The sequence below is a fragment of the Lathyrus oleraceus genome, chromosome 3 (assembly GCF_024323335.1).
Source record: "Lathyrus oleraceus cultivar Zhongwan6 chromosome 3, CAAS_Psat_ZW6_1.0, whole genome shotgun sequence".
In the NCBI taxonomy this organism is placed as follows: domain Eukaryota; kingdom Viridiplantae; phylum Streptophyta; class Magnoliopsida; order Fabales; family Fabaceae; genus Lathyrus; species Lathyrus oleraceus.
In genome coordinates, this window is record NC_066581.1 from 241,220,093 (window position 1) to 241,292,181 (window position 72,089).

General features: G+C 37.2%; 1 protein-coding gene and 1 long non-coding RNA gene across 2 annotated transcripts; one reads left to right on the forward strand and one right to left on the reverse strand.

The window, feature by feature from the left end:
- The first annotated feature begins 44,596 nt into the window (after positions 1 to 44,596).
- On the forward strand, positions 44,597 to 45,268 carry LOC127126616 (uncharacterized). The gene is made up of 2 exons (XR_007805031.1): positions 44,597 to 44,920; positions 45,002 to 45,268. It is a non-coding gene; the product is annotated as an uncharacterized LOC127126616 (long non-coding RNA).
- On the reverse strand, positions 44,766 to 54,377 carry LOC127126615 (protein RRP6-like 2). The gene is made up of 13 exons (XM_051055568.1): positions 53,640 to 54,377; positions 52,657 to 52,815; positions 51,609 to 51,767; positions 51,449 to 51,532; positions 50,671 to 50,750; positions 50,035 to 50,085; positions 48,846 to 48,954; positions 48,494 to 48,576; positions 47,598 to 47,643; positions 46,538 to 46,625; positions 46,215 to 46,432; positions 45,825 to 45,932; positions 44,766 to 45,469 (listed from the first exon to the last, which is right to left on the reverse strand). The coding sequence occupies exons 1-13, from the start codon at positions 54,165 to 54,167 to the stop codon at positions 45,320 to 45,322; spliced, it is 1,863 nt and encodes a 620-aa protein (XP_050911525.1). The 5' UTR covers positions 54,168 to 54,377; the 3' UTR covers positions 44,766 to 45,319.
- Positions 54,378 to 72,089: the final 17,712 nt, after the last annotated feature.

Consider the following 72,089-nt stretch of genomic DNA (forward strand, 5'->3'; position numbering starts at 1 on the left):
TCCGACGGAAAAAATTCCTCCAGTATCGCACTACTGGAGAACATTGCTGATCTGACATCATGATGCTAAACTCCTCAGAGTAACACCTTCACCATCCAGCAAAACCAAATCTCAAACGGTAACCACGGCTTGAGTCGCGCTGATCGCGTAACATTTCCATCCATGTCCGACGGAAAAGTTTCCTCCAGTATCGCACTACTGGGGTACATTGACGTCATGATGTTAAACTCCTCAGAGTAACATCTTCCAACTTCTGTCTCGCACGGCAGAAATCTCCTCCAATATCGCACTACTGGGGAATATTGTTGATACAGTACCAAACTCCTCGGAGTAGCATCTTCACCTTTGGGCACAACCACTTCTCAAACGATGACCACGGTTTGAGACTAGCTTATGCTTGCAATATGATGCATGATTGATTTTTCTGCGTAATGTTCCATAATTATGGAAATGCTACGCGATTCATTATGCAATATGCTATGCTTATCTACATGATGAATGTATAAAAAGTATCCCCTCAAGGGACTCTTCTGAGGAGCTCGAGGCACTCTGCTGAGGAACTCGTCAACACTCCGATCTCCACCCCGATGGGGAATAGCACTGCTGCTGGGAAAAGGCAACCCTTACTAGGGATAAATCTCCTTTGCACTTAATCCGCTTGGGGAATTGCTGGGGCATAGACCACCAACGCACTCTGTGGGGATAACAACAGTCTTTGACTTGCTGGGGATATAAATCCCGACTTTGCTTGGGAACCAACCCCCCACAGATACCTCCGCTGGGGAACAACAACCTTCAAGCCTGGCGACTGGGGAAGCATTAATCTCAAACCTGTTGGGGATAACCATCCTGACCCTGCTAGGGAAACCACAAACCTTGGATCTGCTGGGGATTTAGTCTTCCCGACTCTGTTTGGGGAGATGAGGAAACCCTGGTACCGAACACCCGTCGACTCGTCGAACCACGGCGTTCACCATCCAAATCCACTGTCAGCTTTCCAATTTTGAGAACTCCCAGACTCGTCTGGACTTTTCTGATTCATCACCTTGTATTTCCAACTGCTCCGCCCTCGACGAAGAGCAAACTCCTGGGATTTATACAGACTTTTCAATTTTCAGACTTTGAAGAGTCTTCTTGATTAATTCCAAGGATCGTCGTACGTCCTCGCCTTCTTCACCATGCTTCTATTCATTCGTCCCTGATTGGACTCCGTGGGGATTTGTTGTCAACAACCTCCACATCACAACCTGCAAGTGAGTGAAAAATATCTAACAGCACCTGCAAAAGAGATCGTTAGATAAAACCGTGCCCCAGGCGTGTCAAGATTTCAACCTTCCGAATAAGATTTCAAATTTTCAATCTTATAAGCATGCATTGGAAGAGACCTGTATGTATTAAAATGCAAGATTCTTTATCAAAAATATCTGGATGTTTTTGCAATCAAAGCGGTAATGAAAAACAAAAACAAAATTATTTGACTGAATATGCATTTTATTGATTGAAAAAGTGTGGCTTGAAGGTGAGAAAAACAAGAAAGGGGGGTTTGAATTGTTTTGAAAATAAGCGCTTTTTCAAAATGAAAATCACACAAGGATTTTATACTGGTTCGCTTATAACACAAAGCTACTCCAGTCCACCCGGCCAAGGTGATTTCGCCTTCAACAAGGACTTAATCCACTAATCTTGAAAGATTGATTACAAACAACGTCTAAGAGAAAGATCTCTTAATCCTCTCAAGTATACAGACTGCACAGAGTCACTTGAGGAAATACAACAAAGATAAAAACTTATGTAATCTAGAGTGCTTCTAAGATAAGCAAATATTACAACAGTAAGAACAAAGTGTTTCACGTACTAAGCAAAAGCTTTGTGAAGATTGAGAGAATAAAACGTTTTTATGTGTGTTGATGTTTCAGTAAAATCTTGTAATGTTGTACTTGTATGTCTCAATGTGATTTGCAGTCCTTTATATAGAAGAGAAGGATCCGTTGAAAAAATCATAGCAGATAATGACTCTTGAATAATAATTAGTGCCATAACTTATGTTGCTTGTTGCCAAAGCAACTTTCTCTTCTTGAATGACTGCTTTCCAAAAATAGTTCCTTTTCATTTGAATTTGGAGTTAACGTCTCTTTCTGTATTAGGAAGTCCATTTCCATAACTTTATTTGAAGTTAACGTTACTCTTCCTTATTTAGCAATTCCATAATCAGAGTCTTCGTGTTTCTGGAGATCTTGAAATCTTGCTATCTAACTTCTGATGTTGATCTCTTTTGAGTTCTGATGGTTTCTTCAGATAGCGCTGAGAACTTCTGGAGTTTGACATACCGTTGTTCAGAGTCAGAACTTCTAGAGCGTACTTCTTGTTCAGATGCTTCTGATATTTTGCTGTTTTGCTCAGAGTTAGACTTTCTTGAATCGTGTTTCTACTTCAGATGCTTCTGGTCTTCTGATAATTTGTATCTGATATGATTCTGTATCTGATGATTTCTTCCTTCTTTCCTTAGAACCCTGCACACTTAGAAACTTTTCGTTAGGGTGCCATTTTTGGTTTCATCCTTTGTTATCATCAAAATCATGGAATCTGTTGTAGAACAATTTTTGTTCTTACATGGCTCAAATTGAGCAATACAAAGGAAGCAATTCCTGAAAAGAGGTAATTGCGCACAAAAGGAAAAATCTATCCTAATGGCAATGTGAAACTCGTGATCTCATCGAGTTCCAACTCAGTTACACCCCATATGTCCTCAGACTCTCCGTGCTTTCTGCCTTCTGAATAAGACGACTCCGATTGATCCCTACCGGGTATTATCCATGATGCCTTAATCAAAGCGCAAACGATCATGCCAGACGCAATTGTTCGTTTCAATCCCTCTTTTGCTTGGACCGCCCTTTCGGGTTTTCAGTCCACCGGGATACCCTTTTTTGCCCAAGTCGCCTTTCCAGGTTTTCGACTTGCCGGGTGTACAGTTTTTTCATTTTATCCCTAATTTTTGCCCGAACCTTTTCTTTCTGTTTTTTGGTTCGCCGGGATGCCCATTTTTGCCTGGACTATTTTATTCTTTTCGTCCAGCGGGTCTCTTTATACGAAGTATTTTTTAACTGCGTCCGCATTCACAGGGGATGGAAAATCTTCGCCATCCATGGTCGTCAACAACAAGGCTCCGCCAGAGAAAACCTTCTTGACCACGAATGGACCTTCATAATTGGGTGTCCATTTGCCCCTACGATCGTTTTGAGGAGGAAGGATCCTTTTCAGCACCATATCACCCACGTGATATACCCGAGGTCGTACCTTTCGGTCAAAAGCACGTTTCATCCGTTGCTGATATAACTGCCCATGACAGATGGCTGCCAGCCTCTTTTCCTCGATCAGGCTCAACTCTTCGTACCGGGTTCTTACCCATTCAGCCTCTTGCAATTTCACGTCCATCAGAACTCTCAAAGAGGGAATCTGAACCTCAACTGATAGCACCGCTTCCATTCCATATACCAATGAGAAAGGCATTGCCCCAGTAGATATGCGCACCGACGTTCGATACCCATGCAATGCAAACGGCAACATCTCATGCCAGTCTTTATAGGTTACCACCATTTTCTGCACAATCTTCTTTATATTCTTGTTGGCTGCCTCAACCGCCCCATTCATCTTTGGACGATAAGGAGAAGAATTGTGATGTTCAATCTTGAATTCCCGGCACAGTTCTGCCATCATCTTGTTGTTCAAATTAGAACCATTATCAGTAATGATTCTCTCGGGAACCCCATATCGGCAAATGATGTCTCTCTTGAGAAACCTGGCAACGACCTGCTTCGTCACATTTGTGTAAGAGGCTGCTTCCACCCACTTGGTGAAGTAATCAATAGCCACTAATATGAACTGGTGCCCATTCAAAGCTGTAGGCTCAATCTTCCCAATCATATCAATGCCCCACATAGCAAACGGCCACGGAGACGACATCAAACTCAATGGATTTGGAGGCACGTGCACCTTATCAGCATAAATCTGGCATTTATGACACTTCCGCACAAAATTGAAACATTGGGCCTCCATTGTCATCCAATAATAGCCTGCCCTCAGCAGCTTCTTTACCATTGCATTCCCACTGGCATGGGTACCGAAGGACCCTTCATGAACCTCTTTCATCAATTGGCTTGCTTCTCTATCATCGACGCATCTGAGCAAAACCCAATCGAAATTGCGCTTGTACAAAACCCCATCCTTATTCAGATAGAACACCATGGCCAACCTCCGCAGAGTCTTTCGGTCCTTCTTAGATGCTCCCTCGGGATACTCTTGAGTCTCTAGATAGCGCTTGATATCGTAATACCACGGCTTCTCATCATCAGGCGATGTGTCAACAGCAAACACATAAGCCGGTCTATCCAGACGACCTACCTCAATGCTGGGGAACTGATTCCACCGCTGTATCTTAATCAAGGCAGCCAGCGTAGCCAAAGCATCTGCCAAAGGATTCTCCTCTCTAGGCACATGATGCATCTTCACCTTGGTGAAAAACGTCAACAATCTCCTCGTATAATCCCGGTATGGAACTAAATGAGATTGATGCGTATACCATTTTCCGTTAACCTGATTCACGACCAGAGCTGAATCTCCATATATGACAAGGTTCTTGATCCTCAAATCAATCGCCTCTTCAATCCCCAAGATACAAGCTTCGTATTCAGCCACGTTATTGGTGCACTCAAATGTTAGTCGGGCAGCAAAAGGAATGTGGGATCCTTTCGGCGTAACCAAAACAGCACCAACACCGCTTCCATTCACGTTAACGGCCCCATCAAACATCAGAATCCATTCGGATTCAGGGTCAGGCCCCTCCTCCGGGATTGGTTCCTCACAATCTTTCGATTTGAGAAACATGATGTCCTCATCAGGGAATTCAAACTTCATCGGTTGATAATCCTCAATGGGTTGCTGGGCGAGGTATTCAGACAATACACTCCCCTTGATTGCCTTCTGAGAGGTATACTGGATGTCATACTCTGTCAAAATCATCTGCCACCTCGCAACCCGTCCGGTCAATGCTGGCTTCTCAAAAATGTACTTGATTGGATCCATCTTGGAAATCAACAAAGTGGTATGAACCAGCATATACTTGTCGCATCCGCGAAAAACAACCGGCGGGCTAAAACAAAAAACAACACAGAGCCGCCACTGCGCGTTATTTATCCCAAGATAGGGAAAGGAAACGCTCAGAGAAACCTGGAAGGGAAATGGCCTCGCGACCAAAGAGAAAGGGTAAGGGAGTTGGTTACGCAAGGGGAAGGTATTAGCACCCCTCACGTCCGTCGTACTCGACGGGATCCACGCTCTAAGAAAAGAAAAGGTTGCTAAACACCACACACACACGCACCGAAGACAACACAGATGGGGTTAAGAGGAAGAGAGCTCGATAGGACATCGCATCCTATGCCTACGTATCTCGTCTGGAACGAGAATCAGAGCTGCCGTAGTTCGGCTTACGCACGCCAAACAAGCAAACACAAACACAAGCAAACATGGAGCCTGAATGCCAATCACTGGACTTACATCAGCATCCGAACCAAAACACACACAAGAAGGCAAACGTGGAGCCCGACCGCCAATCACTGGACTTACATCGGCATCCGAACCAAACACACACAAGAAGATAACAAGCAAACACACGCAAAAAGAAAAAAAGTGCCCGGAGAGACCTCGCACGGTCTCCTGCCTACATACCTCGTCTGGAACGAGGATCAGGGCGATGTAGTTCCCCCGAAAGGGAAAGAAAATCTAGCCAGAAACCAAGGGAAGACACACTACCAGGGAGCTGGACTCGAGCCTAGTGTTGTCATGCATCATTGCCCTACGTTGAGGTTTCTACCTACTTGCACAACTGCAAGCTAATCCTATCCAGGAAGAAAGCAAGCATACAAGCATACAAGCAAACAGAGCAAACAAATATTCACAAAGCACACACTATAACCAGTCAAGTGGGCTCAAACAATGGGTTTGACTGCCGAAGCAAGTCATCTGTACATGGGTAGTGTTCGCTCTTAACCTTGCCATTGCGAGGCTAAGGTGAAGCAGATGAAAGGTGAGTGAAGATTAGACTTCACAGCTCTTATCCCTGACCAGGGAGAGCTTCAGACAAAGGAGCGTGGGTCCAGAATGGAGGGACCCTTCTACGCTCAAGACTCTGACTCGATTGTGCAACAGCACAAGATCTTGGGTTTGTGTCCCAATGCATCAACACACAGCCGTGTGAGCAGAGGGACGACTCACAGAATAGCGGGGGATAGATTGCATATCCCTTGGATTCCGCCAATTGCCTCATAGAGGTCTTCACCTGCTTGGCACAAAAGTAAACAATCACAAACATCGCCTCTTAAGGAGGACTTCAGACAGTTGCCTGGCCAAGTAACAGGCCAGGTCTTCCAGACTACATGAAGTATAGAGATTCTACCTCAACTGGTTAAAAAAACCAAGCAACAGCAAGCAAGTTCTTAAAGAACTGTAAGCGACTAAATGCACCTGAAATCAATCAAGTATCATCAGTACTCAGACAAACCAACGATAAACAGCAAATGTTAATCTATACAGACAACACAAGTTAATGCACACAAGTGCAAGCTATGAGCTCAAGCTCAAGCATCAAACCTACAACACAAAATCAATGTTAGTTTACAACATCAAACAAAACTCAATTTAATCAACTTGCACTTTTTCCTTTAAGCCTTTTTGCATTTCAACCTGAAAATCCACACCAAATGTGAGAAACTAGACCACTAGGCCAAGCCTAGGGTCCAAAGGGATAAAAAAAATCTAAACAGCAAGCAAAACCAATCCAAAATCACATTCAAACAAATAGAAAGCAAATGCAATTGGTCTCATGCTCATATCATTCACCAATATCAATTCATGCACAATATACCACAAACTAGGTCAAATACAACACCAAAAGTCCAAACAGAATGACTTCAATCAAAGGCATACCAAAACAATTCCAAAAATCCTCAAATAATTCACACCTAAACAGGACACAATCAACAAGTAGCATGTCAATTTTCAGCTCAATTGGACAAAAGAAAGTAGGTCAATGAAAATCAAAAAGTCCAGACACAATTATGTAAGCCAATTCAAGACATCCAAGCAAGCATCCATTTCAATAATTCATAAAACAGTGACAACAATTAAGAAATGAATGGGACCAAAATCATGATGTCCCACAATGTGTCTACAATCAACATATCAAATTTCATCTTCATCCAGTACCATATGAGAATTTCACAAGCAAAACGCCAACATGTGTCACATAAATTCACAAAATGAGCATACAGAGAAGACAATTATCAATCAATTAGAAAATGACATCAAAAATTCCAGCAAAAATCACATGTTATCTTGACATATCAATGATCATTCATGCAAAAAATTGGAACCATCAAACATTCCTAAGCATTTTAAATAAAATCAGAAAGTTGACCTAGCTTGGTGTGACACAAATTGTCACACCTTAATTCAAAAATTTATATCTCCTCAACCAGGTATCCAAAAACCACAAACTCTACATGAAAATCACCATTAAGATGTCCAGAATAAGCACAAAAATTTTCATTCATTTCTTTGGAAGTATGAGCATTTCATGATGGTTTTGGCAAAACATACAAAAATATGACACATTCTACAAACCCTAGGCTCATTATTTTTCCATACATGCAAAAAATCCACAAAAATCATCATTAAATTCTACTCATCATCATGAGCATGGCACAAAAAATCTCACTAATTTTGGATGAATAATGAATTTTTTATGATTTTTTAAAGTCTTGTTAATTAGGTGAAATAATTATTTAAAATGAATTATGAATTAAATTAAGGCTGTGGCAATTTTGTAATTATCTCTTCCAGGAAGCAAAACGCGGCGTATTAGTAATGTGGTGGCAGCTCGTGAGTGGCTCAGCGCGGCGGGAAACACATTTTGAATTGGCCAGGCAAAAGTTCAAGATCAAACACGGCTTAAATCCAGAATTTCTCTTCCTTCTTCGCACGCTCATATGTTCTTCAACCTTCCAATTCGGTTACGCTCAAATCCTCACCAAAACTCACAAATGATATACCAATGGAAAGGTCTAAGTACCAGGATCATGAATATGCTAATGATTTTGCCTAACTCTCACTATATCTCACGGATCGAGCATTTAAAGAAACGACATCAAAACTTCAAATCGAAATAACTCAATCAATAGTTAACCAAATCCAAAACCAAGCATAGCACAATGATCTACACTGAACACACTACAAAACACATATCTCAATTTAAGCAATAGCGAGATTCGAATTGGCACCTTAGATTGAAGACAGTGATGAATTTGTGTGTATTTGGACGTGATTCTTCAAAACAGATGAAGAAGAAGCTTTAGGAAGATGAAAGCAACTCGTAGCTTGATCCAAGACAGCTCCACGTGTGAGAAACTTCAATTTGCCATTGATGAACCTATGATGAACAGTCACGAATTGGATGCTTTTTAGCAATGAATTGATGAAACAGTTGGAGAAGGAAGATCAAGGAACACGAAGCAAAAAGAATTTTGCACTTTGGTGAAGAATTGAAGAAGATTGATGAGAAAAAGTGATGAAGCTTTTTGGAGAATTTGAGAGGTTCTTGGTGAAATTCTGTTACAGATCTTGGTGAATGTGATTGTGATTTGCATTCTGTTACAATTAGGCTTAAATACTCATGCTTAATCATCCTTTTAATCACCAATTAGCCAAATGAAATGTAATTAGCATAATGTGCAATTTGAGTGAAAGGGCAAAAATGACTTTTCCCATTAGGCCATTGACAGCTCATGGGACAGCTCATACATCCTCTAAATTCCATTTGGAATGTGTTGGCTTTGATCCCATGTTGATTGGCATTGTATTTCTCATTTTCAATATGCTATGCCAAAAAAATGCATTTTAAGTGAATGTTCAAAAGTAGCCTTGCCAAATATTGAACCTTGAACACTTATGACAGTTGGAATAAGTCACATTTGGCATTTGTGAGGTGTTGCAAAAACTCCCATTCCAAAATTCCCATTATCTCTCAAGTTGGACCATTTTGCCCTTGGATTTTCATTAGTGCACTTGAAAATTGACCTTTTGCATTGACCATTTTTGATGAATTTTGATTATGCACCATGAAAGTACATGTGAAATGGAGTTTTCTCATAAAAACATCACTCATTTTGGACACTCCATGTGAAAGTTATGCCCCTTTGATTATAGGCATTTTTTTGAAATGGAATGGACCATAACTTGCCAACCATACATGGGAATTTCAAGTTCTTGGACTTTTTGGAAAGGTGAGACCAAGATCTACAACTTTCATGTTGAACAAATTTTCATTTGAAGCTTCCTTGGACATGTAATTTTGTGGTCAAAACTTTCCATTTTTGGAAACTTCCATTACAAGTCACTTTCTATTTTTGGCAATTTTTGTTCTGACTTTATTTTCTTCATTCTCGAGCTTTGCAATGTCAAATAACACTTGTTCCAACATGAATGAAGTGTATCCAACTCTCTCCCACCTCCAAATCCATAAAATCAAGCACAGTTGACCACAGTTGACTTTTTCAACTGATAGATGAATTTGGCAATGCACTGATCAATCTGAGCCCCAATTCTCTGATGAAATGGCTCAAGGGTGAAACCCTAGCCTCAATAAGCTCAATAAAACCATGAAATGATCCTCATATCCATTATAGACCCCACCTCCTTGCCATGCCCTGATTGGCCCAATGCAACTGATTAGGGTTGACTAGTGGTCAAAACCCTAATCTCAAGGTATATTAATCAAACACTTGATGATGACCAACCGTGATGATGATGATGAATCATTTCAAACAAGATAAAGACCAATCCCCTTTGAGAACCACAAAACCCTAATTTGGACCTCCACATCCTCAGATGATTAATGACCAGTCCAATGAAACCCTAGCTTGCACATGACCTCTTCATCTCCTGATCAAGACTTAAGAGGATGACTTGCACAATGTAACCACATGATATGCAATATGCAATGCCTAATGACCTAAAAATGATATGCAATATGTTAAGCTAGTCCCAAGAGAGGAGGGCAAATTTTGAGGTGTTACAATACTGTCTCAGTCGGCGAGCAGCCCAGACCAAAGCACAACAAGTTTTCTCGAGCAGTGAATATCTTGTTTCACAGTCGGTAAACTTTTTGCTAAGGTAGTATATGGCATGCTCTTTTCGACCAGACTCGTCATGCTGCCCCAATACACACCCCATAGACCCCTCGAGGACCGTCAGGTACAGAATTAACGGTCTTCCCTCCACAGGAGGCATCAGAATCGGAGGCTCCTGCAAATACTCTTTTATCTTTTCAAATGCCGCTTGGCAATCATTATTCCACCTGACCGTTTGATCTTTTCTCAATAACTTGAATATTGGTTCGCACGTAGCTGTTAGATGAGATATGAACCGTGAAATGTAGTTCAATCTACCTAAGAAACCACGAACCTCCTTCTCTGTTCTCGGTTCAGGCATTTCTCTTATTGCTTTTACTTTGGCAGGATCAACCTCGATTCTTTTTTCACTCACAATAAACCCCAGCAATTTACCGGATCGCACTCCGAAAGTGCACTTGTTCGGATTCAACCTCAGTCTGAACTGTCTCAGCCGGTCGAACAACTTGGCCAGATCTACCAAATGCCCCTCTTCTATCTGGGACTTTGCTATCATGTCATCAACATAGCATTCAATTTCATGATGAATCATATCATGAAACAAAGTCACCATGGCCCTCTGATAAGTAGCACCGGCGTTCTTGAGACCAAATGGAATCACCTTGTAACAAAAAGTGCCCCACGGTGTAATGAACGTTGTTTTCTCCATATCATCTGGCGACATTTTGATTTGATTATAGCCAGAAAAGCCATCCATGAAGGAAAACACCGAGAATTGAGCCGTATTATCTACCAACACGTCAATGTGAGGTAATGAGAAATCATCCTTCGGACTAGCTCTGTTCAGATCTCGGTAGTCCACACACATTCTCACTTTCCCATCTTTCTTCGGGACTGGCACGATGTTCGCGACCCATGGCGGATAATTAGTAACAACAAGGAAACCAGCATCCCACTGCTTCTGCACTTCCTCTTTAATTTTCATTGCCATGTCCGGTCGAGTTCTGCGCAACTTCTGCTTCACGGGAGGACAATCTGCTCTTAACGGTAGCTTGTGCACAACGATATCGGTATCCAACCCTGGCATATCTTGATAAGACCAGGCAAAGATGTCGACATACTCTTTCAACAATGCCATCATTCTGCTCTTGACACTCTCCTCCAAAGCAGCCCCGATTTTCACCTCTTTCTTGACCTCGTCGGTACCCAAGTTCACAATTTCAACCTGCTCTTCATGCGGCTGAATCACCTTCTCCTCTTGTTTTAACAACCTGGCTAATTCCCCTGGCAGTTCACAATCTTCTTTGTCTTCTTCTTCAGCATGATAGATTGGATTGTCGAAATCATATGAGAGTGTAACAGGATTGTTATCAATGAGATTCAGAGAAGAATCGCATCTGCATGAATGTGGATTCATGCACTGCTTTAGAACCGGAGTGAGACAAATTGAAAAGGAAAATGAAAACATTGCCCTTTTTATTTTGTTTTTATTTTTAAACTGCAAAAATAAATGAAAAACAGGGAACACCGCTTTTAACTGAAAAACATCCTTTTATTGATGATGCAAATTTGCAAAATTTAAACATGAGGTGGCCCTTACAATGAACCATTACGTGTCGGGCAACACGTAAGGCTTTCATGCAGATAAAATTGAAACAGAAATTATTACTCTTCGAGCAGAGTGACCATGATGATCTTTTCAGCCTTCCAGTTCTGGATTTCCATCCCTGGTGCACACGGCTTTATCCATCGGTCAATTTCGCAGTCACTATCAGCTTCGTCACCCACCATGCAGATGTGATTCGGATCTAGCATTCCGGCACTGGTGAATGTGACTGGCGTACGGCGTCCTCTGCCTTGTCCAGATGAGCCTCTGTCTGGCCGATAACCCACTCCGAAGCGGTCTTTCTTGGCGGAGATATCCATCATTCTACCCCAACCAGGAGCCTCTCCATTCTTCACCACCTCAGCGGCCTGTTTGTACGAAGCAATAGACGGTTTTTCTTCTTCTTTTGCAAACAGAGCATTCTCCACTTTGACAGTTTCGAATGCTTGACTTGGCGTCTCCCATATTTCGCCGTCCATTTCAACATATTTGAAGGATGAAAGATGGCTGACGAAGATGTCTTCTTCTCCGCAGACGGTGACAACTTGTCCTTCCCAGATATACTTCAACTTTTGGTGCAAAGTCGAGGTCACTGCCCCAGCAGCATGAATCCATGGGCGACCCAACATGCAACTGTATGCCGGCTGAATATCCATGACGTAGAAAGTCGACTTAAACACCTCAGGGCCTATCTTCACTGGAAGCTCAACTTCTCCAAATACAGCCCGCTTTGACCCATCAAAGGCCCTCACTATCAGATCCGTGGGTGTCAGAATCAACCCTTCACAATTCAACTTAGCCAGAGCCTTCTTTGGCAACACATTCAATGAGGAGCCGGTATCAACCAGCACATGCGAAAGCACGGCTCCTTTACATTCCATTGCAATGTGTAAAGCCCGATTATGATTCCTCCCATCCATAGTCAGATCCATGTCGGTAAAACCCAGCCCATGGCTGGCATGCACATTAGACACTACCGTCTCCAACTGGTTAATCGTTATCTCTTGAGGAACATAGGCTTTCTTCAAAATTTTCAACAGAGCCTCTCTATGCCCCTCAGAGCTTAACAGCAAAGATAGAATTGATATTTTGGAAGGAGTCTGCTGCAGATGGTCAACAAGCTTGTATTCAGACTTCTTGATGATTCTTAAGAACTCTTCTGCTTCATCATCAAGTTTTTCCTCCGACCCTCCAAGTGTCGGTGTCATTACAGGAGTACCATCACTGACTACCGCTTGTTTTCCTTTCGCCCTAGCTAAAGCCTCGTCCTTTTCTTTTTTCTCTTTTTCTCCTTCTCCTCCCCTCAACGCATCAGGAGCGAACAGCCTTCCACTACGAGTGAAACCACTAGGTCCGGCATTATCCACCTTTGAAACGGTGGTTTCACCTGCAGCTTGATCCTCTACCTTCTCCCCGTTACAGTATACTTCCCCACCATAATGCCACGGCACGGCATCATCTTTGTTATAGGGAATTGGTCCAGGTACCGTGATGGTAACTGGAGCCGCCTCTGCCAGAGTTGACAAATCAACCGAGTCAAAGTAAATCGTTATGGTGGAGACCTCATCTTTCTCTAAATCAGCCCTCCCAACCCGAATACTCCCCTCGTCCATCAACCTCTGGACGGCCTCCCTCAAGAGTTCACACCCATTGAGAGCAATAGTGCACGCAGCACAATCATCACCACAGCCCGGAAATACCCCATTCAACAACAACTGCCTTTTGATCTCAACCAAAGGAGTCTTCAACGGATCAACAGACAACAGCCCAATTCTGTTCTCCTCCGAGATTGCATTCACCCCCCTTTGACCATGCGCGGGCATGGGATTAGCATTAACATTGGGAGACGGAGCGAAGTTGATAGCTTTCGAATCCACCAGGTCTTGAACCACATGCTTAAAAGCTTTGCAGTTCTCTATGTTATGTCCGGGCGCACCTGAATGAAATTCACATTTTGCATTCTCGTCGTAATTGGCTGGCCTCTGATCAGGTCTCAAAGGTGCCAGAGTTCTCATTTGTACCAACCCCAAGTCTTTCAACTTTTTCAATAGAAAGGAATAGGTCACAGGTGGCCTGTCAAACTGCCGATCATTCATTCTTCCCCTGACCTGATATCCAGCCCTCTGCTGAAATGGTTGTCTTTGTTGTTGTGGTTGCTGCTGTTGCTGTTGCGCAGGCTGATTATCAGCAGGAATAGTTACCGCAGCGTTGTGCTGAAAGTAACGATCCCTACTGGGTCCTCTCTGAGTGTACACCGCACTTGTATCACCCTCTTTCTTCCTCTGGCCGTTCCCGAAGGGCTTCTTCGAACCTGACGATGAAGCGTTACCCTGAATCTTCCTGAGCTTCAGCCAGCTCTCAATCCTTTCACCGGCCACCACTATGTCGGCGAAGTTAGTCACTGGACAACCCACCATTCTCTCAGCGAATGCCCCCTACAGGGTACCCATAAAGAGATCAAACATCTCCCTGTCCACCAGCGGAGGTTGCACTCTGGCAGCCAACTCCCTCCACCTTTGAGCGTATTCTTTAAACCCTTCGCTTGACTTCTGAGACATACCCTGCAGCTGGGTACGACTAGGAGCCATGTCAGCATTGAATTGGTATTGTTTAAAGAAGGTATCCCCAAGATCTTGCCAGCTCTTGATATCAGAAGATTTCAGCTTGGTATACCATTCCAAGGAGCCTCCAGACAGACTGTCTTGGAAGAAGTACATCCACAACTTTTGGTCCATAGTGTAAGCAGAGATCTTACGGACAAACGCTTGAAGGTGAGTTTCCGGGCAGGAACTCCCATTATATTTATCAAATGCGGGCGCTTTAAACTTCTGTGGGATCACAATCCCCTCGACTAGCCCCATATTTGACATGTTGACAACCCCAGGAGTGGCATAGCTTTCAAGAGCTCTAATCTTTTCTGCCAGCAATTGTATCTCTTTATTCTGTGGTTGGGCACCGTACTGACCGAACGGTTCGTTGTGCATAGAGAACTGATCAACTTCTCGATCTTCCTCTCTATCATCATCGACCCCAAAAAATGGCGGGAATAGACTATCTTTCATATTCTGACCCATCGGCCCAGGTTGACCACCAGTAGCAGCGCCAAAACCAGCAACATTGTTTACTACACCCACGGTTGTTCTCTTTCCACCATCTCGAGATCCACCCAGCCCCTGGTTGGAGACACCATCCAGGTTAACACCACTATTAGCAGCAGAAGCCCGCTCGAGCTTCTCAACTTTATCAACCAGTGCTTTCTGACCAACTGCAAAACCTTGCATGATGTTGATCAGTTCGCTCATTTTATCTTTCAGCTCGAGAATATCTGTGTTAGGGAGGTCCATCAGTCTTGGAGTGTTGCGTCTGGTGAAATATCTGTGAGGACGTGTTGAGTGCAAAGGTACAACTCTACGAGCACGAGCAATGATTCCTGTAACAATCAAGCACGTTAGAACTGATACCTGCAAAATAAAAAACAAGTTATTAAGATCATGCATGAATGCAATGCTTATCCACATGAGGAACACTTTATCTCTCGATCCTGGCTTCATCGAGACAAATAAGAATCCGGCAACAATATTCTGACATTCATCATTTGATTTCATCATACGGATCAGAGATATATAATTTAGCAAAATACCCCCAACCACGTGTGTGCTGTGTGAGTGCATACGGTAAAGCAAATAAAGCTTGAAGATCAATCACTGAATGAAAATAACCATCACATAGCAAAATGCACAATAAGCGCCATAGTCATACATCACAACTGATATAAATCAAATACAATTCTCCAGAATCAGGAAGGAAATACAAGCAAATGAATTCCGTCAACAGGCCCGACGGTAATCCTCACAAAAGAAAGTCTAGCCTGACGAAGGTCCCATAGAAGGCCTTATATCATCAACCATCTTCGCGAACTCCGCGGCGAACCTAAGCTCGGTATTCTCCTGCTGTAATCTCCCCACCTCTTTCTGGTGAATCTTCATCTGTCTGAAGTAATGATCTCTCTCAGCAATATAATGATCTCTCTCAGCAGTGATCTTCACACTCTCTGCTTCCTTAATCTTCAACTTTGCTTCCCACTCAGCGACGAGGATTCTGACTCTGTCTTCCCTCTGATCCCTCACAAGGATTTGCCTCCTCTTTTCATCTTCAATGACCTTTGAAGCTCTGGCTAACTTATCCTTCGTGATGTCATGCTCCTTTGTCGACGACGCTAGGGCTTGGCTGATCTTCCCATAGTAGGTAGTATCCATCTCAAAGCGCTTTGCTTCCAGGGCATGTCGTTTATCCTGATCCTCCATCCTCACTCTAATCTCCTGGTTGGCCATCTAAATACGAGCAACACTCATCTCCAATTCGGTTTTCTCTGTAAGCAACTGATCTCTGGCTCTCTTCATCTCGAGGAATTCTTTCATACTGACAGAAGGACGCGGACCCTCAATCATAGGACACCACTGATCACCTCCCGGGAATGGTAGATGTGTGATCTTTATTCTCTTCCGAAGCCAATCATCGAATGGAGGAAAAGACCGGCTGTTGACCTTGCCAAAAGGAACCTTACCCTTTCTCTGAATGCTACGCCATGACCCAGACACTTGTCTCAACTTGGCCTGATTGCCCTCAACTGGGAAGTAAAAAGACTCCTGGATCTCGCACTCGAGAGGAGGAACCTCCATAGCAAATCCCATCTGTCTCCTAAGAAGCGTTGGATTGTAATTAATGCAACCCTGAACTCCCATAAGAGGCACATTAGGAAAGCTCCCACAACTATATATGAAATCTCGTCCAGCCATACCATTATGAGTCCAAGCTATGTCAGTGGCTCGCAAACCCATCAACCTGACTGACCACTTGACCGTAGGATCAAGAGAAGCAAAAGCACCTCGGGAAGGCAAATACCCCATGAACTATCTGAATAGCATCTGAGCACAACATCGGATCAGTCCCCCACGCCGCTTCTCGTTCCTGTTATGAACCGAGTAGTAGACATCTCCGATCAGAGTGGGAATAGGATTCCTCTACATAAACAACCTGATAGCATTATTGTAACACCCTTCTAAATACCCCAAAATATTAATTTAAAATAATAACATATAATAATCAGAGTAATTATGCCCCGAAGGGTGTCACACGATCCTCAAACAGTAACCATCAAATATGTCCTGTCATGCTCATTTATTTAATTCAAAACATAAAGTATCTGCATAATACGCAGCGGATAGACATCAATTCAATTATTCCAAACATGTAACATATTACATGCAAAATGGTTCACAACCAATCAATAAGATATTCAAACGTCCCATCCCGATGTTACATCTATCAGAGCATGACCCACTTAGGAGACTACACTAGACTCCAAGCATTTGCTTCTACTCAACTCACTGCTCGTTTCCTGAAAAATAGTTGTAAGGGTGAGTTCCTCAATCAATATAATAAGCATTATACAACATTATGTAATGTTAAGTAAATAACGCATCAAATCACCCTAACCAGACTACACACTCCATAACGGCAGTATCAACGCAAACATTATACTCAACAATAATATATATCATATGTATAGTCTCAAACCATATTCAACACCAACAACACAACACAACGATTTACTCACTAATTCCTCACAATGGGAATTAGCTACAGCCCCACAGGCTATGCCATGCATTCATTATGCAATGAGACTCCATGAAATGCGGTACCAACTCTTCTTGAACATATAGTCCAAGCTCACCGATCCCTCCGGATACGGCTACTGAGCTCACTAGTCCCACTCATTGAGATCTAATGACTCACTCACTAATTCCTCACCATGGGAATTAGCTACAGCCCCAAAGGCTAGACTATGCAAGCTAATCATCTAGCATGCAAACATCAACAACAATTCACAACAATTTACTCACTAATCCCTCACAATGGGAATTAGCTACAGCCCCACAGGCTATGCCATGCATGCTAATCATCTAGCAATGCAGCATCAACAACAATTCAAGAATAGACAATATGCTCACACTATAAATCATACAACAGTCTATTCACAATGCATACATAACTGATACATTTACAGCATAATGCACACCATCACATATCATCAACACAATTATCACGAAAGCATATCATATCATGCCACACAATCAATCATAGTATTAGCACACCCTACTAATACCTATGCCTCTCAAAATAACGGGAAATGATCCCTAATACATCGGTCCTCAGCTAAATCACATCACTCAGCCTAAACAGCCAAAACTGCACCACCGCAGCACAGAAATCACAATTTAATATCCACTTCTGCACAGCACAGTTCGCGCCGCGCAGGAGGGTTCGCGCCGCGAACGGTGCGTCACAGAACCCTTCTGGATTTGACAGTTCGCGCCGCGAACGGGGCTTCGCGCCGCGAATCGCGCGCGAACAGAACCTTCTGCTACAGAAAATAGATTTCAGGTCTACAATGGTTTTCCCTATTACGAAACCTATACGACCCAACCTTCCACAGTCCAATTTACATCAATTAATCGTCCTCATTGTCAACACAATTCATATCTTATTTGATTACCCCAAACCTAACACGTTTACATCAAATTCCTACGAATTCCCTCTCAATTCTTCCCCAATTTCATTCATCCCAAAAGTTCACAATTTCATCCTAATCATCCAATTCAGAGGTAATTCAAAGGTCTATCACTACCCATGACACATTATCATATAATACCCGTTAAATCAACGATAAACCCCCCTTACCTGAGTTAATCCGGCAAATTCTGCAGCTTCAAGCTCTTCCTCTTCTCTTGTTCTGCCTTTTGCCCTTTTTCTCTTTCAGCCGCTTCTCTTTTCCTTTTCACGTGAAAACCCTTGTTCCAAAATTGGGACTTTTTATTCCAACTTATATATTCCAATAAATAATTACTCCAATAATTATTATTCCAAAATAATAGTAATAATAATCCAAATCTCTAATTATTCAATTAAATTAATAAATAAAATATTAATTTAAATTAAATAATTGTCTTATTTTAATTGGGGTGTTACAACTCTCCCCCACTAAAAGAGTTTTCGTCCTCGAAAACATACCTCAAGCGAACAACTCTGGGTAAGACTCCTTCATCTGACTCTCCAGTTCCCAAGTCACATTGCCACCTGCTGGTCCTCCCCAAGCTACCTTCACTAAGGCAATCTCTTTACCCCGTAACTGCTTCAACTCTCGATCCTCAATCCTCATAGGTGATGTTTCAACAGTCAGGTTATCTCTCACCTGTACATCATCTAATTGGACAACATGCGACGGATCATGAATGTATCTCCTCAACTGAGACACATGAAAAACATCATGCAAATTCGCAAGCGACGGCGGTAAAGCGACACGATAGGCTACCTCTCCTATCCTTTCCAAAATCTGGTAAGGACCAATAAACCGAGGAGTCAACTTCTTTGACTTCAAAGCTCGACCAACACCAGTTATCGGAGTAACACGAAGAAACACATGATCTCCCTCTTGGAACTCAAGTGACTTTCTTCTCTTATCATGATAACTCTTCTGACGACTCTGAGCAATTCTCATCTTATCCTGAATCATCTTAATCTTTTCAGTAGTCTGTTGAACAATTTCCGGTCCAACCACAGCACTCTCGCCGGACTCATACCAACATAAAGGTGTCCGACATCTCCTACCATACAAAGCTTCAAACGGTGCCATACCAATGCTCGAATGAAAACTATTGTTGTAGGTAAACTCAACCAAAGGTAAATAACAATCCCAAGCACCTCCTTTTTCCAAAACACAAGCTCTCAAAAGATCCTCTAATGACTGAATCGTCCTCTCAGTCTGACCATCAGTCTGCGGATGATATGCAGAACTCAATCTCAACTTAGTTCCCAAAGCCTTCTGCAAACCTTCCCAGAACTTCGATGTAAATCTAGGATCTCTGTCCGAAACAATACTCAACGGAATACCATGCAAACTTACAATCTTCTCAATATACAACTCAGCTAATCGCCCTAACGGATAATCCATTCTGATCGGAATGAAATGAGCCGATTTTGTCAACCTGTCAACAATCACCCAAATGGCTTCAAAATTCTTATTCGTTCTCGGCAAACCAGAAACAAAATCCATACTGATACTATCCCACTTCCACTCTGGAATAGCCAACGGTTGCATTAGCCCAGCCGGTTTCTGATGTTCAATCTTTGACTTCTGACAAGTCAAACAAGAATAAACAAAACTCGCAATTTCTTTCTTCATTCCCGGCCACCAAAATAACTTCTTCAAATCATGATACATCTTCGTAGCTCCAGGATGAATACTCAAGCCACTACGATGTCCCTCCTCAAGAATACTCTTCTTAAGCTCAATAACATTCGGAATACACACCCGACTACCAAATTTCAAAACACCATTCTCATCAACTCTGAATTCACCACCTCGACCTTGATTCACTAAAGTCAACTTATCAACCAAATGCATATCGGATTTCTGACCCTCTCTGATCTCCTCCAGAATACCACTCGTTAACTTCAACATTCCCAATTTAACACTGTTGTGAGTACTCTCACACACCAAACTCAAGTCTCTAAACTGTTCAATTAAATCTAATTCCTTAACCATTAACATAGACATATGTAATGATTTCCGACTCAATGCATCAGCCACTACATTTGCTTTACCCGGATGGTAATTCAACCCAAAATCATAATCCTTCAGAAACTCTAACCATCTCCTCTGTCTCATATTCAGCTCTTTCTGATCAAACAAATACTTTAAACTCTTATGGTCACTGAAAACCTCAAATCTTGATCCATACAAGTAATGCCTCCACAACTTCAAAACAAACACTACAGCTGCCAACTCTAAATCGTGCGTCGGATAGTTCCTTTCATGAACCCTCAGCTGTCTCGAAGCATAAGCTATAACCTGCTTATTCTGCATCAACACACCACCCAAACCTAACAATGAAGCATCACAGTAAACTTCAAATGGTTCCGACGAACTCGGTAACGTCAAAATAGGAGCAGTAGTCAACCTTCTCTTTAACTCTTGGAAACCTTCTTCACATTTTGAGTCCCAAACAAACGCTTGCCCCTTTCTAGTCAACATCGTCAACGGTAACGCCAACTTAGAAAATCCCTCAATGAACTTCCTATAATAACCAGCCAAACCAAGGAAACTTCGAATCTCAGCAACAGACTTCGGAGCTTCCCACTTAGATACCGCTTCTATCTTAGAAGGATCAACAGCAACACCACCTCTTGAAATCACATGACCAAGAAAACTAACTTCTTCTAACCAAAATTCACACTTAGACAGTTTAGCAAATAACTGCTTTTCTCGCAGCACTCCTAAAACCACTCTCAAATGCTCAGCATGCTCTTCTTCAGATTTCGAATACACCAAAATGTCATCGATAAACACCACAACAAACTGATCCAAGTACGGATGGAAAATCCTATTCATGTACTCCATAAATACTCCAGGCGCATTAGTCACACCAAAAGGCATTACAGAATACTCATAATGTCCATACCTCGTTCTGAAAGCAGTCTTCTGAATATCCTCAGTTTTCACACGTATCTGATGATACCCAGATCTCAAATCTATCTTGCTGAACACACTCGCACCAACCAACTGATCCATCAAATCATCAATCCTCGGCAAAGGATACCGATTCTTGATCGTCACTTTATTCAGTTGCCTGTAGTCCACACACAACCTCATAGTACCTTCCTTCTTCTTAACCAACAACACTGGTGCACCCCACGGTGACACACTTGGACGAATAAACTTCTTATCCAACAAATCTTCCAACTGACTTTTCAATTCAGCTAACTCAACAGCAGACATACGGTACGGAGCCATCGATATCGGTCTAGTACCAGGTACCAATTCAATCGAGAACTCAACTTCACGCTCTGGCGGTAACTCATTCACTTCTTCCGGAAACACATCAGGAAAATCACACACCACAACTAAATCGCCAATCACCAGTTTACCTTTAGCCTCCAAAGTCGCTAACAGCATAAACAACTCTGCTCCACCAGCTACTTCTTCATTCACTTGCCTTGCCGATAGAAACAAACTCTTTTCTTCTTCAATCTCAGGAAAAATCACAGTCTTATCAAAACAGTTGATATAGACTCGGTTAAACACCAACCAGTTCATACCCAGAATAACATCAATTTGCACTAACGGGAGACACACAAGGTCTATCCCAAAGTCTCTACCAAAAATACTCAAAGGACAATTCAAACAAACTGAAGTAGTAGTCACTGAACCCTTCGCAGGAGTATCAATCACCATACTACCAAACATCTCGGATATCTCTAACTTAAGTTTCACAGCACAATCCAAAGATATAAAAGAATGAGTCGCACCTGTGTCAATAATAGCTACAAGAGGAAAGCCATTAATATAACACGTACCTCGGATCAAACGATCATCTGCAGAAGTCTCAGAACCCGATAAAGCAAAAACCTTGCCTCCTGACTGATTCTCTTTCTTCGGCTTAGGACACTGTGGACTGATATGACCCACCTCTCCACAGTTGAAACAAGTCACATTCTTCGACCGGCACTCTACAGCCAAATGACCACCCTTTCCACACTTGAAACACTTCATCTCAGCACTGGTACACTCATGAACACGATGTCCAGCCCGACCACATCGGTAACACTTAACAGGAGCACTAGAGTCTCCCCCACTAGGCCTTTTCATCCCACTCTGTCTCTGAAAACCTTTGCCAGCTGTATACGGTTTTCCACGATCAATCTGATTCTTGCCTTTCCTATCAACCCTCTGCTGATAGCTCTCGGCTCTGGCCTTGGAATCCTGTTCAAAAATCCTGCAACAGTCAACCAGATCAGAAAACACTCTAATCCGCTGATATCCAATAGCCTGTTTGATCTCGGGACGCAACCCGTTCTCAAACTTCACACACTTCGAAAATTCCCCAACAGCCTCAGCATATGGAGTATAATACTTCGACAGCTCTGTGAACTTAGCAGCATACTCAGTAACAGTCCGGTTACCCTGCTTCAATTCCAAGAACTCTATCTCTTTCTTCCCTCTGACATCCTCTGGAAAATACTTCCTCAGAAATCTCTCCCTGAACACAGCCCAAGTGATCTCAGCATTCCCAGCAGATTCCAACTCAGTGCGGGTAGCAACCCACCAATCATCAGCTTCCTCTGACAGCATATGTGTACCGAACCTGACCTTCTGGTTATCAGCACACTCAGTTACTCTGAAGATCCTCTCAATCTCCTTCAACCACTTCTGAGCACCATCTGGGTCATATGCCCCCTTGAACATTGGAGGATTGTTCTTCTGGAACTCACTCAACTGGCGAGCAGCTCCCATTCCCACAACATTCGGATTTCCTCCAAGTACTCCAGCTAGCATACCCAGAGCCTCAGCAATCGCAGCATCATCTCTACCTCTTCCAGCCATCTCTATTCTGAAAACCCAAACAAGCTAAACAATAAGTACTGATAGGGTTACACAACACCTATCCCGTACAGGGGAAATAGAATAGTTACGACTCGACACGACCGACTATGCTCTGATACCACTAATGTAACACCCTTCTAAATACCCCAAAATATTAATTTAAAATAATAACATATAATAATCAGAGTAATTATGCCCCGAAGGGTGTCACACGATCCTCAAACAGTAACCATCAAATATGTCCTGTCATGCTCATTTATTTAATTCAAAACATAAAGTATCTGCATAATACGCAGCGGATAGACATCAATTCAATTATTCCAAACATGTAACATATTACATGCAAAATGGTTCACAACCAATCAATAAGATATTCAAACGTCCCATCCCGATGTTACATCTATCAGAGCAGACCCACTTAGGAGACTACACTAGACTCCAAGCATTTGCTTCTACTCAACTCACTGCTCGTTTCCTGAAAAATAGTTGTAAGGGTGAGTTCCTCAATCAATATAATAAGCATTATACAACATTATGTAATGTTAAGTAAATAACGCATCAAATCACCCTAACCAGACTACACACTCCATAACGGCAGTATCAACGCAAACATTATACTCAACAATAATATATATCATATGTATAGTCTCAAACCATATTCAACACCAACAACACAACACAACGATTTACTCACTAATTCCTCACAATGGGAATTAGCTACAGCCCCACAGGCTATGCCATGCATTCATTATGCAATGAGACTCCATGAAATGCGGTACCAACTCTTCTTGAACATATAGTCCAAGCTCACCGATCCCTCCGGATACGGCTACTGAGCTCACTAGTCCCACTCATTGAGATCTAATGACTCACTCACTAATTCCTCACCATGGGAATTAGCTACAGCCCCAAAGGCTAGACTATGCAAGCTAATCATCTAGCATGCAAACATCAACAACAATTCACAACAATTTACTCACTAATCCCTCACAATGGGAATTAGCTACAGCCCCACAGGCTATGCCATGCATGCTAATCATCTAGCAATGCAGCATCAACAACAATTCAAGAATAGACAATATGCTCACACTATAAATCATACAACAGTCTATTCACAATGCATACATAACTGATACATTTACAGCATAATGCACACCATCACATATCATCAACACAATTATCACGAAAGCATATCATATCATGCCACACAATCAATCATAGTATTAGCACACCCTACTAATACCTATGCCTCTCAAAATAACGGGAAATGATCCCTAATACATCGGTCCTCAGCTAAATCACATCACTCAGCCTAAACAGCCAAAACTGCACCACCGCAGCACAGAAATCACAATTTAATATCCACTTCTGCACAGCACAGTTCGCGCCGCGCAGGAGGGTTCGCGCCGCGAACGGTGCGTCACAGAACCCTTCTGGATTTGACAGTTCGCGCCGCGAACGGGGCTTCGCGCCGCGAATCGCGCGCGAACAGAACCTTCTGCTACAGAAAATAGATTTCAGGTCTACAATGGTTTTCCCTATTACGAAACCTATACGACCCAACCTTCCACAGTCCAATTTACATCAATTAATCGTCCTCATTGTCAACACAATTCATATCTTATTTGATTACCCCAAACCTAACACGTTTACATCAAATTCCTACGAATTCCCTCTCAATTCTTCCCCAATTTCATTCATCCCAAAAGTTCACAATTTCATCCTAATCATCCAATTCAGAGGTAATTCAAAGGTCTATCACTACCCATGACACATTATCATATAATACCCGTTAAATCAACGATAAACCCCCCTTACCTGAGTTAATCCGGCAAATTCTGCAGCTTCAAGCTCTTCCTCTTCTCTTGTTCTGCCTTTTGCCCTTTTTCTCTTTCAGCCGCTTCTCTTTTCCTTTTCACGTGAAAACCCTTGTTCCAAAATTGGGACTTTTTATTCCAACTTATATATTCCAATAAATAATTACTCCAATAATTATTATTCCAAAATAATAGTAATAATAATCCAAATCTCTAATTATTCAATTAAATTAATAAATAAAATATTAATTTAAATTAAATAATTGTCTTATTTTAATTGGGGTGTTACAATTATGGTCCACGAAGCTCTTCTGATTAGGAAACAAGATGGTCCCATAAATGCTCACAGCAATCAAGGCACAGACCGTCTTCCAATTACCCACAACAGCATGTTCCCTGGCTCTGGCTTCCAAGAAACTCAAGTGAAAACCAGGTAATTTTCCTTTCTCCTTCAAACCCTCCTTGGTCTCATCCGGGCTCAAATAAAGAGCACGGGAAATCCCAAGGATGTCAGGCTCTCCCCTAATGGCACAGAAAGGAATCTGATCTCGGATCTGCATACCCAATATACTAGCATAGTCCTCCATCAGAGGCCCCAACAAATAGTCCGGGAACACAAAACATCTCAGACCCGGGTCATAGAACTGGAGAAGAGTATGAATGGCGCTCCTGTCGCTGTCAGTGAGTCTGAAAGCCATCTTCAGAATACCACCGTATGCCTCTCTGAACATCCCCACATGGTCGGGCGTAATCAATGCTATCATATCTCTCAACTCATCAATCTCTGGGTTGAAGAAACTGTAGACAACATCGTCTTTCAAACCGGGCCTCATATCTGAACAAGGAGTCTCTCAACCAGGATCTCGATCAAAAATGTCCCTGCATATGGATAAACATGTGTTAGATGCAGGTAAATGCCAAATGTGATGATGCTGATGAATGAATGAAATGCATTGTGTCATCCTCCAAGTCATCTGAACATCTGTTGCGCTGAGTTGCAGCCTCTTGAACCGATCACAACCATCTGAAAGAATATGTAACCACAAATCCCACTCAAGGGTTCCGAAATAAACGGAACTGAAAGGTACATCACCATCATCACCAAACAAACTCTGAGCAGATAACCACAAAATCCTCTGTATCGGCCCGGGGAATTCTGAAATAAACGGATCCCCACTGATAAATAACACGGACAACACTTCGGCGTCTCAGAAATAAGTCCATAAATCCGACTTATAAATAGGACTCTGATCCACGGAACCAATAGTCACCATCAAAGTCAACATCTGAACATGCATCTGTAAAAATCATCCTCCCCTCACAGGTAAATTCTAATCAGGTCATCCTAAGGCGGATAATAGTTTCGACAATCGGGCAAAGATACTCAATGGGTTTGCCCTTTCGGGTGTGCCATCGTAGCTCTCCTGAGATCGTCTAAACCAAAGATCCGGGAAAGAACGGTCACCGAAGTCAATAGTTCAGATGAAGTGACACAACCAAAGTGGATACTCCACAAAGGAAGGGCATTATCAAATGAACCTCGTCCGGCTTGTGGTATGTCACGTTACAACAATATGCTGATAAAGCAAATGAGGAACGTGAGACCACACTAATCCTAGGTGTATACTCGGGCCTGGGTTTTAGCCCCACTCAGAACACCCACCCCAAAACAGAAGAACCACCTGTACAGAGGACAGCAACATGATAGTATGATGCATGCAAATATTTATGCAAATATATACACAACAGAATAATCATAAGTGCAATAAATAGAGCAACACAAGCAACCTAAACTATCCTAGAGCGCTAGGAGAGACTCGCTTAGGGAAGATGGACCAACAATAGGTCAACTTCTATGTCCCCAGCAGAGTCGCCAGCTGTCGCATCCGCGAGAAACAACCGGGGGGCTAAAACAAAAACAGACAGAGCCGCCACCGTGCGTTATTTATCCCAAAAGAGGGAAAGGAAACGCTCGAAGTAAACCTGGAAAAGACATGGTCTCGCGACCAAAGAGAATGGGATCGGGAGTCGGTTATGCGAAGGGAAGGTATTAGCACCCCTACGCATCCGTCGTACTCGACGGGATCCACGCTCTAAAAGAAAGAAAAGGTTGCTAGAACAAACATCACACACACGCACTGAAGACAATACAGGTGGGGGAAGAGAGGAACGGGCTCGCTAGGATATCGCATCCTATGCCTACGTATCTCGTCTGGAACGAGAATCAGAGCTACCGTAGTTTGGCTCACGCACGCCGAAACAAAACATAACACAAAAGGCAAACATGGAACCCGAACGCCAATTGCTGGACTTACATCAGCTTCCGAACCAAACAAATCCACACTGGAAACCAGATGCCGCTTGATGGACTTATACCGGACTCCAAGCACACAACAAGAGGATACGGAATGCCAATGGTTGGGCTTACATCCGTCTCCTAACACACACAAGAAGAAACAAGCAACAAGTTACTAAGGAGTCGGGAACTCGAGCCTAGCAACTGTCAAGCAAACACACACACAAAGAAAAAAGGGTGAACACACAGACTAACAGGGAGTCGGGAACTCGAGCCTGATAGCTGTCAATCACAACACACAAAAAAAGAAAAGGGTGCCCGGAGAGGTCTCGTGCGACCTCCTGCCTACGTACCTCATCTGGTATGAGGATCAGGGCAACGTAGTTCCCCTGAACAGGGGAGAAAGACTAGCCTAACCAGATACAAAGGGAGACACAACTAGGGAGACTACGACTCGAGCCTAGATGTTATCATGTATATCATCCCTAAGTTAAGGTTGCTATCTAACTTGCACAGGTAACAAGCTAATCCTAAACAGGCAAAGCAAAGCATGCAAGCATAATCAAAACAAAGCAAACATTCATAATTAGCACACACTATATACACACAAAGTGGGCTCACACAAGGGTTAAGTTGCAAAAGCAACACAACTGTATCAGGGTGATGTTAGCTCTTAACCTTGACATTGAGAGTCAAGATGAAGCCAGATGAAATGGGAAGTGAAGATAAGACTTCACAGCTCTTATCCCTGGTCAGGGAGAGCTTCAGACAAGAATGTGTGGGTTCAGAAAGTGGGAACCCTTCTACACATATGACACTGACTCAACTGAGATCTTGGGTTAGGATCCACAATGCATCAACACCAGTTGTGTGAGCAAAGGGATGACTCAACAAGAATAGCAGGAGATGGATTGCACATCTCTTGTATCTGCCAATTGCCTTATCAAAGGTCTTTCCCTGCTTGGGGACAAAAATAAACAAGCACAAGCATTGCCTCTTAAGGAGGACTTCAGACAGGTGCCTGGCCAAGTAACAGGCCAGGTCTTCCAGACTACATGGAGAAGAAATGTTATACCTCAAATGGTTTATACAACCAAGCAACGGCACAAGCAAGTTCACAATGAACTATAGCAACTAAAGTACCTGAAATCAATCTAACATAATCATTACACAGCTTAAACAGTCAAACAGACAAGCTAAAAGTCAACAGTTAACTGTACACAAGCAATGCATCAAGAAAAGCATGAGCCAATGCTCAACACAAATGACTTAGAAGCCACCTACAAAACAAACTTAATGTTAATCAACATCAATCAAACAAGCAACTCAAGCCAAGTGAATTAATTCCTCCATGCCATATGCCTTTTGTCCTGAAAACACAACTCAAACATTAAGCACTAACCACTAGGACATGGCCTAGGGTCAAAATGGGAGCAATAAACCAAAACAGAACATGGAAATTATCAAAAATCAAGTTCAATCAAATAAGAAACAAATCCAAGTGGTCTCACATTCATATCATACACCAATTTCATTTCATGAAGCATTTAGTGCAAAGCATGCAATTTAGAACCAAACAGAAAGATCCAATTCAAATCAACTCACAAACAATTCAATAAATTCCCAAAAAAATTCATGGCTAAACAGCACTCATTAAAGGATCATCACACAAAATTTAAGGCCATTTGGACAAAAGGAAGCAAGTCAATTAAATTCATCAAGCCAAAGCATACTCAAACAAGCTCATACAAGGCATTAAATCATGCATCAACTTCAAGCAATCATAAAACATAAACCAAACATGATAAATGAGTGAAACCAAAACCATGGCAAACTTCAAGATATCTATAATACACATGCCAAATTTCAAGTCCATCCAATAAACCACAAGAATTTCACAAAACATATGAGATCATGACTCACAAAAGGTTCACAATTGGTCAAACAGGGGAGAAATTCTCAAACAAATTGGAAATGCATCCAAAAAATACACAAAAAATCACAAGTGAACCTAACATCCAAAATAATCATAATGATAAAATTCACATCAATACAAGTTCATATGGAAAGGAAAATAAAATCAGGAAGTTAGACAAGAAATGGTGTGACACAAATTGTCACACCTAGATTGAACAGATCATATCTCATTAACCAGAAAAGCAAAAATCACAAACTCTATACCAAAATGTTCATTGAGATGTCTATTTTACACATGCAAAATTTCAGCTCCATCCAATTAAGCATCATCATTTCACAATCAAAATACCAAGCAATGTACAAGCATACATAAGCATGAGCAAACCCTAGCCAAAACAGAAATCCACATGTGCACAATTTTAATAAAAATCATCATAAAATAGAGGACATTGCAAGGATCATGGCACAAAAAATTTCATCTCAATTGGATCAATGGTTATGAAGTTATGATTTATTGAATGAGTGAAAAAAAATAAAAAAAAATGAAATGAAGGCATGTGAAATATGGTAACATATGGAAATAAATTGCAAATGCCAAAAGTGGAAAATGCTGGAGGGCGGTATCGAAGCAGGTATGAATTTAAATCCTGGCGCGCGCTACAGTGACTAACACCTAAAGCCAAGCCAAACGCGAAAAACTGGATCAAAAGACGGTTTCTGGAAATTTTCAAATGTTCTTCACATGTTCTTCATCAAAACCTAACGCATGAACAAATTTTCACCAAAATCCACAAACCATATATCATTGGAATCCTTGTTCAACATACATCATGAATCACAAATTGATTTAACCTAATTCCTCCTAGTTTAAGAGATTCGAACCAAAACATAATCATGCATCAAAGTTCAAATCATCATAACTTCCTTGTTTCTCAACCAAAATTAGTGATTCAACTTGCAGAATTACCTCCTAAACAAGATCTATCTAAAGCATACATCAATTGCAAGAATCATTAAAGTCGAAAACTCACCTTCTTTGAATTGCAGAAATGAAATCGTGTGTTTTAGGCCATGGCAATGCAAAACAGATGCTCCTTGATGCTTGGATAGGTGAATGGAACAAGTCTTGGATGTTAATTGTGCACGATCTTGATGAAAATCCAAATTGCCATTGTTGAAGCTCACTTTAACAGTCCTTGAATTGGCTTGGAAATGATGAAATCTTGCTTCAATTAGCTTCCAAAATGCATGTAGATGATGAATTGATCGAAGGCAAGGCAAAAAGAATGAAGAAAATTGATGAAGAAAGTTGAGAGAAAAATGAAAAAAGTTTGGATCTAGATCTAGAATTCACAATTCTGTTATGGTTAATCAGAAAACAGTTATGATTTAGTTTATATATGTGATGTTAATGATGCTAGTAATCATGATTAGTGTAATTACAAAGGATTAGTGAAAATGCAAGTTTCATGCTAAATGGCCAATTGACCAATCCACCCTCACTTGTGCAAAACCAATGCAACAGTAAAATTTCTGTTTTGGAGCAAGTTTCAAATGATATTTGTGAGCTAATGCAAGTGGAATGGAGTGAAAACAATGAATATTTTGCAAAATGACCTTTTTCCCTCCACTTTTCAAAATTGGTTCACTTGAAAAATGCACTTTTTGTGTGAGCCAAATTCATGAAATGTAATGCTTGTTTTGGATAGAGGACATCAAAAGAATTTTGCTCAAAAAAGTCTCACTCCATTTGGCCTTGTGAATCAAAAGTTATACAACTTTAAAATTCAACTTTTTTGAACAATGATCAATCCATAACTTGCCAACCACACATGAGAAATTCATGTTCTTGGACTTTTTGGAAAGGTGAGAGCAAGATCTTCAACTTTCATGTTGGACAAAATTTCATTTGAAGCATTTTTGGACATGTAATTTTGAGGTGAAAACCTTTCCAGTTTTGGCAGTTTTGAATTACAAGTCACTTTCTATTTTTGGAAAGTTTCCATCTGACTTTATTTTCTTCATTCTTGATGTTTGAAATGTCAAATGAAACTTGTTTGGACATGAATGAAGTGTCTCTAACCCTCTCCCTCCTCCAAATCCATCAGTTGACATTTGGTTGACTTTTGTTGACTAATAGATGAACTGGCCATGCATAGATGATCCTGAGCTTCAAACTCTTGATGAAATGACTCAATGATGAAACCCTAGCTTCCATAAGCTCAATATAATCATATGATGATCCCCATATCCATTGAAAACCTCATCTCCTTGACAAGCCCTGATTGGCCCAATACAACTGATTAGGGTTGACCAGAGGTCAAAACTCTAATCTCAAGGAATCTGATCAAGCATAATGAATCTCTTGGTGATGATAATACCATGATGATGATGATGTACCATTTCAACCAAGATGATGATAAATCCCCTTGAATAACCAAGACCCTAATTTGAAGCACAAACCCTCAGATGGTTGGTGATCAATTCAATGAAACCCTCAGGCTTGAATATCTCAACCTCTTTATCTTCTGATCAAGACTTGGAGGATGACTTGCTTGTTGTGGCCATATGATGTGCAAACATGCAATTCCTAATGACCTAAGAAATGATATGCAATATGTTAAGCTAGTCCCAAGAGAGGAGGGCAAATTTTGAGGTGTTACAACATAATAACAACAAAAACCCTAAAAAACTTTTGTGTGGACTGTTGGCTTGATCTGTGGACCAAATGGACTTAGAATCTAGGAAACCTTCCTAAGCTAATGGACTTGGCCAATGCCAACTTGTTGAAGAACCAAGTGCTTGCAATTTGAAATCCATTTGATACATCTTTGAAGATCTCTCTAAGATTCATCTGCAACATGATCATTGTGAAGTTGTTGTTTTGAACCTGTGACTTGTGGAACTCATCTGTTGCATAGGCTATTTTGGAGAAGATCATGAAATGGATAAGCTTGGATGAGGCCATATTTATTTGATGCCTTGCTCTTCAAGATATAATTGTGAATTTGTGTGTCGTTTGATTCTAAAAGTCCAAGGGAATTCTGGGTTTTTATTGACATACTTGTATATTGGATTGCTACCCATTTGGTCAGATCTTTTCAACTCTAAACTTTTAATTTTTGTGCATAGGGTAGTATCTTCATCTTCTTCCCATTTCTTTGATTTCAAAATCTCTCCATCCATTTTTTCAAAATCTTCTTTGTGTGAACTATTTTTATTCTAAACTTTGACTACTTTTGCCAAAAAGATAGAAACTTTGGCCTTATGCCATTGCATTTTCAAACTTATTTTCTTAAATCAAACTTGTGAATAAACTTAACTATACTTGACTTAAACTTTCAAAAAGCCAAAAAAGAACTAACTCATGCAAATCATTTTCAGGCCTTTGTGCATTTCAAACTTAAATTTTGTTAAAATCAACACACTCATTTTGAAATTTATAGCACGAACTACGAGGTTTTGATCCCTCATTTTTATGTTGGTACGTAGGCACGAGACTGAAGGTCTTGTCAAACACAAAAAATATAATTAATGAATTCTTTTCTCATCCCTCCATTCTATTTGTTTGTAAACATCACTTTGTACAAAATACATATGCACACAAAAAGGGCTTCATAGGAGTACCTAGAACACTTTGGGTGCTAACACCTTTCCTATGTGTAACCAACCCCCTTACCTGTGATCTCTGACTTTTATTAGTTTTTATTTGAAAACTTCTTACTATTTGGGTTTTGTTCGTACTTTTTTTCCTTTTCCCTTGGAAACAATAAAAGCGCGGTGGCGACTCTTGTTAATTGATCTCTAGCTTGTCAATAGCTTGATGATCATGAATTTCCCGCTACACCAAGACAGGTAGAAAGAAGTCCAGGGGTCAAGAAAGTTGCCCATATTTTACTTGATTCAGCTTCATACCCGTCAGCGGGTGGGAACTCTCGGGTGAACCATTCAGACCCATGGGTCATTTTGGAAAAGGGAGTCATCGTTGCATTGAAGTGGTAGCGCTTGGCAAACATCAAGAAATAAGACACAAAAGCTTCTCGATCTGATCTATTATTGTCGGTCATAGTCATCGAATTCAAACAAGTTCCTTCGATGCGATGTTCCTTAATGGCTTCATAGGCTTCATTAGGAAGTTTAACATTTAGTGAAATCTTAAAGGTGGCGTTGAGCCGGAGTTGAAGTAGCCAAAAAGGTCCAGATATCAGTAAGCCATCTTTTGGATGGATATTCCTTAAGACTTCAGTTCCTAACCCTAGGGATTCATAAGGGGATCCTAGGATCAATTAACTAAGGCAAACGTCTTTGCCTTCATGTATTTGGTTGGCTAAGGTGATATATCTTTTCGCCACTTTCAAAGACCTACAACAGAAAAATGCACCTTGATAGCCACAACGCAAGAAAAATGATGCACTCTTCGTCCGAAACTTCGTCGTCGTCAGTGACATGGTAATCCTTAATATATTAGTTAAAACTGGCATGATTACTGTCAAAGTTTATGGTATCTTCGTCACTCTCATTTGGATCGAAGGTTTCATCGGTTGGGTGAAGGCCAGTGATGGCCACCGCATCAAAAATTATGGGTGTCAGTATTCCACAAAGGAATTGAAAGGTAGTGTTTTCCCAAAAGTATAGGGAAGTGACAACATGTCTTGGCAGTAGGCAGGATCAGTCCTCGAAAATTGGAGAAGAGAGTGATGTTCACAGTTAGGATCTTATTGTTGTTATGGCAAATCTTGCTGTTAACTATCTTACTAATTTGTTTGGTTTTGCAAATGGTGTCCATAGTTCTGATCTTATTGATATTATTTCTAGCCTGATCATTGATCCCATGAACACTATTCTATCCTCTGTTCCCTCTTCTTAGGAGACCAAGGCAATTGTCTTTGGGCTTAAGAAAGAGAGTGCCTCTGACCCAAATGGTTTTGGAGGGATCTTTTTCCAAACATACTAACATTATTCATGTGGATGTCTTCAATGCCATTTGGCAATTATTCAAAGATAGGCTGATACCTTCAAATACAATGCAAATATTATTATCCTCATTCCAAAGTCCAGTCACTGTGATACCACGGGAGACTTTAGACCCGTAGCTTTGGCCAAATACAAGTTTAAATTCATCACCAAAATTATAGCTGGTAACCGGCAAAGATTATGTCATTCATGGTGTCCAAAGAGCATAAAGGATTTATTCAAGGAATGAACATTAGCGACGGTCTCTGTTTGGCTTCTGAAGAAAATGTAATGTTTTGAAGAAATTTTAAATGATTTGGATAAAATGTATTGTTTGGATTAAAAATATGAAATATTTTAAAATATTTAAAATCATGAATTAATTTGTCTAAATTAAATTTGATTATTTTAAAATGACACTTAAAATCAAAGAATTTGGAATTTTTATCATACACCATAAAATAAAATATGAATATCAAATTGAGTATTACTATTATTTCAAGTTTTGTAAGTTGATCTCTAAATTTTACAACTCACTCTTAAAAAAATTCAAATATTATAAATTGATTCTTAATCATTTTTAAATTTTACAAATTGATTATTTAAGTTTTAAAAAAATGCAAACTAGTCTCCAATTTTTAAATTTTAAATTTGGCTTTAAATTTTAAAATTGATAAAAATAAACTCAAAAATTTAACAACGAATAATTTTAATACTTTATCCAAACTAAAAAAATCTAAAAATAAATAAATTTTAATTGAATTATTTAAACTATTTAAAATTTTAAAATAAAATAAAAATTTCAATTACATATTTCAAGAACAGTCTAAAATCCTCTCATCTAAATTTTCAATTGTTTTCATTTTATGTTACTCTTTTTTTTCTTCAAAATTTTCTCATATCTTTCTCTCTAACCTTTTAAATAGAGTCTTATTATCAGCATAATCTTCCAAAAAGTAAAACTTCTTTTTAAAATAACTACCTTTTTAAATTTAAAATCTAAAATAATCTATTTTTTAAATTAATTACGGAAATAACCATCTTTCATTACTTATGCGACAATTGAACTGACACATCTATTATCTAATCAAAGGAGGCGCCCTAGCCATTGGCGCATGCATTATGCCATGCATGTGAAGACTCCATATGCAATGGCGCATGCATGTGAAGGCGTCACATGCATTGGTGCATGCATGTAGTCATGTGTGTGTATGTGCGCGCGCCAAAGCCAATGACATATGCATGTATGCACTGATCTATAAATATACAACTTTTCTCCCATAATTTTTCACATCACTTACCCTCCTTTCATTTTCCTTCCATTTTCCTTTAACCTAATTCAATTTTCTTTTTTTTAAATGTCTGAATATTCATATATTCACAAGAGAAATGTCGATTTAATCTTTTCAGCAGTGCAGTCTCCGATAAAGATCCGATTTTGGAATATAGAAACGTTCGAACGTTTTAATAGGATCTTGAACCGTTTGTTAGATGGAGAAACTGTAGAGGGTGGCTTGATACCACGTTCAACCAAAATGGAGAAGTTCGTTGATGAGTGGATATTAAGACTGACAAAGACGTTCACAGGATGATGTATACTATGTACAAATTTATTTTGATGGTTGTAATCACATAGTTATAATGTTGTAGTCGCATAGTTATGTTGTACTTGTTAGTGATGTTATTTTATTTATTGTACTTTGTTGTGTTGTTGTTTATGTGTTGCTTATGTGTTGTATGTGTTGTATTTGTTTGTGATGGTATTTCCTCACAAAGTTATCATATGAAATGAATGTTGTTTTTAATATAAAGTAAAAGAGTTATAATTAAAATTATCTTGTTGTGTTTGTTCCAACACTAGGACAGTTAGTATGATTATGATCGGGCTGACGATATGAACTACATAATCTAACCATTTTGTTCGTCGTATCCATTTCGGTTCGAATACAAGTGTTGTTTGGACGACCCTTTTTCTTTCTTCGCATTATTTCATTGCGCCAGAGAATGTCCCCTTGATATGCAGACCAGTAATCTTTTTTTGCTATTACTAAAAAGCTAATTTTTTAAACATTGCAAAAAGTTATGACTTTGTAAACGTTGGATAGTAAGTTGGATCGATCCCGTCAAACATTTGAATATGCCGCTATGACATGGGAGCAGGACATATGAAATGCTAGGAGCTTTTCGTAGTCGCACCAACCTCTATCTAGTTCCACTCGATAGTGTCCCCTCAGCATGCCTTCATTGTGATTCATGGCCTCAATAACACTGTACCAACCTTTAGCACGGTCAAACACCGTGACCACATGTGTGTTAGCTTTGACAGCTTCCTCTTTAATGAATTTCATTGAAGCATGACTAAATAACTGCCCAGATTGAAACATTGAACCCCATTTGGAACGTCTGGTCTCAAACAACGCCCCTAGCCTGAAATAGGTTGCTTGTACTAAAGCGGTTATAGGTAGGTTTCAGATGCCTTTGAAGATAAAGTTCATCGATTCCACAAGATTTGTTGTCATGTGGCCCCAATTTTGACCATTGTCGTATGCCATAGTCTACTTCTCTAATGGAATACTGTCGATCCAACTTACTGCATCTATGTTTGACAATCTGATGTCTTCACAGTAGTGTTTGAAAGAAGGCCATGTTAATGCATACCCTACATTGACAACCTTCTTCCGCAAAGTTTTATCTTTGATCTCCCGCATGAAATTTTGAGCGATATGTCTAATGCATTAGACATGCGTCGATAAAGGATCCTATCAGCCATTATTAATATTTTTGTAGGCACTCACTATTGAAGGGTGACGATATGAGATCAAACATAAGTTAGGATGGGGAGCAACATACAATCAGAGATTTTTTAGGAAAAAAATATATTCCCCAGTAGTATCCCCTCCAACTAGGGCAAAAGCAATTGTAAAAATGTTATTGTTTCCATCCTGTGCCACTGCCATGAATAGCGTTCCTTTATATTTCTTGTACAATCATATACCATTAACTTGTATAATAGGTTTACAGAAAGCAAAACCTTTGATGTATGGTTGATACACCCAGAAGAGTCAGTGGAATATTCCATTACCAATAGCACAAGTCCCGTCTGGGGTATACGTCGACAACGTTTCCAAATTGACATTAGTCCCTAGAGCATAATATTTAAGAGTCACCAAATATTTTTGAAGTTGTTTGTATGACTCCTCCCAATTGCCAAATACTTTTTCAACTTCCTTAGTCCTAGATATCCATACCTTCCTGTATGATGGAGTATCGTTGTATTGTGTTACAATATGTGAGATTATTGTACTCATATTTAACGATTGATTGTCACTAATGACAGAAAAAAATTCATTGCATATTAACTGAGATATGAGTTTGTGATGGTCTTACATTGGGTTCGTGATTAAGCATATGTGAACTGGACCCATAGAACCAATCTCCCAAGAATCACTCCTCCTCCGATAAGATGCTGACAACCGAAACAGGCAGAGCTCATTTTGACAATAAATCTTATACCTCGTTGCATTGGTTCGATCAACCCTTTAATCAACTAATAATTCCATGTGATGTTTTTTAATGGCTCTGACACTGTCTTCTTTTGGGCAAAATTTGTCTTCTTCTTTCAATGATCCTTGAATTTGCACATAAGGATTGTAAAATATATCTGAGGAAGGTTCATATGCACCCAAATTCAAGTTTGTCATGTGTTAAGGTGGAAAATATACACGACTAGCTGGCAATGGATCTTCTTCTTCTTCATCATTCATCATTTCATCAACCAATAACTCAGCTTCTTCTTCTTCCTCGTCAACAACATCGACTTCAGCTTGTTCGCCGTCATCAGTTTCATAAAACACTTGTGATGGATTAATGAACTGAGACACTTGGTTTTGTTATGTTAATATATATAACTCTATATCAGTGTACCCATATTGTTCATGATTGAGAAACATATGATGAACATCGTCATCATCTCGAATCTTCAACTGATAAAACTTTACTTGGTTATCTGCAAAGAACACCAGATTTTTGTAGATGATTTATCCCACCTGATTACACTGCAATTTATTTTCTATTATTTGTTTCAAATGTGAAAATTTTGATCATCTATTTATTGTAAATTGAGTTACTTATGTGTTGCGAAAACAGAAACCGAATAAGTGGCACTCAAATATTTCACTATCGGTATGGGCACTGATCATGTAATGTGGTGATGAAGACATTTTTTTAAGATGTAAGTTTAGTGTTTGATGGTGAGTGTATTGATCACATATTAGCATGCGGTTAAATATGGTGGATGGTGAATGCAACACATGAAGAAGACAAGACAAATGCACCGACCACATATCAACTTTTTTAAGAATCTGCAGGATTCCATGCAGAGACAAAATTATGCAAGCGCCATTACCAATGGCGCCTACAATATTCTTTTGCCCTAATAAGTCAAAGCATGCGCCTTCATGATTCTCTGCAAAGATGCTTCTGCCCTAACAAGACAAGACATGCGCCCTTATCAATGGCGCGTGATCACATGCATAAAGCAACTCATGCACCCTCTTCAATAGCGCTTACTCACATGCATACATAAACACAAGGCATACGCCCTTACCACTAGCGCATACTCACATGCATGCAAAATATAAGGCATGCGCCCTTACCAATGTCGCCTTCACATATACATCACATGCAAAACAACTTACTATCAAACTTACTTTCTCATCTATAAATACTACAACACTCAACATATCTCTGCAACACTCAACATCTCTGAGACACTCAACCTTTCTGCAAACATCTCAACCTCTCTGCAACACTCAACCTTTCTACAACACTCAACCTATCTGCAACACTCAACCTCTCTGCAACAATATGTCTCTATTGACTATGGGCGATGAACATTGAGGAACAATCGATAATATTATGATATTTGTATGTTATTACTTAATCTATATTGTTTATTACTTATTCTTATTCTTATTTCCTAACAAAATGTCTCTATTGTTTATTATTTTTTCTTACTTATGTCTTATTATGACCCAAAGAGATTTCGATGCCATGTACATGAATATGTACCACACGATCCTTTGATAGAACCATATATTCGAGGATGCGGTTTTGGAAATCTACTCAATATAGTATCATACTCACTTGAATACAAATTTATTCTTGCTTTGTTAGAAAGATGGAGACCCGAGACCCACATATTTCACCTTCCTTTCGGTGAGTGTACTGTCACACTCGATGACGTCTACATGTTGTTAGGTCTACGTATCGATGGTTAGGCCGTAAATGATAGAGTTAACCAAGATAACTTTATATGCGATGAATTGTTGGGTGCCCATTTGTGTGAAGACACAACTATGGGAGAGACTTCTAGTCAACCTAGGGGTCAAGGTATTAATTTAAAATATCTTAAACAATATTATTCAAGTATAACATTAAACGAAGAATCTACCGAGTATGAAAAGATAATTAAAGCTCGGTGTTATATTATGATTTTATTTGGTAATTTTTTATTTCCTGAAAGTACTGGTAATACAGTAAATATTATGTATTTGTCGTTGTTACGAAACATAAATAAGGTAAGCACATATAGTTGGGGTTCAACTGTTTTATCCCATCTATATAGTTCGTCATGTAAAAATGCCAAAAAAAAAATACTTGTATGTTTTAATCTTGCGCCTATTTTCTACAAGCATGGGGTTGGTCAAGACTGCTATCACTCGCCCTGGTCAACGACAAGCCATTCACATTCCCCCATGCAACAAAATAAGTTTATATTTAATCTTCTAATTATTAGACTTTATACTACAACTAACTGTAACTAATATATTTTCAATCTTTTCGATCTAGGTGGTCAGTTAAAGCGATGAACTATAACAGGTGTCATAAACACACTGTAGTAGTTTATCGCAATCTTTTAGACCATATTGGACCAGACGATGTATTACTACTAAACAACTCTACATTTGATTTAAAAAAATTTATCCAATTACATATCCTCTAATCATGTCATATTCTTGTACAGTTTATCTGGAGGCCGTATCTGGATCTTGATCATCAGGTTAACCATGATGATGTTGCAGTTTGACAATAAAAACACCAATTATTCGGTTCACTAATATGGAGATGCACCAAAGTGACCGTGTAAAACTGCAGTTCCGCATGCAACAACATATTTCAGAACCTCCGATGTGTTTGGGAGATTGGCAACAACAAAGAGTCGATGACCAATAAGGTTATTCCTATTGGAGAGACTTCGTAAAAGAGATGTGTCGTCATAGGAGGAATCCACGATAACACATCTTAAACGAACCAGTCATACATGGTGCTAGACCAACTCAACATTATATGGTATGATTTAAGTCGGTTACAACGCCACAGCTTGTGTCTGAGCCAAGGTATTTGTTTGATCCATGCCAACGAGCTTCGTCGTCAAACGCCCAACAACAAATCCCCGTCCAAGAACAATGTCAACCCACCAAAACTCAACGATCAACCTCACACCACCACCCTACCATTTACACCCAACCACCAAACACCCAATCTTGCAACCAATTCATGCCACACACCCAAACTTAAAACCAGGAATCAAACACTAACCACCGACAACCATACGTAGCCATCACAACAGTCTATAGCCCAGATGATTCATACGATCCAGCGTCATGCCATCGTAGCCCCCCATCAATGAACATCCAAACATCTCATCACCATAACATCCAACCATTGTTTGACTTTAATACACCACATGAACCATTACTTCGTTTCCAAAACGATTCAATTTCCTAATTCGGGCAACCATACTGTCCGCAATCCACTCAACTACAACGACCCAACTACAACAATATGGGCACCGAACTCAATTAAGGAAGCACCGTTGGTGACATCCCCCCAACTATTGGGGAGAAATGATAACAAATTTACCAAATATAATTGGACCTTCCACCGGACATTCACACCAACCACCATTGCATCATGTCAGCACTCAAAGATCCCAAATACCTTAGAAAAATCGTTAGAGACCTCGAAGACAGACTAACACACCTGAATGTGGAACAAGGAGGCGTTTCAATTGGACGGATCATTGATATTCTTGTCAATTATTATGTATTTTAACTTTATATTATAATATTATTTTTCATTTAATTATTTATAAATATAAAATTAAAAAAATATATGAATAATGGATACGCCACATACATTAACGCATACACTGATATACTCTACATGGATACAATTATTTATTGTACTGTGTAAAAACATAAATGCGTATACATATTTCTTATTCTTATGTGAATTAATCAATCAATTTGATATATGAAATTGTGATGTACTTGCCTTGGCCAATTAACTATGGTACTACATTGCAATCTAGAAAAATTGAAAAGGGTGTGTGTAATGTGCAGCATGACCAAGAAAAACCTATGCTCATTTTATTTTCAATCATGTAATGTTCAATGTTCACACACATGATTTTTTTTTTCTCTTTCTTTTCAAATATTTGTAATTGTAATATTTGTGATTTTGTAAAATATAGAAGCTTGAAGAGACAAAAAAAGCATATTGAGTCTGACAGAGGAAATACCAGCTCATAATCTTATCTCAAAATCACTTTCATGAGAACGAAGATTTTGCAAGTAAACTTGATGTAATTGTTTTCTTTAAATTAAAATTGATTTGCGAATCATTAAACGAGATCCTCTCATTTCAATTAGGTTGTCACCAATTTGATGTAATTATCGAACTTGGATGTTGTTAGATGTTACCTTAATTCATTGCTGACCATTTATTTCCAACCATTTATTTACCTATCAATATTTTACATGGATTATCATACATACTATTAATTTAAGAATTTAATTAATATACATAGTGTGTTTAAAAATAAAAATAACCTTTTATAAATATCAATAATCTCATAATTATACATAGTGTGTAAAATAAAAATAACCTTTTATAAATATCAATAATCTCATAATTTAATACTTCATCCGTTTCAAAATGATTAACGTCTTTGAAAAAATATTTGTCTCAAAATATTTATCATTTAAATTTTTCAACATAATTTTAAGTTTTATCCTCCAATTATATCTTCTAATTAATATTCTTAATTTATTATTTTATTGTTCAGTATAAATGTTAGTTCGAATACACAAATATTTAATAAAGATAGTTTGTTAAAATCATTATTCTTTCAATTTTATTTATTACATTTTTTTTTAATATGTGTGAGTTATTAAATATTTTTATTTGAGTTTATATATTATTAAATGTGATAAGCTTTTTTTATAACAAATACAATATTAATAAATTTAATAAGGTAAATTTTTGGGCACCTATTTAAATTGGTTATCGGTACTTTTAGTATAAATTATTTTAAAATTTTAATTTATTTTAAAATAAAATAAAATAAAATAATTATGTGGCATCATAGTGTTTAATTGATGAGGGTAGCAATATTGATATCTAAATTCAAGGGTATCGAAATATGCACCGTTTAATAATATTCTTTTAATGAGAAACTCACAGAGTTTTGAAATATCAAATATTTATCTCTTAAGATAAATTATCATTAAATTTCCTAATATATTATTTGTTATTTTGAAAATTATACTCGTAAAATAATACATTTGTAATTAACAAATGTTAGAAAAATTGAAACTTCCTCATTTACTATCTTATTTGTTTTTTTTTCTAATTTTTAATTTTCTTACTCTTCATTTTTTTTATTAATTCAAATTTCAAATCCTTATTTTTCTCTCTCATTCTTTCTCGCTTTCATTTTAATTTTTTTTCTATTCATTTCTTTTTACTTTTTTAAAGTATAAATAATTAAATTTAAACATCTTTTTAATTTAATAAAAAACATAAAAAAATATTAAATTTTTAAGACACAAAATTTATCTAAAATATAAACATAAGTATTTTATAATTAATATATAAAAAAATATTTATAATTTATATAATTATTGTTTATTTTATAATTAAATAACTTATTTAAAAATTTATATTTAAATACATTTTATATTATATCAAATTAATAACACTCATAATAGTGTAACAATTAATTTTTTATTTTACAAGTGTATTAGGACAGTATCTAATTTTATTTTAGATGCAATTTTTTTTTTAAATGTGAATATCTAAAAATATTTTTTGTATCAATAATATACATTAATTTTTTATTTCACGGGTCAATAAAATATTTATTTATTTTAACCAATAATCATTTTTAATTGAGAGATAAATTTTTTATTTTTAAATATATTTTTTTTCTTTTTTTCAAATTTTTATGTCCATTTCAAATCTACGATTTTTATTTAAATAACAACTTCTTTCGAGAATAATACGAAAATAACTACTATTTCAAAGTATTTATAAATATAATCACTTTTTAAAAATAAATAAACCAAAGCGTCATGTGCTATGGCACATGCTTTGATAAATTTGTACTCATACGCTACTGCAATTGACGCATGTATGTAAAATATAAAAGCATGCGTCAAATGTAATTGACGCATGCATGTAAAATATAGGAGCATGCGCCACTGCAATTGATGCATGCATGTAAAAGCATGTCAAACGTAGGAGCATGTGTTAGTGCGATTTTACATACATGTGCCAATTGCAAGGGCGCATCCTCCTACATTTGACATACTTTTATATGCATACGCCAATTATAGTGGCACATGCTCCTATATTTTACATGCATGCGTCAATTGGCACATGCATGTAAAAACATGTCAAATGTGGGAGCGTGTGCCTCATACATGTGTCAATTGCAGTGGTGTATACTCCTACATTTGACATGCTTTTACATTCATACTCCAATTGCAAGGTGGCACATACTCCTATATTTTACATACATCAACTGACACATATTTTTGAAAAAAATGTTATTTTAAAAAAAAATCCAAATTGACACATGTATCTAATTTATATAAGAAATTAATTACTATACACTGTCAGTGTAAAAAATTTTACATCATCGATTCATCACCATCATCCGTTTGTATTACTTTATAGATTTTTAAAATAAAAGTCAAACCTCTTTTAATATCCGCCGTCTATAATTAACTGTCCTTTTATACCGTCAGTATATTTCAATTAAACTCTTTATATAAATTTCTTTAATTCAATCAATATTCTAAAAATTAAGAATATAATAATAATAATAATAATAATAATAATAAATATTGATTTATCATTTTCTAAAAAGATATTTTAAAATATTATAAATATTTCTCTATACTCTCTCTTCTCTTCCAAAATTTCCCGTTTCTCTTCTCTCCCTAAAGTAGAATCTAAAAGTATCATAATTATTTATTTTATATCTTAAATATTTAACCACAAATATCATATTTTAAGGATACTCATACTAATGATGAAATCAACTATAATAAACTTAACCGATAAAAATTATATAGTGTGGTCATTCTAAAGATATATTAATGAAGAATGATGAATAAAATGAGTAATTTTTATTTTAATGCATACAACTTCTATAATTTTAAAACTCTGTTATCGTGCCGTATGGTAATTTCTGATTTTGTCATATTAGCAATGTGTAACCCACCTTTTTTACATTTTAAAAATTGCTGTTCCAGTTTCATGACAACCTTAAGTTGGATTTGAGCTGATCAATAGTTTAGCAAAATTTTGATCAAAGATCCTCATTCTGCTCAATTTCCATTCAAGCACCAACAAAAGGTAACTAACATCTAGAATTCTGTCTACATTTGTACATACTACATAGCATATATTCTAATATATTTCCTTTTATACTAATAGAAGGTTCCACTTCTATTACCAAAAGCTGCAAACACCTGCCATCAACTAACTTGCGCAATTATATTGCGAAATCACCTGTCTGTCCCCCTTCTCTAGGTGAGTCATGTAGTTGCAGAAGACTGCTCCGAGACAAAGCATTTCTTTATCTTCTCCTTTGTTAATTCACAATCAAATTTGGACAAATTACATGTTTGTTGGGTCTTGCTACTCTAAATTTGACTGAAAGCATCTTTTGACAGGTATGTGCTCAACTTCATTTTACTTTTACCGGAGTGGACAAAAAATATTTTCCTAAGCTGATTGTTGCAGATTTATAGGTTATTCTTGCATCATATCGTCCGAGTCTGAATCCAAGTCTAATATTATGTTTGCATCCAGGTTAGATGTGGAAACTGTAGCTGAAAGAGGTTTCTTCAGATCTGATGTCTCTGATTCTACAATCTGTTCTACCTTGATCTCTTTCTTGCCCTAAGAACCAACCCCGCAAAGTAGTTTTAAAATAAAGGGGACATAGAGTGGTCGGAATATAAAGATATACAAGGTAGTGTTAATCATGTATTTCTCAAGGGATAAACTCAGATTACACAACCAGCAAACTTACATGTATTGAGGTCTCGCCCAAAGAAATAGTAGTGTAAAATTATTTTATTTTAAGGAAAAAACACTTTTTATTAGCTCTACTGGAGAGATTTTGAAGAAAAACTATTATATCTCCAAAAGAACCGAACAAGCTAGAATAAAAATGACAGCAAAAAAGAAATCAATTGTTTACATCCTGAACTCAATAAACTGGTATCATTAAAAATATTTGATAAAAGCTCACCTTTTTGTCAGGAAAACCATTCCCTTCTGGAGCTGAATGGCCTAGCGGTGGTGTTGCATCACAAGCACCTGTTGGCATTTTTGGCACCTGAACATTTGCTCCATTTTCCTATCAACCAAATAACTATAATTAGACTGATGCTCCTCGTCACAAGGTCAAAACATTGAAAAAGCTTCTGTTTTTCATTTTGGTGGGGCCGTGAAGAAATAATAGAGACGAGTGGAAGTTTTAATTATACAATAAGCACCCAGGATATAATAACATATAATAGTTTACAGCGATTCAAAGTGATGCAGAACCCTGTCAGCTGTCAAGTACCAATTAGACTCGGCATTAAAATCTCTTGCCCCATGATAATTCTAGAAACTAACTGTTAAAAATATTACTTACATTAGCTGCTTTTTCTTCTTTTAACCGAAGCGCAGCTTCTTCAAAGGCAGCATGTTCTTCTTTCAAACGAAGTGCAGCTTCTTCAAAGGCAGCAGCCTTTTGCATAGAATGTCTGACAATGTTAATAATGATATCGTGATTGCGCTCAACATATGGGAGCCTTGACCTCTCCGCTACCAATCGCCTTAGATTACTTGTAGTGACAGGCATCTGCTTAGCTTTTCAAACAGGTAAAGACAAATTATTAAATTAAGTTTCCGTGTGCCATACAAATGGGCTACCTTCTAGATAACATATGAAACAGAAGTCTGCATTTCATTTACCAATTTCAAGAATAACTTTATTTGGCAATATAAACCCTGTACTTTCATCTTCTGACCGAGCCAGAACATCACGCCATTCAAAAAGCCCCTGCCAGTCGCATACATGATAGAGTAAATGAAATAACATATGGTATGGACCGTACAGAAACCCAAAGTATAACCAATGCATGCAATTTTTTTGTTAGGAAACCACTACAATTAGAACCTTTGGCCCTCCAGTTGTTCCATGGAGTATTCTCACATATATAGGTACTTCGGACCCACTATAAAACTAATCTTTGCTCAGATGCTTTGGTTCAGCTTAAGTCTCTTTACACCTTTAGTGTGTTTTGCGGGGATACAAACACAGTCCTCCCCCACATGAACCGCTTAACCAAGTAGACCACACCTATCGGGTAATGCATGAGATTACCTACAACTGGTTCATGCAGTGTTGAATGCTATACTTATGTTTCTGAGATAACTTGATTTATGTCGTGCGCTTGGAATGCCAATAGTTTCTGGATGTCCATCCAAAACTAAACATGATAGAAACCGACATATTTTGGAAATATAATATTCGAAGTCTAGTAATATTAAGTCCTTGATATAATAGCATAGTAGGGAAAATATGATGCAGTATTAGAGAAGATACTACTGCAAATGTAAAAAAGACAGTAACAACATGATGAGCACTGGCAAAATTGTAGCAACGGTCTAGATGAGCACTGGAAAATATGATGCAGTATTAGAGAAGATACTACTGCATATGTGGTTGAAGTAAAATAGAGATGAACCAGCAAAACTCAATGTCGGACGTACCGGTATCAAATCAATACCAATACCTGTACACCAAAATGGAGGAAATAGTTATATATTATTCTGTATCTCCATATCAGTATGTATGGCATTCTATATTAAGATGTCGGCATTAACAAAATTCAAAATCTTGTACCAAACTATATATCCGAGGGCTACTCGTGCACATCAGATATGGTGCAGAAAAATCAGAAACAATTCCATTCCCCGTGTGAGTAATCAAAAATAGGTGCTACAAATAAGATATGAACTATTAACTTACTGAAACAACAGCCAGCTGTTGACCATTAAAACCAGCCCCTCGCAACCTGTATACAAAGTGGTAATTCGTTTTATGTTTACATCTCTTGGCAGGTATTAAAAGCAAAGCAAAGCATAAACTTCAAAAATCAAAACACATGCAAACACCTATGAAGCACGGATACCTCTAGGAGTAGGCGTGTCCCAGTGTCCGACACTTGTATGACACTCGTATGACACGGAAAAGTCAGACAAGTGTTCTCCAGAAAAATAGTTATTTTCTTTGATTCGACACTCTTTAAATCGGTGTCCGACACTCGTGATGCTCATATAACACATGTCCAAGTGTTTTATAAAAAAAAAAAATCTTTATTTCAACACACATTTACATTTTTTGAACAAATCTCCCACAGATAAAAAAGGGTTAAACATATACTAAAGCAATTTTATCTTCGAAGAATTAAAGAAGAATTAAAGACATTAATTTTGATTAATATATTTTTAAATCTTTAAATAATAGATGGAAAAATGAAACTCAAATACTATCACATATGTAGCGGTGTCGGTGTCCTATATTTTCATATTATCGGTGTCGAAGTGTCCGTGTCGTGTCCCAGTGTCCGTGTCAGAGTCCGTGCTTCATAGGCAAACACACTCTACATAGAAGAGATAGCATACTAATAAGGAAATACAAGTCTATGGAAAGGGTTGCTTCTTAAATAGTGTTAAAGTAATGCAAGTTTGAAATTGAAAAAAGGCAACCAACCCTTTTAAGATTAAATCAAAACACATGCAAACACACTCTACATAGAAGAGATAGCAAACTAATAAGGAAATACAAGCCTACTGAAAAGGGTAGCTACTGAAATAGAATGTTAAAGTAATGTAGGTTTGACAGTTGAAAAAAAGGCAACCAACCCTTTTAGATTTAGGTAGGAGCTTTCTGTCAAAAGCTCTTTCTCGTACAGCTGCATGCAGACATTATAACTCCGCTCGTAAACCTATTGGTGACAGGAAAGTCAAATAAGAAGGGTGTAAAAGAAGATTCACCAAGCCAACCATTCATTTATGTCGTGCTATTCGATTCAATATAATTGAAAAAATCATTGACAAGGATATGCCAAACAAATTTTGATCAATCATGGCACCTTTGCAGAAAGCCTAATCGATAAAACAGTTGTAGACAGCCCAAGTGAACAAAGGAGGACCCAATGGCCTGAGGAAATAATTGATACATTACTTGTTCATTTAGCTAGTTCAATAATCTTACCTCCAACAGAGGATCATCGGAACCTTCCGACTCCATAGACAGTTCAAATAGCTTGATCCTCATTACATCATATATATAAAGCAGGTAGTGTGTATCTTCTCTTCCATATCTATCATCAGATCAACAGTTTGTTAAATTGTAGTACTTAAAATCACCGGGACAATATCCAAGTCAATGTCATACAAGGTCTTAGACTTATAATTATAAGTAAATTATAAATCAAAATCATGCTCAACTGCTGTTTATATATTATTTCATATGTATCTGTCATTTTCTGAGAAGGGGGAGACACACAATTAGATTTGTCATAAAAGTAGAATTCAGAAATGCTTGTGACACATTAGAATTGCACATGCTGTAAGTACAAATCTGCAAATAACTCGTCAAAGATACGATATGGGTCAAGCAGAAACAAGGAGACAAAAGACAACATGGAGAAAGATTAAGGGGGGGAACACTAAAAATAAAGGAGAACAGTCAAGAGACCACTAATTATTAATCTCACTTTCAAAACATGGGCAGAGAGAATCTAAGTAGATAGCAAATAATAACAGTGAAACGATACTAAGAAAAATATAGAGCTTTGTATAAAATGAATCCCATATTATGACACCTAGAATCATAATATTTTAGGAAATGAACCCTCGAATGAATGACACATACAGTCAGCTCAAGGCAAATTCTACCTAACATGTGTGTTGAATTCTTAGTCTTAAGTCAGCTGAAGTCCCACCTGAGTAAAAGGAACAAGTTAACTGATATAACCTGTCCCCAGTAACACGGACAATATCTTGGATACTAAAATATGCATCCAAAGTATTAGGATGCAGCAGTTATATAAGTTACTCTATTAGTAGATTAGTTAGTTAGAAAGGGAAGGGAGAGGGATCTGTTCGATATAAAAAAGAGAAATCAGATTAGGGAGATCCATTCGGTACATTTGATTGTCTGTAAAGTGCAGGAAAGACCCTTTGCGAAAGACCTTTGGAGTATATTCATCCCCGTCTTCTGTTTTGATTTCAACAGTATGACACAACTTTAAACTTTTGGGTTCTTTCTATCTGGTTTTTCATCTCTTAAGAGAATTGTTAACATAAACCCGGCAGTATCGAAAGAATAGAAGACGAGCATAAAAGAAGAATCAAGAACAGATCAATTGTAACCAGGCAAGCTCAAAACACATACGCACTTTATCATCACATCAGGAAGAGGGCGTGCTCTCCAGTCTGCATTCTGGTACCTGCAAGGAAATGACTTGTAAACCTTCAAAACCTTCAAGAATGTAAGTAAGAATAAAACCAATAGTCATGCCATGTGAAATGAAAAATCTTTTATCTTAACTAGCATCCCCCGTGCCCGTTTGTCCGCTTTTTCTAAAGAGCACATGCGTCAAAATATATTTGGGTAATTTTTATTTAATTTTGATTTTAATTTAAATTATAAACATAATAATAATTTGGTATTAAACCTTTTGTTAAATTTATACCGGGCATGCTACCGGAAAGTCAAATGAAATGTTATTAATAATGATAAAATATAATAATGAATTTAGTTAGAGTAAGCAAATAAGAGCAGGTTTTTATCTATTTGGTAACCGCATGAAATTTAGGGTGGGAAGTTATGTTGCACAGTTATTATCTTTTTATTTTATTAGTTTTTTGAAATAAATAAATGAAAAAGAAGTTACTTGAGGGTATTTGAGTAAGAAATTAAGGCCAGCCCAAAATCCTCTATCCTCTTTATATATAGTTATAGATACAGTGGAAACTGCAAAGACAAAACTGGTACACAAAATAAAATATATAAATAAATAAAGACTGCATACTCTTTGTTTGCAGTAACCCCACAATAGTGTTGCAAAAGATGTTGCAAACTATATCTCTCCAATTTTAACACTCTAGAAGCCTGAGCAATGCAATCAAAATACATATTAGTCCTATGTGATTTAAAGAAGAGAAGATTGTAGTATGAATTCCTAATATACAGTCACAGAACATCAATAAAGATAATCAAAAGCATCAGAACTTTAGAGCTTGTTTCGCCATTCCTTAAAGTTGCAGGTAATATCAACACATGAATGCGTGAAAACTGAAAATACTTTCCATTTTAATCCAAAATGAAAAGTAATTTCTTATTAAATCTTGTAAATATATTGGGGTCGCACCTAGTAAAACAAAATCCTGGAAACATATTTCAAAACATTTTACAGATAAAACGGCCATTTTGAAAGTAACATGTAGAATTCATACAGAAACCTCATACAACAATTAGACCAGATAAACAAGCAAAAGGCTCGAAAGCAAAATTGAGATAAATCTTGTGATGGAGCTAGTTTCCAGCATTTTCTTCAAGCTGCGGCAAAAGAATCATATCTAATTCCTCAAAGGAAGTCAAAACCATCCAAGCGATCCAACATTAAAGTGCAATGCTCAAGAATTATTTTCTAAAGCCTTTTAATTCTTGGAATTGTTTAAGAAACCGTAAAACAACATCAACAACCAAGCCTTATCCCACTAAGTGGGGTCGGCTACATGGAACTTTTTAAGAAACCGTCCGAGGGAAATAATTTCAAAATTGACATCCTGAGTTTTCAAAACACAAACCTGGCCAGTGTCAAACATATTACAGACATAAATGCCAAAATCCCGTTGCAGCCACACAATGTCTCTATCTGCTCCATGCAATACCTAACTAATCATGAATCAGTCAAAAGAAATAACCAAGTCTATTGAATAAAAGAAACATCAATAGTGGGAATCTAACCTTTTTCTTGGTAGGGTCCTTGAAAAATTCCCTCAGGTGTGTTCCAACATGATCACGGAGCTTCAGAGTATCTACAATAAAATCTTCAGTCCGGGTTGATATTTGCATCAAGCAAGTCAAACCTTGAAAAGACCGATATTGATTATGTTCCAAATCCACCTAATTTTCAAAGTCAAGATATTAATGTCTAAAAAATATGTTAATGAAAGTGATGAAAGAATATAGAATATAAATCCAATATTCAATAAACATATCAAAAGCCATCTGTACACAGGGAGACAATAAAAGAGTACAAATTTTCCACAGTACAGAACAAGATCATAATTTTTTATAAAGAAAAAACCAAGAATCATCGGAAAAACGCTTAATCAACTTAGATTTATGATCACAGCAAGAGAAACATAAATTCAAACAGAAAAATGAACCAAACATATATGAGAAACAAGATGAGCATGTCACCATATTAACTTCAATAAATCATCTACAACAAGAAAGACATCAGACGAAGGGTAAAATAACATTTTACTTTCATTTATGAGCATGCCAATAAGCTTGCAAGGCTAGAGCTTAAGATTTGCAGAATATGCACACCTTCCAAATGAAATTAACAGCTTAATAAAGAATAAAAATTTATTTTGAAAATTATCCTTAGTCAGCTACCTACATTATAAACAATAAGGTCCCCATAAAAATGAAGGGGGAGATGCACAACGTAAACAATTAATCAAAATATATTAAGTGTTACAGCACAAGGAATGAAAGCACAGCTTAATAACCAAGTAACATTATATCTCCAAAACATGAAGTTTCTAGAAGAAATTGAGTTTGTTGTCACCATTCAAGAACTGCTCAATAGGCAACAGAACTGGAATTCTATTCATTGGATTTATTTTCTTCATATTGATTACAAACAAAAACCAAATATCTTAAGAACAAAATGTCAGAAATTAGTTTTCATGTCATGAACCAAGAGGTATGAGTATGACAACTAACATATAATGAAGGAAACTATTTAGCAAAAAATTAGTTGATAGCATTTATGTTATACCGCAAATTCATCAACAGAGCTCAGCTTAGCAGCTAACTCCTTCAATCCTTTGACATCCTCCACAAGTTTGAAAGGTGTGCATTCCAGTGGGGGAGGCATTACTGGTACAAGGCTCTCAATATCACCTTTATCAACAAAATCAAAAACAGAGAGTTTTTCCTGAAACATAAATCAATTTTTGCACAATAAAATAAGAGACAATAGAATTAATAATAATAAAGTATAAATCATAAACCAGCATCATCGACGTGTTATACAGTTTAAAGTCTTCGTCACATGAACTGTGTATGAACTTAGTTGGACCAAAATCAGCAGAAAATACATAATACACAGTTGGAATGAAAAGTGAATGTGGTGGGTATGGAAGAAAACAGTCCAATAAATACCCTTCATGCATAACGAGTGGTACTCTAGAATGAAAAGTTGAAAACAACCCAAATAAATACCACCAAAACAACCACAATAGTAGCTACATTGTTAACGACATTTCTCAGCACACACATAAGAGATGAAGAATTGAATGCAAAGCAAATTCCAACCACCACCAACAACAACCAAGCCTTATCCCACTAAGTGGGGTCGCCTACATGAATCAACTTTCGCCATAATGTTCTATACAGGACAACACTTCTAACATCCATTAGTGATTAATGACTCTGCAATAGTGCAGTTTTGCGCCCACAGAGGGGAGCAAAACATGCAAAAGTGCACGGCAGAGCAAACTCCAACCACAAACAAAATATCATTCTGGTACCAAGTTTTAATGCTCCACTCCACCCACACAAGTACAACACTAGATATACTCAATATTACAATTTACAATGATGAAAGGGTGCCAAAAGAAACTATCCTAAGGTATGATTGCAACAACGTCAGGCCAACATATAAACAGTGCTGTCAAATGGGTGCCATGGTTGAGTGACACTTTAATCAACAAACAAGCATAAAAAATGATAGGAAGAAATTGAGTAGACTGAACCAACCAGCGGATGTATAAACCTTTGACCATCTTCACTCTTTTCCAACCAAACATGTTCAAAAGGTTGATTAGAGTTATCAACCACAAGGTTATAATGATACTGAGGTTTCCTTAGAGTGTGTACATGAAACGACACTTTCGGTTTCTTTCCATTGGCTTCATGACCCAAATAACCAAAAACCCCTTTCTTCCCCTTCTTAAACTTGAAAAACCCGTCCTCCCCTTCCTCCATATCTTGCTCCTTCAGAACCCTATGAAACTCATCCACAATCTCGTCAACAAGCTCCAAAACGTCGTCGTTTGCATTAACAATCCATTCGTAAGCATCATCGATGTCGGCGGGGAAAGACGAACCTATACCCCAAATGTTCTCTGAGGAACCGATTTGGTTTAACATTGACTGTGATTTTCTGGCGATTTCTTCGATAAGGTGTCTGAATTCGGGGAAGTTGTAGTGGAAGCGGAAGTCGTCGGAGGAGGGAATGGATTGTGTGGAAGTGGAAAGGTCTAATAGGTGGTGATTGAAGTCCATTGAGAAGGATTTTTAGGGTTAGGGTTAGGGTTTTAGGGAATGAAATGAGTTATTGTTGTTGGGAGATGGTGGTGAATGTGAAGTTGTGAAGTCTGTCTCTCACTGTCACTGACGATGCTACTCTGAGAGCATTATGAGGAACATACATGTACTTTCATGTGACGTGGTGACGTTAGTGTGATCTTATTTCAATGTTGAAAGGAGTTAATTTTAACATATTTCAGTAGTTTTAAGTAAAACACCCAAAGCTAAAAATAGTCTCAAAACAACTTAAGATTCGATGGAGGAGTATGGATTCCATTCCATTTAATTATTTATCTATCATATTTTCTTCTTCTTTAAGTTAAGTGGAATGAACAACTTATCTTATTTTTATTCTAAAATTTTTAAATAATAGAATGAGATATTAGTTCCTTCCGCTCTATTTCGCTCGGTGTCACTCCGCTTCACTTCCTTCCTATTATGATATCCAAACATAGTCTAAATGAATCGACTTTGATGGGATTCAGATTTTTTAGATTTGATTTTAAAAAATTAGAGAATTTTTTAATGCATATATGTATTGCTAAGGTGTTTCGTAAAAATACGAAAATATTTTTAATTTTTTGAGATGTATTTCCGGATGTACCTTGGATAAATAGAATTTTGAATTCAAAGCTAAAAAAACTACATATATGCATCTTCGTAATTATTTCGGAAATACATCTTCAGACGATATTGGTACTTAAATCGTGTCAAAATCTTTCTCCTTCCTCATTTAAAAAAAAATAATATATATATATATATATATATATATATATATATATATATATATATATATATATATATATATATATATCATCTTCTCAAACTCTCTCAAAGGTTCTTTCATCAACCAAGTCCAAATTCAAACAATCAAGCTCAAAGATTCTTAAATCAACATCAATTACATCAGAGACATCATTCAACACTAAAGTAAATTCTAAATTTGTAAGTTTTTTATGTTTTGATTTTTTTTTTGAGTTTGAGTATAAATTGATGATTTATGTATGAAATGAGTATAAACGGCATAAATGATAGTTTATACATACCGTACAATATGTTTGTTGGTTAAGAATAAAGATCAAACCATTATTTGTGGGTTTTGGTGGCCTGCATTACCGCCATTGATGGACCTAAAAAGTTGCAAAAAAACTCCAGAGATGCATCTCTGGAATTTTTCAATGTTTGGATTGCACAATAATCAGATATGTATCTCCGAAAATATCAGTCTTTTTTTACTTTTCTTGCTTGTATGGTTGCTTGTATCAATTGTATGGTTTACATACAAGCATTGTGGCTGATAGAGACGATCGATTGAGATACGAGAGGATTGCACAACATGCATTAGTCTGAAGGGATGTCTAGAGGGAGAGTAATCATGTTTCAGAGGCTCATGTTCACTCTAACTCGGCTTATGCATATGCATCAACTTCTATAGCTCATGCTTCTTCATATCTTTATTCCGCATGAGATGTGTGTCACCTACTGACACTTCACTACCTTCATCCACCCGTCGGCGACAGGTTTCACCTATTCGAGTGCTAGAGGTACCTGAGTCACCGGTGGTACCTGAGACACCAATGTCACCCCAAGTACATGAGGGACATCATGTTGATGAGCCAGTGTCACCTCTAACTGTTTAGACTGCTGAGTCAGAGTCATTTCAGACTACTAAGGATGATGAGCAAGTGTCACCTCATGCATTTGGAGGAGGCCCTATAGAGTTGTTATTGTTGTCTTTGTACCCATATCATACTGTCATACATATCTGGGACAGAGAGGTAAAATTAGTTGGATTCATTCTTTTTAAATTACGTTTATTATTATATTATAAATTTCTGACATAGATTTATTTTTCTGCAGGACCGTGATTCGCTGAAGTTTATTAACCATGGCCGAAAAATTACTAGCTTGCCTCAGTCGAATGACGAGTGGTTTCAGACTACTTTGTCCCAATATGGGATGAAGGACTTGTGCATGGTCGGTTATGTTACGGTCAAATACAAGATTCTTAATGCATTCGTGGAGGGATGGCACACTAAGACATCGTCATTTCGTCCACCGCTTGGTGAGATGTTTATCACACTCGACATGTGTCATGTTTCCTATATCTTCTGATAAAGGGGGTACTGCTAGATCATGGGAGGATTAGCAAAGACGAGGCACTCGAGATGATGGTAGACTATCTGGGAGTTGAGCCATAGGATGTCGTGATGAAGTTTGAAAAAACCAGAAGGGCTCATGCTAGGTTTGAATTCCTAAAAAAGGTATATACAAATGAGCTCCTAGGCGATGACGAGGATGTGGGGCTCCATAGAGCATATGTTATGAGAGCATACCTGTTATATTTGGTGGCACAACAATTTTTATGGACAATAGTGTCACTTATGTGGATCTCGTCTACCTCTGATACTTCGAGGACTTCGAGCGGATCCATGAGTACACCCAAGGAGCGCTTGTTTGGTTTACCTGTACTCGAAGTTATCAAAGGGTTGTAGGTGGAAGAAGAAGCAAGTCACAGGCAACATCACACTACTGACGATAATATTTATTGATATTTTAATGTTTATGTGTCATTTTTATTACATTTTTGCAACGCCCTTACTGATGATTCATGTGTTCCAACACTTTTCAGGCTTGGATCCTCCAGCACTTCCCGTGCATTTCTGACTGATCGTGTGTACCGATTTACACTGAGGATATGCCACATGCTTCTACATTTAACCCGTTCATAGGGAAGCAGACAATACAGTCGTTCAAAGTGTATCTTAACTGCTTGGTTACCGGGGATATGGACTTTAACAGATATGTCAATCATCGTGAGACGCGACCATTTGACGACATAATATTATACTCAGAATGGTTGGCATGTGGTTCACGTCTCACTGTTCCTCATCTACCTGAGCGCATGATGTGACAGTGTACACTCAAACTATTCTCAGACTCTCTGATGTCTCTGCTCTTCCTGCTATGACACATAGAGATATGAATCTCATGTTTGATGATTATCTTAGTCATTTGGTACCGGAGGAGGCACGAAGTATCATAGTTGAGAGCGACTGGATCTATGTTGACGGGTACATCAGGTCAGATGGTTCTTCAGGGTGTCACATTCGTATATGGTACAGGCTTCCCCAGGAGATCCATCGAGGCTAACTCATCAGGGATACTAAAGGAGGAGCAGGAACAGTTAGATCATGATTGTGCTGTCTTGCCTAAATATCGTTGCATTATAGAGATTGCATATGAATTCATTGACATAGGTATCTTCTCTAATAGGTATGAGGTGAGGTGGGTCTTACATGCCATTATGACGGAGGCACGAGAGACATTGATGTACCAAAGGCGGTGTCGGAGGACATGGGGTAAAGAAGGCTAAGGAGCACGAGGAGCCCGAGATGTAGTCCGACATTGTTACACTTGGATTTTTCAGCTAGTATAAAGTCAATAAAGAATATAAATGAAAATACATTTGCTATCATAGAGCATTAATGATGTGATTTAAAGAGCATTAATGATGAAGCATCGATAGACTAATAACGAGGAATCGACGAGCCGTCGGGACAAAGAAATATGGTTTGGATGAATCTCAAGGATAAATCCCCAAGACTTGGATCCCTGGGAAACATGCCCAAAATCTTTAAAAGGGCAGACGATATAGGCCTTTATTTCATCAAGAAGAATAGTTGACTGAACCATATAAGAGGAAAGACTTGGTATATTTACAAGTCCAGAGTCTTTGATAGTCAGCATCGACATCATGTTAGAGCAGTTACCATCGAGGGTTCGTGAGGAAGTTGAAAGCAGTTATAACTCAACATGGGTTTCAAACAGATAGTGGCGTCGATGATACATAAACACACTAGTGGGAACTTGAAGATTGAACATTGAGTGAATGCAGTAGTTCCTTAATGGTCATTATCGTCGTCGACTGTTACTTTGTAAATAAAATAAATAGCATACTCATACATGGGATCAAAGGTTACAAAATTTCATATGTATTCTCCATACCACTGAAGTACCCAAGTTAAAGAGAAAAATAATTGAGCGAGAAACATGTATGCGTTCGTGTCTAGTCTTTTCATTAGTTTTTTTCCTTAAATGGAACATGTACTTTTGCTTTTACTTTGTTTAATGTCATTTATTGAATTTTCTTTGTCATTTATCACAACCTAACTTCATTTAAAGTCTTTTTCTACGTCGTTATCATTCACGCGATGACTGCATTCAATTCACACGCACGTGTATTTACACAAATCATTTGCATAAATTGCTTTGAAGATTTTTCGAGTTAATCTCACAAACTTTCTAAACTCATGATTGTTTACCAAAAACACCGATAAACAAATTGACACACCCGGTGGGACCCTTTTGTGCAAATATTTTTGCATAAAAGAGGTGTCTTACGTTATTTTCTTTGTAGTGTCTTTCCATTTGTGAGGTTTTCGTGTTGTATGAACTTGAGGAGTGGTAAGCGACTTTCTGAAATGTCTCGTAAAAATCAAATCCCTTCCCAGAGTAATACTCTAAACCAGGAGGACAATCGACGATTACTAGTGTCGAAAGTTCTTTGGCTCCAACCTCCGTAGAGGAAATACCCAATGTCATAACCCAAGTACTGGTGTACTTCATACTGCTAGATGTGGAAGTTTCATCACCACAAGCGTCAACTGCATCAACCTTTCTTAGGGAAGTATGGAATTTAAGAGATCAAAGGCCTCCACTACTAGAAAAAACACATTAAACCTCGGACCTGAAATGCATTTAACCTCGACTATAGAGGCGGGGGTAACGAAATGCGTCATGAAAAATGAAAACTTTACCTCTTGGTTTTAAAAAAATCGACGGGAATGCGAAAAGGTCATGGGTTCGATACTCAGGGAGACCTTTTGGAATTTTGAAATGACGAAAAAACATGTCCTCTCGGTTTTGTAATTTCGCCGACGGATATACCATACTTTCACCTCGGTTATCTCATAATACCGATGGGTAAATCAATTTTTGAGTTTATTAAATCTAATGTGGATTGCTCATTTCACTAACCCTATACTAAACATATAACTTTTAGAAATTTACATAGAGGTAATTATTAAGATGGATCCCCTAAGTTGGGATCCTTTCCGCCCATAGAGACAATTATTAAGCTGGATTCCCCAAGGTTAGGATCCTTATCGACCATAGAGGCAATTGTTTTGCCGGTTCCCCAAAGTTAAGATTCATACCACTCATAGGGGCAAACAAAAACATGCCCCTGGGAAAATACTCGTCATCTCAAAAGAAGCTACATCAATAGATACTCAACAATAGAGCACAAAAATAGTAAAAACGATTAAAATATATAATATACATAATTATAATTGTAGGTTATTCTTATATTACCTTGAGGAATTGTAAGTTTATCATCGTGTGTTAATTCATCTTTTATTATTCTAGAGTCAGAGGTAGACCATTCCCATTTCGCGAGCACATAAGTAAACTTTAAATCAATAGCACACGTTGCCAAACCATTTTGTGTCAAGTAGTATTTCCTACCACGATATCAAAGAGCATCTTTTGTGGATACTTTGACACATATTTGGGTTTCATCTTGTACCAACATAATCCTAACACAATATTATATTTTTTATCAATAAAGTAAATCATTTTAGTATTTGTGTGAAGGGTAACTTATTAATAACAACATTTACCTTAAAATAGGTGTATAATCTATTACTACTAGCAATTTTAGGAAGGACCTTTGAGCATCGGGTTGTACAAAAAAATTCTTCCAATTTAAGAATAGCTCTCAAAACATGATGGAGATGACGAAAAGTCTTGCCGAAACGACGAAACCAAAAGTTGACTTTACAATTGTTAGCATTACATGTTAATATATAAATTGATTTTGCAACTTGCTCTTTCACACTTGACCATTAAGTAGCTCGTAATCACCCATATAGACAAGTATTATGTTGAATCCCCCAATATGGGATCCTTGTAGCCCATAGAGGCAATTATTATATTAGATCCCCTAAGATGGGATCCTTGTAGCTCATAGAGACAATTATTATGATGGATCCCCCATGATGGGATCTTGGCCGCCTATAGAGGCAATTATTATATTGGATCCCCCGAGATGGGATCTTTGTCGCCCTTAGAGACAATTATTAAGTTGGACCCCCCAAGTTGGGATCTTTGTTGTCCGTATATGTAATTATTAAGATGGATTCCCCAAGTTGGGATCTTTTCCGCCCATAGAGACAATTATAAAGTTGGATTCCCCAAGGTTGGGATCCTTGCCGCCCATTGAGGCAATTATTTTACTGGTTCCTCAAAGTTGGGATCCCTGCCACTCATAGGGACAAACGAAAAGGTGGAATACTCATCGTCTTAAAAGAAGTTACAACAATAGATACTCAACAATAGAGCACAAAAACAGTAAAAACGATTAAAATATATAATATAAATAATTATAAGTGTAGGTTATTCTTATATTACCTTTAGGATTTTTAAGTTTATATTCGCGTGTTAATTCATCTTTTATTATTTTAGTGTTAGAGTTAGACTCTTCCCATCTCACGAGCATATAAGTAACTTTAAATCAAAAGTACATGTTGCTAAAACATTTTGTGTCAAGTAGTTTTTCCTACCACTATATCAAAGAGCATCATTTCTGGATATTTTGACACATATTTGGGTTTCATTTATTGCACTAACATAATCCTAACACAATATTATATTTTTTTCATCAATAAAGTAAATCATTTTAGTATTTGTGTGTAGGGTAAATTATTAATAATAAAATTTACCTTTAAATAGTGGTAGGATATATTACTACTAGCAATTTTAGGAAAGACCTTTGAGTCATCGGGTTGTACAAGAAATGTTTCTTTCAATTTAAGAATAGCTCTAAAAACATGATGGAGATGACGATTAATAGTCTTGCCGAAATGACGAAACCAAAAGTTGACTTCAATTTTTTTAGCATTATATGTTAATATGTAAATTGATTTTATAAGTTGCTCTTTCACACTTGACCATTTCGCGTGTTAATTCATCTTTTATTATTCTAGAGTTAGAGGTAGACTCTTCCCATCTCACGAGCATATAAGTGAATTTTAAATCAAAAGTACATGTTGCTAAAACATTTTGTGTCAAGTAGTCTTTCCTACCACTATATCAAAGAGCATTCTTTGTGGATACTTTGACACATATTTGGGTTTCATTTATTGCACTACATAATCCTAACACAATATTATATTTTTTATCAATAAAGTAAATCATTTTAGTATTTGTGTGTAGGGTAAATTATTAGTAACAACATTTACCTTTAAATAGTGGTAGGATATATTACTACTACCAATTTTAGGAAAGACCTTTGGGTCATCGAATTGTACAAGAAATTTTTCTTTCAATTCAAGAATAGCTCTCAAAATATGATGGAGATGATGACTAATAGTCTTGTCGAAACCAAAACCTAACTTCACAATTTTTAGCATTATATGTTAATATGTAAATTGATTTTACAAGTTGCTCTTTCACACTTGACCATTAAGTAGCCCGTGGATACTTTGAGTCATATTTGAGTTTTATATATTGCACCAACATAATCCTAAAACAATATTATATTTTTTTAATAAATAAAGTAAATCATTTTAGTATTTGTGTGTAGGGTAAATAATTAATAACAACATTTACCTTTAAATAGTGGTAGGATATATTACTACTTGCAATTTTAGGAAAGACCTTTGAGTCATCGGGTTGTACAAGAGATTTTTCTTTCAATTCAAGAATAGCTCTCAAAACATGATGGAAATGACGACTAATAGTTTTGCCGAAACGACGAAACCAAAAGGTGACTTCATAATTTTTAGCATTATATGTTAATATGTAAATTGATTTTACAAGTTTCTCTTTCACACTTGACCATTTCGCATGTTAATTCATCTTTTATTATTCTAGAGTTACAGGTAGACTCTTCCCATCTCACGAGCATATAAGTGAATTTTAAATCAAAAGTACATGTTGCTAAAACATTTTGTGTCAAGTAGTCTTTCCTACCACTATATCAAAGAGCACTCTTTGGGGATACTTTGACACATATTTGAGTTTCATTTATTGCACCAACATAATCCTAACACAATATTATATTTTTTTATCAATAAAGTAAATCATTTTAGTATTTATGTGTAGGATAAATTATTAATAACAACATTTACCTTTAAATAGTGGTAGGATATATTACTACTAGCATTTTTAGGAAAGACCTTTGAGTCATCGGGTTGTACAAGACATTTTTCTTCCAATTCAAAAATAGCTCTCAAAACATGATAGAGATGACGACTAATAGTCTTGCCGAAATGACGAAACCAAAAACTAACTTCACAATTTTTAGCATTACATGTTAATATGTAAATTGATTTTACAAGTTGCTCTTTCACACTTGAGCAATACATTAATTTTGACATAAAATAAATAAATAAAGAAAGAAAATCAACACTATATTGAATAATCTATAACTATATATAAATGAGATACAAGTTTTTGGAGTGACCTATTTTTGTTCCAAAATTACCTTTTATCTTTTTTATAAATAACTTGAGTGGTTGATATCTTTTGTTGGTTACCAATTGATAAACTAACTTCTATCTCTCACCAAAAAAAAAAAATAACATCTATAACTTCCATTAACTGTTGAATGATGACATAAGTTAAAAATTCTTTTCTATTTTTTTTTTAATTTTATCTCTTTCTTAATCAACATACTATTTTTTTTGTTGAATTTTTTTTCATTCTATTATATTTTTATCTTACTTTTGATTTTCAATTGTAACTTTCTAATATGCAGTTTTTTTTAATTCCAATATAGTATATTTTAATAACCTCTCACCACACTTTTTAAATTGACAATAGTTTCTTTTAGTAACTGTAATGACAAAAAATTTCATAACGTAAACACCTCATTATTGCAAGATATGATCATATATATTTGCTCTTAAAAAATGATTTTTTTTAAACTCCACATAAAAATTTAAAATAATTGAAAAGCATAAATATAAAGATAAGTTTATTTTGCTTTTCTCCATTATCACAAAAATATAGGTTTATATTGGATATGATTTTCTTTTCCTAATTACACTTTAAATTGGTTTGTTTATTCATTCTACTTACAAAATTGTTACCCCACTCTAATATAATAGATAATACATTAAAGTTTTATAAGTATGATTTATGCTTAACAAAATTGTAATTGAAACCATGATTATTTTCTTTTCTTATTCGTATTAATTTAGAATTCCATAGGGAAGTAATGATAAACAATTGTCTATAATTTTATATATATGTCTCTCTTCTTTATTATCTCTGTTTTCTTTCATGTGTTGCAAATCTGGTTTGATATCATGAATGGAGAAAGGAAACGATTATGAACATGTGGTTGTTTGAAATCCTAAAATCCGATTTGCAATTTTACTTTAAGCATGTTGCAGGTTTTCATTTCTTTTTTTTGAAGAACCATTGCAGTAGTAGAAGTAGGGAGAAATGGGGAGTGAGTGGGTATATTATCATCACAAAGTTGATATTTTGGAGAGAGAGAGAGAGAGTAATGAGGAGAATAAGGAATCAGAAATATACTATTAGAGAGAGAGAGAGAGGGGGACGGAGGGAGCGGAAGGAGCAGAGGGAGATAAACCATATCACAAAGTTTTTTACATAATTACCCTTCACTTACTTCATATTTTACAATTCAAAGCATCAATTTAAGTAACTTCCACGTACAATAATCACCTAGAGGTTATTGTGGATGAGAGAGACATGGAATAAGTATCTTGAAGTTATATAGAACTGTCGATTCTTCTCTCATCTATTTTTGTCTTTCATATTATGGTTTCAACCTTTTTTATTTTTGTCTTCCATATGGTTTCAACCTTTATCATCATTTTCGTTCTTCTAATGTCATGGTATTTTAATTAATTTTTTTGATGTTGAAATGTGTACGTGTTTGCTCAATTTAGTTTTGAATTTTTATCATTTTTATTACTTTTAATTTATTTATTTATTCTTTTTATTATGTGCAATTTTGGTGGAAGTGAACACTACTCGAGAGAGAAAGTTGTCTTTGTAGAGAAACTGCCTCAATAATCCTTTTTAAATTTGCTTTTGTGTCTTTTCAATTTTATGGTAACAAAGGTATTATTATTGATTTGTCATAAAGAGGAGAGAGGTTGAAGAAATGAGAGAAAAAAATAAACTGTGATCAAATGTTGAAACATAGGGTGAAGTTAAAAATGAATTTAAATTTATTTGGATTTAAAGTGAAATAGAAACTCTTATATAAGAAAGAAGTGAGGGAGCACCTAGATCCAAAACAATAATGGAAAATTGGAGAAAAATGAAGGAAGAAAGATGAATTTTGTTTTGTGTGCTATGTTAGTGTATAATTAACGGATGAATGTGATATGTATCCTTAAATGAAAAAATTACCCTTTAACTTCCTTTAACTTCCTCTTTGAGTTTATAAATTTATCATTACAGAGAAAACTGTTTTATGACAAAATTATCATTTATGACAAAATTACCTTTTAACTTCCTCTTTGTCTTTATAAATTTATCATTACAGAGAAAACTGCTTTTATAATTTATTTTTCTACTGATCACCACATAATAGAGAGAGAATTCCGATTTTGATTATATGGTTGACCTTCCTATTAAGCAACAATGTCACTTAATACTCTCTTTTAATGTTTATGTTTATTTGCTTAATAAACTGTGAGAAACATTTTTTTTCTTATTTTATCTAAATCTTCTTATGGTTTTGAACAATCTATAACAATATATAAAGACAAAACTTAATTTTGGTGTCACCTATTTTCTTTTTTCATAATACGGTATTCCAAATCACCAATTTATTCCACTTACATTATTGATTTGTTTGAAAAAAAATGGTTGAATAACGTCACGTCACAATGCGGTTTTCTCAATTCAAACAAAATTTAATACAAAGAATATTACATTGCAAACAAAATTTAATATGTATTTGAATAAATACCATATGTTTCATCATATAAATAGTTTATATAAAATCAAACTTATAAAAAGAGAAACTGTTAATATTTTCACGCGTTAGCGCAGTAAAAAAAGCAGACAACCGCGCCCGTTTGGACGCTAGTATGGAATAAAAAAGAAAATCAACAATTCAGTGAAATAATAACAACCTCATCATATAAAATTTGATAGAAAAAACAAAAGAAAAATGAAAATGAAAATCAACAAATCACCTTAACATGGATGAGTAACAACACACAATATATAAATTTTGATAAAAAATTAAAAAAATAATCAAAAATTGATCATAATAGAAAATAGTAATAACGAATAATATCTACTATAATATATATAATTTTGATTACCACCAAATTTACATCATATCCTCAATTAGAGTTATTTTTAAACTACTTTTGTTTCCATTTGTGTGCCATAATTAAAGAGAATGATTCTTTTATATTCTGTTTGTCATACCCCGATTTTAGATCCATCTGCATTCATCCACTATGCATCATTCACGTCTGAGGTCAATCGTTGACTTTCTGGTCAATTAGTTGACCAAAGTCAACCGTCAAATCCCAAATCCATATTGTCTCGATTTTGATAAACATTGGTCATTATCTAGGCTTTTTGATCATGGTGCTTTTGTTTGCAAAATGGATTCTAGTTATTTGACTTTTTAATTTTCAATTCGATTTTAATTTCAAATTAAGTCTAATTCCAAATTTCAATTTAATCTTAATTGTTTTTTTACTAATGATTCAAACTCTAATTGATTTTAATTTTCAAATAAATGTTAGAATTGATATCAAAGTACTTTTAATAAATTATAGATTAATTTGATTTTAATTGGTTTTATTGGTTTTTTTGATTTTTAAATTGACATTTAGATTAGTCTTGGATTATTTCTAAAATCCATATCCATTTTTATAACCAAATATCCATTTCCATAAACCAAGTTACAACCATTCTTATTACATTTTACAAACACTTCAACCAAGTTCAAATTACAATCACAAATTCATTATATTTCAAAATTACATACCATTTAACCAAATTCAAATCATATCAAGTTTCAACCAAATTTTCATTCATTCATTAATACCATACATCCAAAATCTTACTCATGTCGTAGCCACCAAATAATTGAATCCTTCACATTCTCAACCAACACAAAAACTCTTGAAAACTAGTTTGTTTGTGGAGAACACAAAATAGTTAACAGGAGCCATGGCAGCCTCACTTCAAGCAGCTGCTACTCTCATGCAACCTACAAAGTTGCGTAGCAACACATTGCAGCTTAAGTCAAACCAATCTGTTTCTAAGGCCTTTGGTTTGGAACACTATGGAGCTAAGGTTACTTGTTCCCTTCAGTCTGATTTCAAGGAGTTGACTCACAAGTGTGTTGAGGCTTCAAAGATTGCAGGATTTGCTCTTGCCACTTCTGCTCTTGTTGTCTCTGGAGCAAGTGCAGAAGGTGCTCCAAAAAGGCTAACTTTCGACGAAATCCAAAGCAAAACATACTTGGAAGTCAAAGGAACAGGAACTGCAAACCATATCCAAGCCAAGCAACCAATGGAAAGAACTTCAAGCATACCTACAAATAATGAGCAATTCATAACCAATATGAGAACTCAGTTCAAAAACCTAACTAATTCCATTTCCATACTCTAAATAACAAAACTTTCCAATTCCACTCAATTTCAATTTTCAATCCACCACACCACACCTAACAGGAATAGAAACGGAGATGGTAAGAAGAAGAAGAAATCTTTAACAGAACATCAAAACAAAAAAACAGAATTGAGAAGAGAGAAACTCACGATTTGGAATAGGCTTCGTCTTCATCAAGATTTATCGGAGACCTTTCATAAACCAACAACCAATTTCCCAAACCTGATCCTAATTCCCACCACATGTCATGATTTATCTTCCAAAATGCATGTTACTTTGCCTCCATCATAATTTCTTCATCTACAAGTGACATTGTCCATGTCATGTTCATTTCCACAAACCTACAAACATCATCCTGCAAAAAAGAAAATCAAGTCAAGCAACCTGCAAAACATTGACAGTGAAGGTTCAACAACAATTTTTGCAGTGCACAAACTCGAGCAAAACAATTTATGGCCAGATCAGAATTGCAGAGGGACGTGTACCTACTACACACAAGTTATTGTGAGAAAAGTTAGCCAAAGCCAAAAGGCAATTTTATCATGAGATTTAATGTTGTTGCAAGAAGGGAAGCAATACCAGGTAGTGTTCTGAGCTTAGGACCATGACAGGGCGGCACAAGACGGAACATTTGAAGAGATATAGCAACGCCATGACCTGTAGTGTGATGGACCTGAAAACCGCCAAAATCCACAATCCATTAACAGCATCACCACCTAAGGTAGTAAAACATCAAAGCTGAAAACAAAAATCCAAACCAAACTTCTGAAAACAAGGACATCGGGAAATGTTTGGAACTAAGGAACATTCAAACACCAGTTGAAATTAAGTTTTTGCATAATAGTTAAAATGGAATTCTTGCCACAAGCTGCAGAATGGCAAAACAGCAACGACTTGCCGTCACACCAAAAAAAATGGCTTGCAAACTGCTTCAAGGATACTGATATGTAAATATGTCCTGTGACAATCTTAGCCCTGCAAAAAATCAAATCAAACCACAACAGTCAATTCAGAAACTTTGTGCGATATGTTTTCTCAGACTTTTGACAAAGAAGCGTTGCTTAGTGAAATCCAGTTATTAAAAAAGAGAAGTTGTTAATCAAAAGCGAGCCGTTAACACCGAAGAAGCAATGGCCATTGTCCATGATTTAATCACCAGGAGTTTGATTAATCTCATAGCTACAAGGAAAGTTGCAACAGAAGCCTCATAGTTGCAAGAATTTTCACTGCAGTAAAAAGCAAGGTAAATTAACAAAGGCAGTAAATTTTGAAATATCCCAAAAGAGATTGAGACAAAGCAGAGGAAGAAAGTGCAGGTCTGTTTTACCATTTCCGAATCTAGCATCAAATAGAGAAGACCAAATTCTGAGCACCGAAAGGAGTTGGCAGATACCTGTTTCAATCTACAATACGCCAACCCAAAACCCTAATTTGTTGGATATAAAAGGTGAGAGGTGAGGATGGAGAGAGAGGACGAAAAAAGGACCCTAAATTCGGAGGCGACGAAAACCTAGAAAAGAGGAACCCGAAATTCAGAGGACACCACGAAACCCTAATCCCAAAAACGGCAGAAAAAACCTGAAACCTAGCGAAGGGAGGCAGTTGCAAGCTCGTCATTACCGCCGCCGAAGGTGAGTTTTTTTGCTTGAATCTCTCTGAAGTATTTGTTTTTGGCATGTAGAGTGAGTTTGTGGATGAGGTTGATATTGGGAGATGGAGTGAGGGCGAGAGAGGTTGAGAGATGATGAGAGTTGAGGGCGAGAGAGGTTGAGAGATGATGAGCGAAGGTTGGAGACGTGAGCGATTGGGAGAGGCGTGAGTGATTGAGAGAGCGATTGAGAGGCGTGAGAGATTGAAGAGTGAGGACGATTTTTTGTTCTGTTACTGTTCCTCTCATTTTCTTGTTTTATTTATTTTAAGAAACAAACGTTTAAACCAAAAAAAAAATTAATTAACACTTTTAGTCTTCCTCTGTTTTTATTAAAAAGTGCATATTAATGTATTATTTTTTGGTGTTCCCAATCCATAATCCTTTGGAAACCCAACAGGCAGGCGGCTAGGGTTTATTTTTTATTCCTCCATCGTTTAATTAGTAGTCCAACAGACCATCTTACTTTAATCTTTTTTTTTTAAAATTTTGGTTTTAACCTATTATGGTTTACTTATTCAAATTAGTATTAAGATAGCAAATGACCATAGTGAAGGAGAATTGCGATCCAAAACGCAGCGGAAATTAAAATTTTCTCCTTTAGAGATCCTTACGAATGGTCATGATCAGTGATAGAATATTTACCTCTTGTGACGATTGAAACCTTTGGTGCAGATCTTTTGTGACGATCAAAAACCTTTGATGCAGATCCACGGAGCGATCACGAACGTCGAACGATGACAACGTCTCTACTCAGTCCACACGAACGGATTCCTTCAATCTCAGTGCTAGCTGGTACGAATGAAGACTTTGAGTGAGAGAGAGAGAGAGAGAGAGAGAGAGAGAAAACGAAAATAATGCAACCGTAATAAATGCTTCTGCACAAGGGTTCTATTTATAGAACCACTTGTGTGGGCTTCAAGCTAAAAGGTCCACTTAAGTGTATTTTGGCCCATATCTTATAATATGCCCAAAATCACTTAAGCCCATGGTACCTTACCATATTTCGTATTCTACTCAAGTACACCGTACCTTATGATGTTCTATAATTCACTTAAGGGCACCGTACCTTACGGTATTCCTTAGTTACTCTATCTCTCATCAATTCGTCATTTGTGTGTGACCCTGTAGGTTTTCGCGACGTTGGCAATTATATTAAATCACGCATTTAACATAATAAATAGTGAGCGGTATCTAGAAACACATCACTGCTACCCAAGACACGAAAATGTCATGTGATCTGACAATTCCTTCTGTGATAATACTTATGTGTATAATTACCCTTTTGCCCTTATGTCTATATTGAACACAAGGCATAGACCGTGTCATCCTTGTCCAGTTCAATATTGGGCCCATAAACATTTATCCTATTATGCAGGATGGGCAAATTCCATCTAGGTCACTCATGTCCCTCAGCATGCTTCGTGGAGTACCCATCAACTGTCTTTATGGTTATCCAGTTACGGACAATGTTTGATCAGCAATAAAGCACTCGACTCTACATCTAGGGTCCATAGTGGTTTCAGGTCGAAGAGTGGTATACACCATTATCACCATGAGAATAACTTATGACACTTTGCATAACTTTCTATATAGTATTCTCATAGCGGGTCAATCCGGTATAAATATTACTCCTAATATTCATACCTATGTTTAAGACTTGATAACTCTTTATCCATGATCCATGAGATGTGATCATCAGTCTACAAACATAATAGTCTTAATGCTTTAATGTTATCCCACTTCATACTAAAGCTCAACTACGGATACTTTAAGAATAGTGTCCTTATGTTTAATGTGATCTCATGATTAAGTCATACTTGATACATTAAACAGACTAGCTATTCTAGGGAATTTATTAAACAAACATAATAAAGAAAAAACCTTTTATTATTAATAATTAATTTGATACAAGTACCAAAAGCATTGGCCTCTAGGGCTTACACCAACACATAGGTCGTCTAGTGGAGAGAGAGCAGTTTCATTGCCTTTAGTGGTAGAGTGGGTTCGATACTTGGGGATAGCAAATCTTCATGTTTTTATTTGTTATGCTTACTATTTTATTTAATTTCCTTTTTTATATAGTATCTTGCTATTTATTTTACTTTTATATTTTTATTAATTTAATTCGACCGTTATTTAGTGGTTTGTATTTTTAAATGTTTACCTTTTAGATTTAGTTAGTGGTTGAATTTCCGATATTGCTTTTTATTCGATTAGTCGATTTTTGTGTGTTAACTAATTTAGTTAGGTTATTAGTGCCCATGTCCATACTTATACACATGTAAATAATCACATTCAACATTCAATTTCATTTCCTCATCACCGTCAAATACAATTTCAAGCCTTTCTTCCACACTTCAATATTCAAACCTTTTTCTAAATAAAACGTGAAGAAAAAGATTATCCTGGATGGAATATCCAGTTATAATCCCGAATATTAGGCTCAAGCTGTAAGAGCTTGCAAGCCGTAAATATTCGTCTTCTCTTCCACACTCTAATGCTCAAATCTTTTTCTAAGTAAAACGTGAAGAAAAAGATTATCCTGGATGGAATATCCAGTTATAATCCCGAATATCAGGCTCAAGCTGTAAGAGCTTGCAAGCCATAAATATTCGTCTTCCCTCCAAAACATTCGTAAATATTCGGATCATTTTCGTAGCAATATTGGAAAGAAACAGACTGCCTGGGTGGAATGTCCAGACGTAGTCCCGAGTCTTAGACCCAAGCTGTAAGAGCTTGTCGGTCGTAAGTATTCGTCTTTCAAACTTTAAAATACTTAATTCCTACCTTAATACTTTTTCAATAAAGATGGAAATGGAACATGGTGTATACCGTGCACTCCTGAGATTAAGATTCGAGGCGGATGCCTCGCCTATCTTAGCTCTCGCCATCGTTTAAAATTGTCAATGCGGTTTCTTCAAACCCTTTCTCAATCAAACCTAAAAATACTTAATCTTTATTAAACACCTTTGCCAATAAATATGGAAATGGAACATGGTGTATACCGTGCACTCCTGAGACTAGGATTCGAGATGGATATCTCGCTCATCCAAGTTCTCGCCATCACTCAAAATACATCCAACCAATCAAACTCTTTTTTTGCCGCAATGCGACTAATCAAAAACCTTTTTCATAAATGAAAGATATATTGTCTTAAGGTGATATAAAACAATGTTTCGGCCACGATTGTTGAGTCGAGATAAGTGACGCTTTTCCGAATGTAGATTTATAAATCTGTTCGATGTGTGGTATGCGTCCACTCCTCATCTGTTTTGGGTAAAACAATGTTTTCGTCGATTAATACAGTATAGCTTTCGCTAAAATCGACCAACAAACAAACATTTTTCTACCCAGAACTACGTAAGCCTTGATTTCTCTTTTGAGATACGTAGGAGCAGGATTTTTAAATCTTGTCAGGCCCACTAATAAAAAACTTAGGTTTAGTCCTTCGTCAAAAATCCAAAAATATTCTCTTCTCATCCTTTATTTCTTTCCCACCTAATAATTCGAAAAGCCTAATATTTCAACTAACACTAACGCACACAACTAACCTA

Coding starts and splice junctions, on each gene's coding strand:
- LOC127126615 (XM_051055568.1), bottom strand. CDS start 54,167: ATGGACTTCAATCACCACCTATTAGACCTTTCCACTTCCACACAATCC. Junction 52,816..53,639: donor AAAGGTTTATACATCCGCTG/GTTGGTTCAGTC, acceptor TTTATGTTTCAG/GAAAAACTCTCTGTTTTTGA. Junction 48,955..50,034: donor CTTCCTGATGTGATGATAAA/GTGCGTATGTGT, acceptor ATCTGATGATAG/ATATGGAAGAGAAGATACAC.